Source organism: Prenolepis imparis, unplaced genomic scaffold (assembly GCF_030444845.1).
Source record: "Prenolepis imparis isolate NDT839.2.m4 unplaced genomic scaffold, iyPreImpa1.0 SCAF_9, whole genome shotgun sequence".
NCBI classification, from domain to species: Eukaryota; Metazoa; Arthropoda; class Insecta; order Hymenoptera; family Formicidae; genus Prenolepis; species Prenolepis imparis.
The window spans coordinates 15,688,624-15,760,446 of NW_028141167.1; the positions used below are offsets into that span (position 1 = coordinate 15,688,624).

Consider the following 71,823-nt stretch of genomic DNA (forward strand, 5'->3'; position numbering starts at 1 on the left):
CTAATATTGTTTACTTTTGAATATTCTCACAATATTAAACGTGCATTGTCAACTATATATTTGTGTGTTCACATTAAATTACTTCCTCGACACGTTGCGCAACATTCAAGCAACATCCAGTTTGTAACGTTACATATAAAATGTTTTGCAACGTTTAGAGAACATTTAATTTGTAACGTGTCATTAGTAACATTTTAAAATGTAAGCTTAACGTTATATATGAAATGTTTCTGAAACATTCATTATATAACGTTTCATGAACTTTTCATGTAAAATGTTCATTTTAGGACATTAAGAAATATTTTAATAACATTAAATATCTTATGTTACTAAAATATCCATTACACAACGTCGTACGAGTATTGCATATATAATGTTTTATTTGTAGAGGTGAAACATAAAAAAACCTAAGCAGTAAGCGAATCGATTAATTATGATCGAACAGTAAGACAACCACAGCCTTACTGCAGTTTTACTACTTACGTTTTTTTATGTGTGTCACCGGCCTTAGAAATAAAACATTTGCACGAATCGGCATTACTGTGGGCAAACAGTTGAAAGCTAGCCTCTCTCCGTGTGTCCTTTTCGCTGTTTTTGCTGTTTGCGTACGGCGTGCGGTGCCAGCTCGATCTTGCAGTGCTGCATGACGCAGTCATATACCACTATTATCAGCGAAATGTTATAAAAAATGGATTTGAATAATGCGAGTGACCTGCAGACTTCATCGAACGTAAGTATTAATTGATATTTTTTTCCCCGTTTCCAGTCCCGTTTACGAAGGGACAGAACTTATGTCGGCCGATATGTCGGTCCGCCAAAAGCCGGCTAGATTTGTCCCTACGTAAACGGAACTTAATATAAATACGTGACACACGACCATTCTCATCCCGCGTGAGGTGTACTTATAATAAAACATTCTCGTTTATTTTTCTAGCTATTATATATTGGATAAACTGTGTAAATAATTATGTTACGGAATCATAGGACAATACCGACTCCGATCACGCCATGGTTCATCAGTCGGTCAAAATTACCGACAGTGCTATCTCGTAGTGGCGCTGTCGCTGTAAAGACAAGCGAGCGGCTGGCTTCCGTTTTCCGTCTTCTTCCTGGCAACAAGAAGTACGGACGTGTTTTCTTTCGCTCTCCGCTTTAAGTAGCTTTAAGTGCCATAAGATTCCTAAAGGGCAGCAACAAAAATAAGACATCATCTTTGGATGATTCCTTCGGTGCCAAATTCTTACCAATTTCGATCTTTGAGATCCTATACATTGAGGGCAGCAACATACCAAAGGGAAGCTTTCGAGCTTCAAAGGGGCGACCTTAGTGTCCGCCATTGGCAGTGCCTGTTACGGCGTATTTTCTGAGTGCCAGCAACAAATAATACTTGCTATCACTGGTTAACTTTGGTTACCGTGATTGGGCAGCAACTTTCGTTCGGCTCTGATCAAGCCGAACGGTTTCTCTTCATCTCCAGGTAACAAATTCATCATAAAGAAAATAGTTGTCCTTGTAAATATGGTTTACTAAGGCATCGAAGATGAATATTGTTCGAGCTTCAACTGTCTCAAGGAAATATTAACGTCTATTTGATTAATCTTTTGGTTTATTGTTCATAGAAAGTTATTTCATTATAAAACTTGTTCTTTATCTCATATCTATTATTCTAGTATGTATTAGAAAGTCAGAATCTGTTGAGACACCTTTTGATTAACCATATATAACTTTACTTATTATTATTCTTTCTGATTTGTCATATATTGAGTCTTGATTTCATTTATTATATGATTATATTACACATGTTGAGCCTCGCTCTCATTTATTATATGTTTGTTACACATGTTGAGCCTCGCTCTTATTTATTATATGTATATTACACATGTTGAGCCTCGCTCTCATTTATTATATGTTTGTTACACATGTTGAGTCTCGCTCTCATTTATTATATGTGTATTACACATGTTGAGCCTCGCTCTTATTTATTATATGTTTTGTCTCACATATTGAGCTTCGCTCTCACTCATTATATGATTTTATTACACATGTTGAACTTCACTCATTTATTATATGATTTATTACACATATTGAGCCTCGCTCTCATTTATTATATGTTTTGTTATACATATTGAGTCTTGCTCTCATTATAATATGATTTTATATTCTTATCGAGATTTAATTCACTATTCAAAAGATTTTATTGCTCACGCAAAGAGAAGTATTCATTAATCTATTATGTTCCATTTTCAATAATATAATATACACCTATATGATATTCTTATACCAACAATGACCTTGTTATACTAATTCTATTTGATTCAGTATGTTTGTCACATGCCAACATTTCTATATTATTCATCATATGTATTAATTATCTATAAGGTTTGCCAAGGCTTAACATTATTATTTTAATTAAAGGATTTGATGAGCTTATGTTCATTCATTACATTACTTATTTAGAATTGGATGTACCTTATTATAAAATATTAATTAGTTACTTGAGAACAGATTGATTCGAATTGATTACGTTAAAATAGTTACTTTATCAGTATTATTTGTATTGTTTTACATCCAGTATTGTTTTACATGTTTAAAGACAAGAGGTTTATTTGCTAATTATTCCAACAAATTCTGTATGTTCTCACAAATACACTTTCATTTATGTTCCATGCTTTTTTAAAGTTATAATTGTTTATTATTTCTTTATGTACTAATACTGTTTCTTTCAGACATATTCGTATGATTATTTTGTTTTCCTTTTTAAAGCCGCCTTTAATTTCAGACTATCGTTAAAAGCTCGACACGGAAACCAGAACATAAACGGCATTATATATATAAAAGCCGATTGATAAACAAATTAACTTCTGTATAACTATGAATAAAATCAAGAAATATTTTACAAATAAAAGACATTTGCTGCGAATAGTAAAAAAGATTTAATACAAATTTTACAAATTAATCGGAAAATAATACAAACAAATCATACAAAAAAAATTGATACAAAATGAAAATTTTTATGATGTTTCCACCGATATTGTAACGGGTGATTTGATGAATTCACATCATGTTTCTCAGAATAATTCTTTGGCCGATAATTTACTTATTGAACCGATATAATATATTGAAAATATTGATGAAGATATACATAAAGATGAATCGACATTGTTTGGAGAACGATGTAACACATTTTCTGTAGATGATTTTATAAATGCGGTTCAACAATGGCTCTTGAAATATAGATACTTAAGCCAGTGTGCTATAAGGTAAATGGCTATAACTTCGTCAGCGGATATAATTTCGTCAGGCTTCTTAAAATTAAATAAATTAAGCAATTTCGCGCATATCAACTATATTTCCCGATTTGAAACGATTTGAACACTTTTCATCGTCTCAATATGGAAATTTTGAACCGAAGGACGCATAAAAAATAAGGATATATACGTTTATCCTAACGCGGAGTCGCCACAAGCGCCACTGAGTAATGGCAGTCACGTACAAGACCTAGTGACGAGCGGACGTGTCTTAAGGTTTCAGACTTTGATTGGTTAGTAAAGTTCAGTTTTGTATTCATGATTTTACATCAATTAAGTTTGGATAAAGTATAGAAAAAATTTTCATTCAAGTTTTCACATTATTTATTTAAATAAAGTGGGTGACGAAATTATGTGTCCTTAAATTGCCTTGTGTCTCTTATTTCGTCACACTGACGAAATTAAGTGAGAATGCTTACGGAGTGATTGTAAGTTTTTACATGTGTAAAAAATATTTTGATTTTTTAAAATAATTTTTTCAAAGACTAATAGAGTTTACAATACTAAGATTAAATTTCGTCATAGAATTATCTTGCGTTTATCAAAGTAATTTTTAATTTTTGAGATGTCAATTCGGTATGACGAAATTAGATACATTGTGGTTTTTATTCGGGTGGATATAACTTCGTCAAATACATTTTATTAATAAAAGTCTAATTGTAAGAAAAAACAAACAAACGTCATTTTACTCCAGCGTTCACTTATTATATCCTTGAATACTACCAACTGTTTGTCCTCCTTATTATATATGGAAAAGAAATAATATTGAATGATGATATTATATCCAACCTAAATGATACTTGCCCCTTATTTCGCCACTCGACAAAAATAGATATTGACAGTGTTAAATAAACTGGACTATTTCGCCATGCACTTTTTATTGTTTAATATAACAAATAATTAAACTGTTTTTATTATAATAAATTTAATCAACTCAATTGCTACGTTTATTTTTCTATTTATACCTGTATCTCATTTTTATGTAGGAATTTTGAAGATGGAGAAAGGGAAGAAGTCTCAAGTCAAAAAGAAACCCAAACAAAACATGAATTACAATGATCAAACGATGAAACTAGCTTTACAACAAATTAGCGAAGGTCCGTAAGCAGCGCTTCGAAAGCATTTGGCATTCTCAGAACTACGCTTCAAGATAAAAAATCTGGACGACATCCACGATCAGTCGGAGCTCCTACTATATTGACACAAGATGAGGAAAAAGTTTTTATCAATTGGATAGTCGAACTGGGAAAGCAAGGATTTCCAGTAATAAAGGATCAACTCTTGTACAGTGTTTCCAAATACATGGCAGAGAACGGACGAAATTGTTTCAAGGATGGAATTCCAGGGCACCGATGGTATGAAGCTTTTTTAAATCGCCACAAAGAAATATCCAAAAGAGTAGGGATGCGCGATATTGACCGATTAATCGAAACGTCCGATTTTTTTGTCGATTAATCGATTTTTAACTGCCGATGTTTTTGAGGTCCGATATATCGATTTTTGATATTTTTTGAATATCGATGAGCACAGCCTCAGGCCGTATTATTAGATACAATTTGGTGATTTTTGCGCTAAATCAAAGAAATCACCAAATTGTATCTAGAAATTACTAAACTGCTGCTGCATTTCACTGCTCATGAAATTTCATCTGAAGGTAACCACAGTAACCACACGCATAGAATGAGAGGCAAATAATATAGATCACTCTTTCTAATAAAGTCTGATTGATTGGCAATGAATGCTGATTTTTTGCCAACCAATCAGGCTTTATTAGAACGAGATGAAAGATGAAAGTAATGTACATATATTATTTGCCTCTCATTCTATGCGTATGGTTACCTTTTCCACTGCCATTAGTCTATTCTATATGTCAATAATTGTAAATACGTTCTAATGTTGGTTGCATTCTGAATTTCACTGTCAGCTGTCAGTATTAAAAATGTACCAATGTACTATGCATAACGTGAACTATAAAAATTTACAGCACTGATACTGACAGTGAATTTCAGAATACAACTGTTATCAGCTGTTTACAGTGCAAATTTCAATACATTTATGCGGGTTGAAATGTGTACAGATGCTATCTGATATTAAAAAAATTAAAAATTTTTATTAATTAGTGATAGATATTGTGAAAATGTATGAAGACGAAGGTAAGATGTGATATATATTCGTTTTTTAACAGATCTATTGCGAAGTAATTTACGAAGTAATTCTAACCTTAACAATTCATTATTATCAAATTTACCTCTCTCAACATTATCGAATTTGATTGAATTTGACAAGTCAAATTTAATTTTATTTATCATTTCTTTTTATCCAACAGATCTCTTTTTATCCAACAGATCCTAAGACATATACGATTTTTTTTCGTATTAATGAACAGCCCTCCTTCGCTAAAAGAGGATTAACTAAATTTAAATATCTTCAATTGAAAAGTACGTAAGTTTTTTATGAATTTATAAATACAATTGATATTGTTATCAAATATTTTTAAGTAATTGTTACGTAATATTAAAATGATAATTTCATATGATGACAAAGCGACTTGGGAGTTTATTCAAGAAATGTACAGTGCAAAAGTTAAAGACTGGGACCCTGCTGTAGATATTTTATATCGATCGATTGATGATGTTGATTAATAAGTTTATCAAAATAATTGCAACTGCATAAAATAGGCATAAAATTTCTAATTCATTTTCTGTAACTTCAAATTTCTCTCTTATAGCCAATTTATTTCTTAATATATATTCAAATTTCTTCCCTATTTTATTATAGCACACGAGTTATAATGCCAAAGCAATCATTTGTTAAGAACAAAAATCTCTTGGTTTCTATTGCATATGATTCTGATGTAGAATCAGTGACGTCATGCAACACAGTGAATTCTCATCATGAAGCATATGATATATCATCATCAGGTCCATCTTCCAGCAACGAATGTTCAAATGCCAGATTTCAAATAGAATCAGCAGACAAGAGAACTGGATTAATTGTCGACCCAGACAAATCTAAAGATCTTGTAAATGAAATAGAATTAGCTGTGGAGGAGAATAATTTAGGGTAAAATTGCAATTAATTCATTCTTTCATTTTTTCCAATTTGATAATCAATTATATATATAGTTATATTATTTACAGCATCAAGAAAAAGAGCCCTGTATGGGCTTATTTTGAAAACAAGGATGCTCAATATGCTGTGTGCACCATTTGCAATGCTAAAGTTAAGCATTGTGGTGGAACAACAAATTTAAAATCACATTTGGCCAGAAATCATTGGTTATTGTGCTCTGGCATATTAAATAATAACAGAGGTAATACATCTGAATCTAGTACTGAATCGACAACTAGAGATGATCCGCCGCTCAAACGAAAAAAATTGGTATTACAGGTAATATAATAATATTGACTTCTAATACATAATAAAAAAATATCAGTCTAAAATTCATAACTCGTTTCAGCAGAGCAAATTATCTCGAATCGATGAAGCCTTTGAGAGGGCAAATTCTTTCGCAGGTTCGTATAAATTTCAAGCAATCAATAAGCACACTAGATCAATGGTCGAATGCTCGTTTATCATTTTCAGAAGGAGGAACACAATCTGACAGAATTACCGCAGCATTAATGTTTATGATTGTCAAGGATAAAGAACCACTATCCATAGTTGATAGAGTCTTTGATGAGTCAATCTTTTGATGAGAGTAGTAGCCCCACTTTATTGTATACCTGATCGAAAGACTTTAACTAAATTAATGGATAATCGCTATGTTGAAGCAAAAGAATGTTATAAGTCCACACTTGAAAAAGCTTTGTCCTATACTTTAACGTGTGATAATTGGACAGACTGCACTTTTCAAAGCTATTTGGGTGTCACCATTCATTACCTGTCTGAAGATCTTGTCATGAAAAATGGATGTTTGGGAGTCTTTCCACTGCATACAAATCATACAGGAGAATACCTCGCGGAATGTCTCAATTCTGCCATTGATGATTTTAAATTAGATCGAAAAAAAATTATGGCAATCACCAGTGATGGAGCAGCAAATATTAAAGCTGCTGTACAGAGTGTCGTGGGCCCCGAAAGACATATCTGGTGTTTTGCACATTTTTTGTCTCACCTTGTACCTAAAGTATTAAAGGATATGCCAGAGATCAATGATATTATTGCTACAGTCAAGAAAATTGTCGTACTTATCAGAAGAAGTGTTGTAGCTTCAGATGAGTTAAAACGGCTACAAATATTTGATGGGAAGACAGAAGGAACTGCATTAAAATTTATTCTCGATGTTCCGACTCGCTGGAATTCCACTCTCTACATGTTAGACAGATTCCTTGCTCTGGAGCAGTACGTTCATGCAGTTACTTTAAAATGTAAAAGAACAAATATTCCAGATATGTTAACTCGTAGCCAAATTGAAGTCCTACAGGAAGTCGTGTCTCTCATGAAACCAATTGAATGTGTCATCAAAGAAATCAGCGGCAGCAGCTATCCTACCTGCAGTGTTATTATACCAATCATCCACTGTATGACACTATCAATTGAACAAATTTATCCTTTAACAGACGAAGGAATTCTTTTCTAGACAAAGCTCCTTGCATCGATTCAACAGAAATTTAAAGATGTTGAAAACAATAAGATTCTCTCAGTTCCTACAATACTTGATCCGCGATTCAAACGAATCCATTTTCAGAATGCCCGTGCAGCAGTTGCTGCTGTGGAACAAATTAATAAACAAATGAAATCGATTGGTATGAAAATAATTGAGAAAAAAAGATCAATTCAACGAAATCCTGAGCAATCTAGTCAATATAGTCTTTGGAAGGTTCATGACGATTTGGTGGCAAAATGTACTGATGAGAGTACGGACAATGAATATCTTACCTATGAGTTAAGACAATATTTAAAGCAACCGATAATTGCTCGACACCACGATCCATTTCAACATTGGAAATCCTTACAGCACTCTTTTCCAACGCTGTACGAACTGGCAATTCGACACATCAGTATTATTAGTACTTCTGTACCATCAGAAAGGAAATTTTCCGAGGCTGGTGATATCAAAAGCAATGAAAGGAATCGAATAACGGGTGAGCACTTGAACAGACTATTATTTCTTGGATCTCTTTCAAAAAAAGAATGGAAATTGGGATGAAGAATTTTCTTACATCTAAGCTCTCATTATTGATTGTTCCTAATTCTTTCATTTTACTTGTTATCTTGACTTATTCTTATTATTCTCGTTTTTTTATACTATAAACATCACATTTGCATGTCAGACATTTGTTGATTCTTTTAACAAAAACACTGTACTCTGTATTTATTTATTAGAAAAAGAAATACATGCTGGCATAATTAGTTCTTTTAATAAAAATACTGTATCGTGTATTTATTCATTAGAAAGAAATACATGCTGGCATAATTCCTTTTTTCTTTTTCCCGCTCTTTATATTGATGTCCTTGGATCTGTCGTTTTATTCTCTTATTTTAAATTGATAATTTTCTGAGTACGAGTCAAGCCAGGTATGAATTTTGGGCATATTTATTTTGTGCATAGATCTCAATTATACATATTCCTATTTGATTGTCATTGAAAATAATCAACTGTTTTTCTTTTCAGGACCATTTTAATTTACAAACGGTAGTCTCAAATACCAATTCAAATTATTTGAAAAATATGATAAGGAAATGAGAGAACAATAGACAAATAACAAAAATTTGTCTAAAATATTTAAAATTGTTTGCGATCAATAAAATAAATTTTATATCAAAAAGTTGATTTATTTTCAAATATCTTATGTAAATTTAATATTAAAAAATTGTTAATATTAAAAAAAAATTGTAATAGTAATTAGATTTCAAATATTAAAAAAATAATGAAACTGATATATCGATTTTCCGATTTTTTTTTTTGCAATAATCGATTATTTAGTATCGGTTTTTTTTATTTTTATCGATTCTTTTCGTATCGGTTTTTTTTTCAAAATCGCGCATCCCTACAAAAGAGAACCTCAAAATTTATCGACGGCTAGAGCAAACATAAGTGAAGGAGTTCGAAATTGGCATGCAAAAATCAAGAACTTTTTTAAAGAATATGGTGATCTCAAACAGGTTTTAACTTGTCCCAATCGCATTTTCAATTGCGATGAGACAGCTTTTTACCTTTGTCCAAAAAATAAATTTATTCTCGCCAAAAAAGGATCTAAACAGATTTATAGTAGAACAACTAATGACGAAAAGGAATGCCTGACAGTTCTTATTGGAGCATCAGCTACTGTTTAATGCCACCATTAACTCTGTTCCCATACAAACGCATGCCACAGAATATTGTTGCGAAAATGCCCAAAAATTGGGGAATAGGGAGAACCGACTCAGGTTGAATGACATGCGAAGCATTTTATGAATACATAACAAATATTTTTTATCCATATTTGCAACAAAATAACGTCGAATTTCCTGTTGTCATGTTCCTTGATGGCCACTCATCCCAGTTTTCTTTGCATCTAAGTACATTTTGCAGAGAAAAGGGCATTGTTTTCGACTTGATACCAAATGCAACGCATCTTCTGCAGCCTATGGATATATCCCTGTTTCACCTCCTTAAGAGCGAGTGGAAAAAAATAATTCATGAATGGCGGATCAATAATAACGGTGAACGCCTGAAAAGGGAGGATTTTTCAGGTTTAGTTAACGAATGTTTGCAAAGAGCAGCTAAACCAGAAACGATACGCAATGGCTTCAGGATCTGTGGATTATACCCATTCGATGTGAATGCAGTGCCTTTTGAAAAACTATTAAAAACTACAGCCGATAATTCAGAAAAGTCAGAAAGTGAAGAATCAGAGTCAAGAAAAAAAAATAAAGAAGATATTCGCTCAATTCTGTCATTCATTGAAAGTACGATAGGAGTCGAAAGATTAAAAGAGTTCAAGAGATGTGAAAAGGCTCAATGGAATGGCCAAACGAAAGATGAGGGTCTTTTTAATTTTTGGTTAGACATTTTAAAAAAATACCCGACTCATCACTTCAAAATATGAGTATTTCAGAAAATAATCAACAAGAGCATAATACAACACTCGAGGCAAATATAAATTTTTCCGCCCTTAAACTTGATGAGAATTTCGCCGCGAATGGTGTAATCGACTTGGACATAAATACAGATGGTTCAATTGTGATTTCGACACCAAAATCAAGCTGTGCAGATTTTCCGACAATTTGATGACTCACCGATCTCCAACCTAACAGAACAACGAGATGAAAATGCCAACAATCTCGAAAATTTTGATAAACAAACACCGATTACTCAAAAAAAAATATTTTTATCTCCGTTCAAAAATGCGCTTTTTTGGCCAGACACCCCAGTTTCAACAACCAAATCTGTTAAAGTTAAACGGAAGATAACTCCATCAGTAGCTGTTGCTGATGAATTTATGGCATATCAAATAAAACTGAAAAAGGAAAAGGATGAAAAACTATCCAAATCAAAATCGAAAGCTAAGGGTAAGAAAAAATCAAATGGGAATGAAGGTGAAAATGCCAAAAATAGTATGACTGATGCGAATTCTACAGAAATAACCAAAGGTGATTATGTAGTAATTCTCTATGAGGGTGAGAAATTCCCAGAGCTGGTACTCGATATTGAAGAAGGATCAAAGTTTAAAATAAAAACAATGGCAATGGGTGGTATGGGTACACAGAACAGATGGAAATGGCCTGATAAGGATGATATTCTAGTCTACGAAAGAGAAGAAATTGTTAAAAAAATCTTGCCACCCATGCTCTTGAATAATAGAGGGATCTATTCTGTAAACGTTAATTAATGATATTTAAATAACGGTGATGTAACAGCAAATTAATATTAAAACTGTTACATATAATAATAATTTATGTTTTATATATTTTATATATTTAAACGTTGATTAATGATAATAAATGTAAGAAAAAAAATTCTATTATTTGTAAGTATAAACAAGACTGATTAATAAATAGTCATTATTTGTGATAAAATTAATTTTCTTTTATACATCCCATATTTAAACGCCCTAGTCCAATTGACGGAATTACGTAGTGACGAAGTTGAAAACTACACAATATTATATGATGGAATTACGTACACGGAGTGACGAAGTTAAAAACGATACCGTTTTTTCTGACGAAATAAGGTACAAAATAGAGGTTCGAAAAAACTACTTTTTTATTATAACTATCAAAATAGCTTAGACATTTGATACACTTTCTAAAGTGATAGGTTCGTTTTACCCGATAAATAATTCCCTCCATAGGAAAAACAACCTAAACATAATACCTAAACATAATACTTATTTTCAGGTCATAATGCATATACACCGTTAGCATGACGAAGTTATAGCCATTTACCTTAAATGAATTATTGGCTATACTAAGAGTGCCATTTCTACAATTTCCAAAGGATTCGCGAACGCTTCTGCAAACACTAACTTTATGTCCTTATGAAATTATAAGTATCTATCCTGGTTTTTACTGTCACCTGGGAATAGAAAATGGATTACGCAAAATACTTAACAGTAGTTTTATTATAGAAAAACTTTCTGAATTACACTGAAATAGTATTATCTATTTGCATAAATATTGATGGTTTGCCACTATCGAGAAGTTCAGGCAGTCAATTTTGGCCAATTCTTATTTATATAGATTTGCATACTATTAGGCCTTACAAAACCAACCGATGCACATCAATTTATGAATTCCTTTATTAACGAGTTTCAGAACTTAGAAAAAAATGGTTTTAAGATAAATAACAAAATTATTAAAGTAAAAGTTAGTAAACTTCTGCGATGCTCCGGTAAAATCTTTTCTTTTATACATTAAAGGTCACATAGGTTACTCTAGTTGCACTAAATGTACTGAAGAAATAATTTTTATTAATGGAAAAGTTTGTATTTTTAGAGAATAATGGACAATTAAGGAATGATATGAGTTTTCAAAATAAATTAGACGAAGAATTTCATAAAGGTGTAAGTCCTTTTGAAAAATTGAATATGGGTTTAGTTTCACAAGTACCTCTCGATAGTGTGCACGTTGTATATCTGGGGATTATGAAACGGATTTTAATATTTTTAATAAAAGGAAAAAATATACGCTTATCTGAAAGTGACAAAAAAAGTTAATGATGAGTGTAGGTTAGTTACTACTATTTTATACTCGTAGAGGTAGGGACAGGTAGTTGGATGCTGAGGTGTGCGCAGTGACGAGATTCTTAAGTGCAGTTAACACATTATATTTACATTATTTACAGGTGTTTACGTGTCTGTGTACGGTAATCGATAGGTACGTATTTCATTTGTCCTCCCCGTTTCTTCGTCTGAGTCCCCTGGTCTTGGTGGGAGGTCGTGGCCTCGTCCTTCGTTTGTGTCGCCTGGTCTTGAACGTCCGGCCCGGTCGTTCTCGGTTCTTCCGTCGGATACTGTAGGTGGCCGTCCTTGGGACGCGAGCGTTTAGTACCCGGTCGTGGACGTTTGTCGCTAGATCGCGGACGTTTGCCGCCTGTGTCCTTGTTGGAGTCCTGGAATATCCTAACGCCTAGGATTTTGTGCCGACGTTGCGACCACGGCGTACAGGCGCCAGAGGTAGGCGAAGAGTCGCCGAATCGTTGGCGCGTAACGCCGGTGTCGAGGCGCAGGGCGCCAGAGGCAGGCGAAGAGTCGTCGGATCGTTGGCGTGTAACGCCGGTGTCGGGGCGCAGAGCGCCAGAGACAGGCGAAGAGTCGCCGGATCGTTGGCGTGTAACGCCGGTGTCGAGGCGCAGGGCGCCAGAGGCAGGCGAAGAGTCGCCGGATCGTTGGCGTGTAACGCCGGTGTCGGGGCGCAGAGCGCCAGAGACAGGCGAAGAGTCGCCGGATCGTTGGCGTGTAACGCCGGTGTCGAGGCGCAGGGCGCCAGAGGCAGGCGAAGAGTCGCCGGATCGTTGGCGTGTAACGCCGGTGTCGGGGCGCAGAGCGCCAGAGACAAGCGAAGAGTCGCCGGATCGTTGGCGTGTAACGCCGGTGTCGAGGCGCAGGGCGCCAGAGGCAGGCGAAGAGTCGCCGGATCGTTGGCGTGTAACGCCGGTGTCGGGGCGCAGAGCGCCAGAGACAAGCGAAGAGTCGCCGGATCGTTGACGTGTAACGCCGGTGTCGGGGCGCAGAGCGCCAGAGACAGGCGAAGAGTCGCCGGATCGTTGGCGTGTAACGCCGGTGTCGAGGCGCAGGGCGCCAGAGGCAGGCGAAGCGTCGAGCGCTTGTAAAAATGCGTGGGCAGAGATTCTATTTTTCTCTGCGGGGGTCCCCTTTATATACCCGATTAACTGTTTCTTACTTTCGGGAAAGGAAACTTGGCGTGCGACGCCTAGCGGAAGTTTTTGGTACTGCGCGGCGCGCGTTTATGTAGCCTCCGCGCCGTCTTTCATCTTCGGATTAGTTTCCCGGCGCGCGCCGCCTAGCGGCGGCGACGGAAGCGTCGCCGTGCTTCTTGTGGCGAGTACCGCCACATTACCCCCTGCGTTGTATTTCACTGGAGTAGTTGGAATCGCACTGTTTTGCGCGATGTTCTTCCACTCCGTGTTTTTATTTCCTTAGGTGGCGGTTCCTGTGCTGCTGGCGTTGCGTGTGCTGGAATATTCTGAGTCTCCAGTTTTTCTCTTATGGGTATTGACTCCTTTGTCAATATGTACGCCGGTTTTAATCGGTCTTTTGTTACGTGGACGGTCTTTCCGTTAATCCGTAACTTATAGACTTTTTCTGTTTTGCCGAGGACTTCATACGGACCATCGTAGGTTGGTTGGAGGGCCCGTGTTGGTGCGTCATGTCTGATGAAGACATGTGACGTAGTTTCCAAATCCTTATGTTCGAAGACTGCTGGAGTACCATGCCTTTTGCTCGGTTGTGGTCGTAACTTCTTCATTGTTTGTTTGAGTCGGAAAATGAAGTCGCTCGTGCTGTCCGTTGTGCCTTGTGATTCTTGCAGAAATTCGCCAGGGAGTTTTATTGTTTCTCCGTACACCATTTCTGCCGGTGTTGCTTGGAGATCCTCTTTGAAGGCTGCCCTGATTCCCATCATGACAACGGGTAGTACTTCCGTCCATGCTTCTGTTGCGTGGCACTTAATGGCTGTTTTCATTTGACGATGAAAACGTTCTACCATCCCGTTAGCTGCTGGGTGGTAGGCCGTTGTGTGTATGTGTGTTGTACCCGTTATTTTGGTTAATTGGCGGAACAAGTCGGCTTCGAATTGCCTTCCTTGATCCGTTGTAATCCGAACAGGTGTGCCAAATCTCGCGATCCAATGGGTGAACAGATTTTGGGCTATCGTTTCTGCAGATATGTCTGTCACCGGTATCGCTTCGGGCCATTTGGTGAATCGATCGATCATTGTAAGGCAGTATCTGTAGCCTCTTGACATAGGTAGAGGGCCTACTAGATCTATATGTATATGCTCGAATCGTCTTGAGGGATTCTTGAAATTGCCGAGAGGTGATCGGTTGTGTTTCTGGATTTTGGCTCGTTGGCAGTTGATGCAAGCTTGTGCCCATTCGCGGCAATCCGTTTTTATTTTCGGCCAAACGTAACGCTCTGCGACCAGTTTCGCTGTCGCTTTTATTCCTGGGTGGGACAAGCTATGTAGCGCTTGAAACACCTGTTTCCTAAACTCCTTTGTGACAAATGGTCTTGCAATTTGTGTTGACGTGTCACAATATAGGGCGGAATGTGTCCCCGGAATTTGCACCTTCTGTAGTTTAAGCGCCGAGTCCGTGTTTAGAAGCTCTTGTAACTCAGCGTCCTCTTTTTGCGCTTTTGCCAGGTCCTCCAAATTAGCCGCTACTTGGATCTTTTCGATTCTTGAGAGTGCGTCAGCGACCGTGTTATCCTTCCCCGAGATGTGGCGTATATCGGTGGTATACTGCCCGATATATTGTAGGTGTCTAGCTTGCCTCGGTGAACTATGCAATGGATCCTGCTGAAAGGCGTAAGTAATCGGCTTGTGGTCTGTATAAACCGTGAAATTCCTACCCTCGAGCATATGGCGATAATGCTTTATAGCGGCATAAATCGCCAATAGCTCTCTGTCGTAGGGGCTATATTTTTGCTGTGCTGGGTTTAACTTTTTGCTGAAGAACGCTAGGGGCTGCCATTCTTCTCCGATCCGCTGTTGAACTACTGCACCCATTGCTCTGTCGGATGCGTCCGTGGTTAGTGTTATTTCGGCTTCGGGGTTAGGATGTGCCAGCATTGTTGCTCTGGCGAGGCTCTCTTTGCATTTCTGGAAGGCCTCTTCCAGTTCTTCGTTCCAGGTTACGGGAGACTTTTTCTTGACCTTCGGGCCGCTGAGTACGTCGTTCAATAGTACTTGTTCTCTAGCTGCTTCGGGGATGAATCTGCGGTAAAAATTCAGCGTCCCCAGGAACTGTCGCATCTGCTGGATATTTTCTGGTTTAGGAAACCTTTTTATTGCCTCGATCCTTTCTGGCGGAGGTCGCGTTCCTTCGTCAGATACCTCGTAGCCCAGAAAAAGTACCCGTCTGGCTCCGAACACGCATTTGGCGGGACTCAGCAAAATGCCATTCTCCGCCAGTCGCTTGAAGAGCTTTCGTAAATGAACCTTATGCTCTTCTTCATTGTTTGAGGCCACCAAAATATCGTCTATATAGGCGTAACAAAATTCCAAGTCGCTCGTAACTTCATTAATAAAGCGTTGGAATGTTTGTGCCGCGTTGCGTAGCCCAAACGGCATGTAACGAAATTCGAACAGGCCGAAGGGTGTGGTGATGGCCGTCTTTGGTATGTCGTCCGGGTGCACGGGAATCTGATTATATGCCCGGACTAGGTCTAATGTTGAGAAGATTCTTTTGTTGTGGAGGGTTTGTGAAAAATCCTCTATGTGCGGGATCGGATAGCGATCAGGTATCGTTCTTGCGTTAAGGCGCCTATAGTCGCCGCATGGTCTCCACGCACTATCCTTCTTTTGCACCATGTGTAGGGGGGCTGACGAAGGGCTTTTTGATGCTTGTATAATCCCCTCTTGGAGTAGAAGGTTAAATTCTGCTTTTGCTGCTTTTAGTTTATTGGGATCTAATCGACGGGGGCGACATGCTTCCGGTGGTCCATCTGTAATTTTAATGTGATGTGCCGTTGAATGTTTGACGGTTCGTGCGCTGGCAGTAGCCCTCGTGATTTCGGGAAATTCTGCCAGGATGTGATGATACGTGTTTTCAATTGCCAGCACCTTTATTGATTCGATCGACCCCGTTTCCGCTGTCCCTCTGATAAGGAATTTCGTTTTGCCGTCCAACAATACCCCTTTTTGCAAATCAGGCAGGAGGTGGTAGTAGGCTAGGAAGTCCGCTCCGATAATGGGCGATGTGACGTTTGCAATTACGAAACGCCAAGGGAATGCACGCCGTAAACCGAGGTTTGGTTGTAGCGTGGTCCATCCGTACGTAGTGATTATAGAACCATTTGCTGCGAATAATTCATAATTCGTTGGCAATAATCGTCCTGTTGTCATCGAACGGGGATATACGCTTATGTCGGAGCCTGTGTCCACAAGAAACTGTGTTTTTGTTGTCCGACACGTTACGTAGAGGCGGCGAAGGGTTGGGGCGGAACCACTGGCCGCCATCAGTGGTTGCCCTTCTCTTTTTCCGGTTTTTTATATGTACATGGTTGCGTACATTTCTTAGCCTCATCACCGAATCGATTGTGGTAGAAGCAGTAGTCTCTATTGTATTCCTTGCTTGCAGCTTGACTTCGGCTTCGGCTTCGGCTTCGATCTCTCCTGTCCAGATTTTTTTCTTTAGACCTTCCCCTTGAGAGATGGGTGGCCAGGGTTGCGACTTGTTTCGTTAGCGCTTGAATTTGCGCTTCTAATGTCCCCTTTTGTTTTGGGGGGTTTGCCACTGCTACTACGGCCCTCGATGACATCTCATGTATGCGATCGGCTTGTTCAGCCACGTCGTCGAGACGATCCTCTGTGCGGGTGGCGAGAATCATCTGCATCTGATTTGGAAGCCTTCCTAGCCATAGTGTTCTTAGCAGAGGGTCGGGCACGTTCTCTCCTGCTAGTGTTCGGAGATGCCGCAAGAATTGGGAGGGTCTGCGGTCTCCAATCTCCTCGAGCTCCAGTAATTGTCGCGTCCGCTGCTCTTGAGAGACTGACATTCGCTGAATGAGAGCTTTTTTTATCGTCCCGTATTTATCAGCTTCGGGTGCTTGCGTGATTATGTCCTTCACCTCTTTTATTTGTCGAGAATCTAGCTGAGAAAGGACATAGGAGTATTTCGTGGAATCCTGCGTTATGCCACTGAGCGTAAATTGTCCCTCTAGCTGAGCGAACCATAATTCCGGTTCGTCGTTCCAAAAAGGAGGGATTTTGATCGCAACCTTATGGACGATTTCTCTACCTTCGTCCTCCATTTCTCTATCGATCACGTCGGGGTCACCAATTTGTAGGTTAGTTACTACTATTTTATACTCGTAGAGGTAGGGACAGGTAGTTGGATGCTGAGGTGTGCGCAGTGACGAGATTCTTAAGTGCAGTTAACACATTATATTTACATTATTTACAGGTGTTTACGTGTCTGTGTACGGTAATCGATAGGTACGTATTTCATTTGTCCTCCCCGTTTCTTCGTCTGAGTCCCCTGGTCTTGGTGGGAGGTCGTGGCCTCGTCCTTCGTTTGTGTCGCCTGGTCTTGAACGTCCGGCCCGGTCGTTCTCGGTTCTTCCGTCGGATACTGTAGGTGGCTGTCCTTGGGACGCGAGCGTTTAGTACCCGGTCGTGGACGTTTGTCGCTAGATCGCGGACGTTTGCCGCCTGTGTCCTTGTTGGAGTCCTGGAATATCCTAACGCCTAGGATTTTGTGCCGACGTTGCGACCACGGCGTACAGGCGCCAGAGGTAGGCGAAGAGTCGCCGAATCGTTGGCGCGTAACGCCGGTGTCGAGGCGCAGGGCGCCAGAGGCAGGCGAAGAGTCGTCGGATCGTTGGCGTGTAACGCCGGTGTCGGGGTGCAGAGCGCCAGAGACAGGCGAAGAGTCGCCGGATCGTTGGCGTGTAACGCCGGTGTCGAGGCGCAGGGCGCCAGAGGCAGGCGAAGAGTCGCCGGATCGTTGGCGTGTAACGCCGGTGTCGGGGCGCAGAGCGCCAGAGACAGGCGAAGAGTCGCCGGATCGTTGGCGTGTAACGCCGGTGTCGAGGCGCAGGGCGCCAGAGGCAGGCGAAGAGTCGCCGGATCGTTGGCGTGTAACGCCGGTGTCGGGGCGCAGAGCGCCAGAGACAAGCGAAGAGTCGCCGGATCGTTGACGTGTAACGCCGGTGTCGGGGCGCAGAGCGCCAGAGACAGGCGAAGAGTCGCCGGATCATTGGCGTGTAACGCCGATGTCGAGGCGCAGGGCGCCAGAGGCAGGCGAAGCGTCGAGCGCTTGTAAAAATGCGTGGGCAGAGATTCTATTTTTCTCTGCGGGGGTCCCCTTTATATACCCGATTAACTGTTTCTTACTTTCGGGAAAGGAAACTTGGCGTGCGACGCCTAGCGGAAGTTTTTGGTACTGCGCGGCGCGCGTTTATGTAGCCTCCGCGCCGTCTTTCATCTTCGGATTAGTTTCCCGGCGCGCGCCGCCTAGCGGCGGCGACGGAAGCGTCGCCGTGCTTCTTGTGGCGAGTATCGCCACAATGAGCTATTATTATTTAGAAACTATTTACCACATACACAACAGATTGTGCACGATTACCAAGAAGTCTGGAAGACATAGAATATTATAAAACCACAGAATTACGACAGTTTCTATTGTATACCGAACTTGTTTCAGTACAAAACATAGCAAACAAAAATGTGTATATACATTTTATGGCTCTTTCGTGCGCCATTAGAATTTTAAGCAATTCTGAATTATATTTAACATATAATAATTATGCTCTACAACTCTTGGAATATTTTGTTGACAAATATAAAAAATATAAAATAATTTATGGAAATGAATATCTCACTCATAATGTGCATGGTCTAATACGCTTGCCTGCAAATTGTGTTAAGCATGGTTCACTAGAAAGCTGTTTTAAATTTGAAAATTATTTGTTCGAAATTTAAAAAAAAATTCGTACATCAAAACATTCTTTACAGCAAATTTGTAACAGACTCAAAGAATAAAAACAAATGCAACAAATAAAAGATGTAACAAAATATCCAGTATTACGGAAACAATATAGAGTTCAAGTTCATAATGAAAAAAATTATTTTAAAGTGACTGATACTGAAAAATATAGATTAAATACATCGAATACAGATAATTGTGTCATAAAAATGACATGTCAGAATTTCTTTTAAGCGGAAAAAAGTTCTCGAATCCAAATTTTTCAATTCATCATGTTCTTCTCAATTATTATATATTTAACATGTGCAAAACTTGGCTAATGATGTTTATACAATTAATATTGATGAAATGCTCATGAAGTGCATCAAATATCCGCACAATAATGGTTTTATTATCTTATCAATAATACATAGCCGATGTGTAAATGAAAATTAAAACTTACATAAATTAAAATAATATGTAATAGGTTAAAATATATAAGGTACTTTTAAACAAATTTTTCACTGCAGTATGTTATTAAAATATCAATATATATATATATAGTTTAATTAAAAACTTAATTTCTCGCATGGTTTCCAGATATGGTCTGTCGTAGAATTTCTAGAAGAGTTATGTGAAATTGAAGTTGTACCAACTTCATGGCTAGAACGAAAGGAAGACAAGATTTTATGTAAATGACCGCATAAAAATCCTAGGAAATGTATTCGGAAAAATATACAACCGGACAGCAGCTGGAAAGTGTAAACAGTAAAACTTCTTACTCAAAGTGGTAAGAATTTTAATGAAAGACGATATTTTCTAATATATTCTATAAATACCCAGTTTATTCATGTAATCAGTACTTGTAAGAAACTTTATATGTCGAAGATTTATTTTCAATACAAATTAAGGCTCCTGGGTGCTCACCGCGGCCATATTGGATTGTGACGTCAGAGGCACACGCTGAAAATTCTTAGATACCATTTTTTAATGAAAAGATATTTCGATTAAACAGCACTTCAGATGGCATTAGCACACTCTTAAAAACCCCCGAAAACTATCATTTTCCCTTTATAATCAATCAACATCTGTAAAATGATCGAGATATTCCGCATGTCAGACTTTGACATGCGGAATGACTGCGCATGTGCAAAGACCAGACGGACTGGGCTTCATAATATTACATTTTACAGCTGTTGATTGATTATAAAGGGGAAAGGATAGTTTTCGGGGTTTTTTAAGAGTGTGCTAAAGCCATCTGAAGTGCTGTTTCATCGAAATATTTTTTTATTTCGAAATGGCATCTAAGAAATTTTAGCGTGTGTTTTCTCGCCTCTGACGTCACGATTTCGACATGGTCGGAAAGGAGCCAGGAGCCTTAAACCAAGGGCATCATAAGATGCCTTAAAGCATGAATAATGGTTTTAGAGAGTCTTAAATACATTAAAAATATTTCGTTTTTTTCTACTGGAATAATGGTTTTAGAGAGTCTTAAATGCATTAAAAATATTTCTTTTTTTTTCCTACTGTAACTTTCTCCAATTGCAGACTCCTATCATAAGGCATTAAATTACGCGAAAAAAAATCAAATTCAGATACGGAGACATGTTCCCAGCTAGGAAAAGGTAAACGTAGAAAAAAGCATAAGTGCCAAGATGTCAGTGACAATTCTGATACCGACCTACTGAGAATGACACCACCTTTTTTTGATAACAATTTGTCACAATATACAGACAGGTATGATGTACTAATTATTGAAAATAAATTCAAAATGCCACTAATATGACCCTTATTTTCTAAATAATACATATTATTCAACACATGCGCGCTTACATATGTACGAGGGGTCAACCACTGTGGCAATCATTGTACATTTCAGTAGAAATATATTGTGGCAGTACAATAATAATGCAATAAAAGAAGCAATACTAGCAATACGCTGGCAATACTAGAAATACGCTAGCAATGCATAGCAATACGTTAGCAATACGTGGCAATACATAGCAATACATTAGCAATACTTCGTATAATTAGCAATACATGAGTAATACGTAACCTCCTCGATAACTTCACACGTAATAATATATTCATTAGTACTCATTATAATTATTAATACAGTAGTGTTGTTTGAGAAAAACTTTAAATTTAGATTTATCTCAAGTATACAACAGGTAAATATATTTTTAAAAAATCTTTCTTATATTAGAAAAAATGCTTATATATTATATACTATATAAATGTCTCATTTTAATTGCCTCAGACAAGAATCTTGAAATAATGGGATTTTAGAAAAAAAATGTATCAGACAAAAGTTGTAGAATTTTGAGAAGAATATTATGTCACGATATTATGTCCCTTTCAAAATCCTATAATTTTTACCTGATATATTTTTTCTAAAATCCCATCATTTCGAGATATTTGCCTGAGACAATTAAAATGGGACTTCTTGTACGTACATATCGTTATTATTAATTAATTTTTTTGTTTATTTACTTATTAAAATATCAATTTTTAACATTTAATAAGAATTTTTCGGAATTTTGTGACAACGCTATGGTAAAAATGCATTGTGAAACTTTAGACCGGGTTTAGACCGAGAGCGAAAGAGAACAAATGAGCATAAATGAACATCTGCACGCGATAAACAAACGAACGCACACGAACATGAACAAGCCAGTTAGCCAGTAGCCAGTTGGAATTCGTTCGTCGAAGTTCGTTATTGCACCAATTCCCTTTGAAAACAGATTAGTGCATATAGCTCGTAACAAAAATATAAGTATTTATCGTTCAGACAGACTATCGAGATAGGTAAACGATCACAAAAGTGTATCACATAATTTAATATTTTCAAAATCTGATTGCAATATAATGTTGAACAAATAATTAGCAATTCTAGTGTATTTGTTTTTTTATTTGCGAATTGCATTGGTATTTATTCGTGCTCGTTCGTATTCGCTGTCCACATTTATGCTCATACGTTGTTTGCAAATGTTTTTTCGTACAAGTTTGCGCTTATTCGCTTGGCCCGGACTCGTCTTAAAATAAATTTATATATTTTTGGGTGAATGTATACTTTTACATAGTTCTATACAGGAAAAATAAATAGATTTTTAATTAAATTGAAAATAAATAGATTTTTATTTAAATTGAAGTTATGTGTTGTGTATTTCTATTAAAAATATTGTTAACAATTTTATAAAGTTATTGATGTTAAGAATACAAATAATGATTAAATAAAGAATTTTAATTATGCATATTCAAATTTTGTAGAAAACTTAAAATATTACGATGTATTAATTTAGGACATATAAATATTAATATATATAATAAAATTATCCCAAAACTGAAATAAAATATATTCTTCCATTTTTTAGAAAAAGTATTTATTTACTTATTTGTTTTGTCTATTCATTTTTTCTATTATTGCATATTTACATTTTTATTTTTACTTTTAAGAACATAATTTGACAACAATATACATTTACCAAACAATTCTGTCTACTTTTCTCGATCTCCAATATAAAATATATGTTTTTGCAATAAAAGTAATGATTTTTTTTATCAAATGATTACATTTATACTGATTATATTTCAGATTTAAAATGGAAGCTGAAGAATTTATTGATAACATATTAAATAGATATCAAACAAAACTACCAAATTATATAAAGTTACTTTTAAATTATGCAGGCTATGATAATATTATATCAATTTCAAAATTAGATGATGCGTGTATAATAGAATTAGAAAGATTTGCAAAAGAAGATTTAACTAAACTTTTAAATGAAAATGAATTATTGAAATTATTTGGCAAAATATATCATCGAAATCCGTCACTTTTTAAAATTGCTGATGGTCACAAAAAATTATTGTTACATTTAAAAGAGATCTGTACCAGGGAAGTTGAAAATATTTCAAATAAATTTAGTTCAAAATGTGATTAAAAAAATAGTCCTTGTAAAGATAAAAGCCAAAAGAAAAGAAACTTTCATGAAATGCAAAGAGAAACAGAAGAAATAATGATTGAAAATAATACAGATACAGAAAATAAAACAAATAATGCTAAAGAACACGTAGAAAATTTGGCTAAAAAATATGTTAAAAGATGTATTGATGAGAACTGTAAAGAAAACATTGAAGACTTTACTAAACAAATTGATAATTTAAAGGTTAAAATAGATAATCAAAATTATTGTGCAAAAATTAAATGCTGTTTCTGTGATTTTATTTCTACAGGATATTCGGCCAAAAATTCTAAAAGTGGAAGAAAATGGATATTATCCAATTTTAATAAACACATTTTGACTCATATGAAAAATACTAAAAACAAAAAACAAAAAAATTATAATCCTAACAATACTTTACTTTCATTTATAAAAATACCTCAAAAAATACAAAAATCTAATGACAATTCACTTCCAAGTTCACTTCAAAGTGAGGACGAAATTCAAAACAATTTTTTAAATATTTCAACTGAAATTACATCTGATACTAGTTTGGCCAATACTATTCAGGATGCAGAAATTTATATTTCACCAAACATAGATTCTACAGAATTAAAAGAATGTTTTGCAAGCAGCTCGACAAATTCACAACCATTGTGTCAAATACAAGATGAAACCTACTGCGGCGAAATTTCAAGTTTATTAGAATCGGATTTTTACGAACGCAGAATTTTTGAGGAGGCTTACAATTCTGCGACACTAAATAATGAGCCTCAAATTAAAACAAATGCGAAAATAGAGACTGTAACGAGGCTACAACGAAAACAAAAAGAATTTGAAAGATTTGACAAATCCCAAACTAAAATTACAGATTACTTTCTTAAAACTATAAGAACAATTATAGAAGATCATCCTGATATACAAAATACTTTATTAAATATTACTAATGTAGAAAACGCAAATAAATTCTCGAACATAAGCTCATTTTTAGATTGCTTAAGAGATACGGCAGCAAAAAATATTAAATACAAGAAACACGGAAACAAATTTACTGAACCTTTAAAACTTTTCAGTTTATATATTTTTATTGTTGGTGATCGACTGCTTTATGAACTTTTACATGCTAATCTACAAAATATATTATCATCAATTACAACAATTAATAGATGTCTAGATAAGGAAAGTAATATAGCCGATGGGGTTGTTCGATTAAAAGAATTGAAATTATTCTTAACAAAACGAAATTATCCTTTGAATGTATTTATTTCAGAAGATCAAACCGCAATAATTAAGAACGTAGCATATGATTCTAAAAGTAATAGAATGATTGGCTTTGTGTCTTCATGTAGAGAGAATGCATTTCCCAAAAATAATTTTTATGTGAATTCTGTAAAAGATATTGAAAATGCTTTTTCAAAGTATGCTATTGGTTGTAATGCATATGTGTACATGGCCCAACCGCTTATTAATAACGCACCAGCATTTTGTTTAACTGTCTTTGCAAGTGACAATAAATTAAATCATAATGACGTCATAACTAGATGGACGTTCTTAAAAGATGAACTTGAAAAACTCAATATACAAATAACTGGATTTTCAAGTGACGGTGACACAAGATGTTTAAAAGCTATGAAAATATGGTCTAAAATTCCTTTATCATCTAAAAATCCATATTCTCCTTACTTTCCGGTAAATAAATTAATCACTTCTAACATTAAAAATTATAAAGGTTCTCAATATATTAATAATAAATATTTTGAATATAAGCTAATTAGAAAAGCCTAACGTGGATGTTCGTGCGTCAATGAAAATTAATTTTTCGTTGGAACTGAATATTATGTGCACAGGGCACGAATTTTGCTTGATATGATATCAAGACTTTATTTTGAATAAATTTTAATTTGAGATTTTTAATTGCAATGATTTCCTCTGACCCTCTAAAGAGATGTAGACGAGAAAAATATCGGGTCGCTGAATCGAGAAACTAAGCTCTTCCAGCCAGCTTATATTCAAGTTTATATTTATTATCACTTCTATTTTCTAAACAAAATTGCTAAACAATATTGTTAACAGAATCAGAATCAATTAAAGTTTTTGTTTCAAGCAGTTGCAAATATAGATCAGTAGAATATCTTTTTATGTTAATAATATTAATAATTTAATTTTAATTAAAGAATGCTATAACAAACTGTGTAAATTAATTATTTTAGATGGAGTTTGATATAAAGAAGCCAGTATGTATTCAAGATACAGTTCATATTGGAACAAAAATAAAAACAAGATTTTTAAAACCAAATGTATTTTTACCAATGGGCTCAAAAATTGTGTCTCTAGAACACGTGAAAAAATTAATAACACAATTTTCTAAAGACAAACATTTATTGTGTGACAGTGATCTTGATGTATGTTCACTTTAGTTTAATTAATATTTATAATATTGTAGTATTTATCTAAAATTCTAAAATATTTTTTCAGCAAAGGATAAGATGAATTTTGACGCAGTAGAAAAATTATGTGCATTTCGAGTTACAGAGTTATTATCTAATATTGCAGACAGCCAAAGTACTAAACAATTTCTAATTTTAATTAGACATATATTAAATTCTTTTTTAAATAAAAAATTAAAAATTGAAGAGCGCATATATGCTATGTGGTACGCAACATTTTTTTTAAGATTATGGAGAAAATGGTTGCAAGAAAATAACTACAGCTGTTAAAAAATCAAAGATTCAAAATCATGGATTCAAAACTCGCGCGCAATCTCAAAGCGGCGAGTCGTACGCATGGCGCTGGTTGCTGGGCGAAGCGAGAGATTTCCTTCCAAACACATAACAGCAGAGGCGCTAACGTTCGTCTTTTGTCTGTCGTCGTCATGGTGTGTTTGGCGATCGGCTCTCGTTTACTTCTTCTTCTTCGTCCTATTAAGTGGTTTGATTCAGCAATTGCTCCTCTTAAGAAATATTCTAGAGTGTTCTAAAGGTTTCTCTCGTTGAGAAAATATAAAGAAAGAGAGCAGGTTATACGAGTGGTGTGTCGACAACAATAGATTGACAGATTACATAGGCGGTCTTGTGCCGTTCTCTGGGCCCATCCATAGGCGGTTTTGTGCCGTTCTCTGAGCCCATTCATACAAAGGCGGTCTTGTGCCGTTCTCTGGGCCCATCCATAGGCGGTCTTGTGCCGTTCTCTGAGCCCATTCATACAAAGGCGGTCTTGTGCCGTTCTCTGGGCCCATCCATAGGCGGTCTTGTGCCGTTCTCAAGGCCCTTGTCATACACAGGCGGTCTTGTGCCGTTCTCTAGGCTGTGCAATATACAGGCGGTCTTGTGCCGTTCTCTAAGCCCTTTCTATATACCAAAGGAACTTTTACGGTGGAATCAGTTCGTTCTCAAGTTTATAAAGGCTGCATCATCCCAAGGAAAAATGCTCAAAACCATATTAATGAGACAGTCACATCGGATGATCTCTGAGACAGGAACTATTATGCGAGTATTACTTATCTGATAATACAGACTTGAATCAGTCAAATTCTTAAAGACTGTTGAATCCAGGTATTTCTCGGTGCTCCGTGACTTACAATCACGAGTACTTATAATTTACTTTAATGTTTAATTATTGCATGTTTTCACAGTTATTGTATCCATACTAGAAATGCTTAATTGTGGTTTCGCAACCCACACTTTAAATACTAATATAAATATTCATTGTTTGAGAGCTCCGCATTTAATATTTTTAATTTTTATTGTTTAAAAGAGTTTAATTATTTCTTATTCTAATATGTAAATTGGTTTTAATTTGATATTTGGTTGCGCTACACTTCTAATGATAACATTTGTTCCAAGTTCAAAATTCTTTTATCATATAATATTTGATTTATTAATTGCGTCATCTTAAGTATGGTTTATTATTATGATGTTTAATGTTCTTTTATGGTAACACATCTATTCATGTTATTTATATTATTCAGCGTTATTTTATGTATGTCTTATTTATATGATTGATTCATTACCTTTTTAAAAAAAGGTGATCTAATGTTTTATCCAATATTGAAAATGCATTTTCAAGTTACCTTGTCTTACTTGCGCTTTAATACTTTGAGTTTCTATTTCACATTTATATTGTTTAAATTGCGCTTTAAGTTTCTATTTTATATCTATATGGTTTAAATTGCGCTTTAAGTTTCTATTTTATATCTATATGGTTTAAATTGCGCTTTAAGTTTATATTTTATATTTATGTGGTTTAATTTGCGCTTCAGTTCAACTATTCTGTTTCTTTTCTTTTCTTAAAAAAAAGAGGATATGAACCATATTATAATATTGTTTATCGCATATATGTATATTTTATTGTGACATTTCATTTTATGACTTTTATGCGTCGTTATGTATATTTATATGTATATCTTATGTTGTCTAGATTTATGATCATTCATTACTCTCAAATTATATCTCACTGAAATACAGTCCATTTAATTGTTCATATTTATCCGGTACATTTTGGTCCTTCGAGCCGGATAAATATAATCAGAAAATATAGCACAAATTTAAAGAAGGCATAATTCATATCGGAGTCAAATTTTAATTTGAATATCATCATCATGAGGATCGCACATGTAGAGAATCGGATTGAGCAACAGCTCACTTTGAGCAATGATTTTTCAAGCCATTGACAGCTTCAACAAGATAACTCCTACTGATATTACGACACGTCGGGTTAATGCTCGTGTTACTGCTTTAAAGGAGAATTGGGATAAATTTTCCATCATTCATGATGCGATCATGATGGCAATTGGTCATCTGACTGCGGAGGACAAGGAATTGATACGAGAACACTCGTATTTTGGCGAAAACGTTCACGCTCATACTTATGAACGATATCTGGATTCCATCGATAAGATGATTGCCCACATTGAACCTGAAGAATTGACTATTCCAAGAACATCATCGACGCAATCATTCTCTCAACCTGTTTCACAACCTGTTTCACAACAAATTTCTGTGTCTCATCATACGAGACTTCCTCGGATTGATTTGCCCAAGTTTAATGGAACTGATTCGGATTGGATGTCCTTCAAAGATTTATTCTCATCAATAATAATCGGAAACACCACGCTAAGCCCAGTTGAAAAATTGCAATATTTAAAGGCAAGCTTAACTGGAACAGCAGCTCACCTTTTAAAGAATACTGCATTGACTGCTGATAATTTCGAGAAGTCATGGACCGATCTTATTGCTTTCTACGAGAATAAACGTTTATTGGTTAACTCGGCAATGCAAGCCTTACTTTCTTTGAAGAAGATCACTAAGGAGTCAGCCAGTGAACTCAAAACTTTATATTCCAATATGATGCAAATTTATCGCACTCTGGAGACCTTACAACGCCCGATTGACAAGTGGGATGATTTCCTAGTCTTTCTGGCAGTTCAAAAGTTGGATTCAGAATCAGTCAAAGTTTGGGAGCAGCATCTCGGATCAACAAAGGAACCTCCAAAATGGACATATTTCTGTGGATTTTTAGTCACACGTCTTCTCTCATTACAAGCGTTTGAAAAGTCTCAAAATCTTCCAGTTAAAAAGAAAACGCCACCCCAAGCAATCAAATCACATCATCAACTTCAAAAAAGAAGCAAATTGGATCACCAAGTGATGAAACAAGTTCCTACGTGCATTCTTTGTTCTGCTAAACACTTCTTTAATCAATGTCCACAATATAACTCGCAGACTACACAGCAACATCACTCGTTAATTACGAAGCATGGTCTGTGTTACAATTGCTTGGGAAAGCATCGCGTTTCTGAATGTCGTTCTACTCGACGATGTACAAAATGCGGTAAAAAACATCATACCACGATTCATAGACGAATTTCTTCAAATGCAGAAAATTCTTCGGAACGAGCAAATCTGAAAGTCTCTACCGATACTTCAACAAAACCAGGTCCATCACAAGTACTGCACGCTTCTATTCATGCAAGTTTTACCACTTGTATTTTATTAGCTATCGCACAAGTATTACTCGTCAACGAAAAGGGACGCATCATGAAGATCAGAGCACTTCTTGATCAAGGTTCTGAAGTGACTCTGATTTCTGAAAGAGCTGTTCAATCATTAAAGGTTCCTCGTTCCCAAACTTCTATCCCTCTAATTGGAGTTGGGAAACAATCACCTAACAAGACTCGTGGAATTACTTCATTCAAGATCACTTCTTTATACGAGGATTCAGAAGAATTTCAAATTTCAGCTCATATTCTTAAAAAACTAACTGGTTTGATTCCTTCAACTAAAATAACCGGAAAATCATGGTCACACCTTGAAGGATTATCATTGGCCGACCCTCAATTCGGTTCTCCAGGTTCTATCGACTTACTTATTGGCGCAGACCTTTATCCGCAAGTGATCAAAGAAGGTTTAAGAAAAGGATCTCTCGACGCCCCAATTGCACAGCTAACTTCCTTCGGCTGGGTCATATCTGGTCCTGCATCGTCAGAAACACCCCATCTCTCGGCTCGAAGCTATCATATCACCATGGACTCTCAACTGTATGATCTTCTGCACCGATTTTGGCAACTCGAAGAGATATCAGCAAATCGCGAAGCTTCTCTCTCACTTGAAGATCAAGAGTGTGAACAACATTTTAAAAATACTCATTCTCGAGACGCAAAAGGCCGATATGTTGTTCGCTTACCTTTTAAGGAATCCCCTAAACTCTTAGGAAACTCTTATAATAGAGCAACAAAAATGATGAAATCTCTTCGAAACAAACTCAAATCCAATGTCAAGTATTCGGAAGCGTATGTAAAGTTCATGAAGGAGTATGAAGACCTTCAACATGTGCAGCTTTTAACCGAAACGAATACTGAACTTCTTCACCCACATTTTTATTTACCTCATCATGGAGTGTGGAGAGAAAGCAGCACTACTACGAAACTACGAGTAGTTTTTAATGGATCGAGTCGGACTACCTCCGGACTTTCCCTCAACGAAATTCTACACACTGGCCCTAAACTCCAAACTGATCTCTTCAACGTATTAATCTGGTTCAGACAGTTCCAATACGTCTTTTCTGTTGATATTGAAAAGATGTATCGACAGATCAATGTTCACCCCGATGATTGGAAGTTTCAGCGTATCCGATGGTCAGTTTCTGAAAACTCTCTGCAATCATTTAACCTGACAACTGTTATTTACGGGTTAGCTTGTGCACCATATTTGGCTCTCCGTGCAATCTCACAACTAATAGAAGACGAAGGCAAAAAATTCCCTTTGGCAGTTCCTTGTCTCAAACCTGGAAGATATGTCGATGACGTATTCGGAGGAGCTGATTCAATTGGAAAAGTCCAAGAGATAATTAATCAACTTTGTCAGATGTGTATGGCAGGCGGGTTCCCATTACAAAAGTGGGCAAGCAATAATGTAAATATTCTCCACAATCTTCCATCAGATCGACAAAATAATCCGCATCCAATTTCTATAGATCAAGACTCTTGTGTTGCAATACTCGGCCTACAATGGCAACCTACTTCCGATTGTTTTCAATTTATCTTGGATCGCCCTACCACGACCTCGATAACCAAACGCACTATTTTGTCAAATATCGCCAAGCTTTTTGATCCTCTTGGACTTCTGTCACCAGTTATCATTAAGGCCAAGGTTTTAATTCAAAACCTATGGGTGAACAAACTTGAGTGGGATGAACCATTACCAACCTCAATAGCAGAAAAATGGATTGCTTTCGTTAATGATTTAGAGCAGTGCTGGGATTTACTTGCCATTTACGGCGAGATTTCGAGACGCACGCTTCTTGCCCCCCACTCCTCGCTCGCGCCATAGCAACGCAGCGCCGGCCGCTCGTAACTAAGGAGCGCGGCACATGGTCTCAGGAACGTGCGTATCAAACGTAATAGCACAATTAGCATTCTAATAGCAAAAGTTATTATTAAAATTTTCTATTCAATCTTTTATTTTGTATTAATAATACAAATAGTTATTATTCTATTATTAATCACGTATATGTGTTCTTTTGCTATTAGAATGCTAATTGTGCTATTACGTTTGATACGCACGTTCCTGAGACTATGTGCCGCGCTCCTTAGTTACGAGCGGCCGGCGCTGCGTTGTTATGGCGCGAGCGAGGAGTGGGGGGCGTGCGTCTCGAAATCTCGCCGTAAATGGCAAGTAAATCCCAGCACTGATTTAGAGGATCTGAAAGCTATTACAATTCAACGATGGATTGGAATCAAACCTGAATTTCAAATACAGTTACATGGATTTTGTGACGCATCGACTCAAGCGATCGCTGCATTGGTTTATCTCAGAGCTGTCAATCTCGAAGGAGAAATCACAACGAACTTAATAACAACTAAAACGAAAGTGGCTCCTCAAGCGTTTTACCATTCCGCGGCTGGAATTATCAGGAGCGGTGCTTCTTACAAAACTAATGACTCATGTTCTTAAAGTCTTTAATTTCAAGAAAGTTCCTATTTATATGTGGACTGATTCAACCATCACTTTAACGTGGATTAATAACCATCCATCCAAATGGAAAGATTTTATTCAGAATCGTGTTGTTCACATTCAAGAGACGTTACCACAAGCAAAGTGGAAGTTTGTGCCCGGAAAGGAAAATCCCGCGGATATCGCAACCAGAGGAATGTCACCTTCTCAACTTGCAACAAATACCACTTGGTGGAAAGGACCCTCCTGGGTTTCTCAATCTTGTGAATACTGGCCTAATCATTCCTTTGGACTTTCAGCTTCTGATGATTTAGAAGAAAGACCTTCTAAAGTCTGCTCAACAACAATGATAAATCAACAACCACCATGGGACTTAATAAACAGATATTCTAAGTTGACTAAGCTCTTACGCATCACAGCTCTATGTATGAGAGCAGTCAAACGATTCAAACGTACAAAAAATGAGACTCAAGGTCCGCTCACCATCTCTGAAATTGATTCAGCTAAAACATACTGGATTCGGATAATTCAACAAACACATTTCGCTCAAGAAATCAAACTTCTGTCCAAAGGTTTATTTGTTCCACAGTCCAACTCTCTTAATCATTTGACTCCTTTTCTGGATTCTGCTGGATTACTACGTACAGGAGGCCGGCTTCAAAATTCTCAATTAACTCCAGAGAGTAAACACCTCTTGATTTTGCCAAAGCAATCGACTTTCACCCAATTGATCATCGCGGATGCTCATACCAAAACTTGCCACGGAGGTACACAACTCACGTTGACCTACATCAGAAATTCTTATTGGATTATTGGAGGGCGTCTGCCAGTGAAAGGTTTCATTCTACGTTGTGTTATTTGCACGAGGTATCGTCAAAAAAGAGCGCAGCAACTCATGGGGCAATTACCATCCGCACGAGTGAACCCAACAACGCGCCCATTTATACATACAGGAATTGATTACGCAGGTCCTCTTTCGATAAAAACATGGAAAGGAAAAAACGCACGGCAGTACAAAGCTTATATCGCAGTTTTCGTCTGTTTTTCTACCTCCGCAGTGCACCTTGAGTTAGTGACCGATTATTCAGCCGATGCATTTATTGCTGCATATAAGAGGTTTACTGCAAGACGAGGCATCTGCGTCACGTTATTCAGTGACTGTGGCACAACTTTGATAGGATCAGATGCTGAATTACAACGATTATTATCGGCAGCATCTCAAGAACAAGAGAAATTGGCATCTCTACTCAGCAATGACGGAACACAATGGCGATTTAACCCTCCCAGTGCCCCTCACTTCGGAGGCAAATGGGAAGCTGCCGTAAAATCGGTTAAGTTTCATTTGAAACGAATCGTTGGAGCTCATCTATTAACATACGAAGAAATGACAACATTATTGACCCAAATAGAGGCAGTACTAAATTCACGACCATTGTGTCCTCTATCCGATGATCCAGAAGACTTAGCTGTTCTTACGCCCGGACATTTTTCCTCGGACATTCACCCTCCGTTCTACCGGAACCTTCTCTTGAACATGTCAATCAGTCACGATTATCTCGATGGCAGCTATTACGACAATTGCTCGATAGTTTTTGGTCACGATGGTCAAAAGAGTGTTTACAAAGATTTCATGACACCTCAAAATGGAGGAATTCAACACCTTCACTAGAAAAGGGAACAATGATCCTAGTCATTGACGAGAGGTATCCACCAGCAAAGTGGCTCCTCGGTCGGATAATTGAAACTCACCCAGGCAAGGACGGTCATACTAGAGTCGTCACTGTACGAACTCAAACCACCATCTTGAAAAGGCCCATTGTCAAGATCTGTCCATTACCATTACATGAAGAACTTCCGAATTCTTCGTTAATCGCGGTTAACGAAGGCGGGCGGTAATGTTAAAAAATCAAAGATTCAAAATCATGGATTCAAAACTCGCGCGCAATTTCAAAGCGGCGAGTCGTACGCATGGCACTGGTTGCTGGGCGAAGCGAGAGATTTCCCTCCAAACACATAACAGCAGAGGCGCTAACGTTCGTCTTTTGTCTGTCGTCGTCATGGTGTGTTTGGCGATCGGCTCTCGTTTACTTCTTCTTCTTCGTCCTATTAAGTGGTTTGATTCAGCAATTGCTCCTCTTAAGAAATATTCTAGAGTGTTCTAAAGGTTTCTCTCGTTGAGAAAATATAAAGAAAGAGAGCAGGTTATACGAGTGATGTGTCGACAACAATAGATTGACAGATTACATAGGCGGTCTTGTGCCGTTCTCTGGGCCCATCCATAGGCGGTCTTGTGCCGTTCTCTGAGCCCATTCATACAAAGGCGGTCTTGTGCCGTTCTCTGGGCCCATCCATAGGCGGTCTTGTGCCGTTCTCAAGGCCCTTGTCATACACAGGCGGTCTTGTGCCGTTCTCTGGGCTGTGCAATACACAGGCGGTCTCGTGCCGTTCTCTGGGCCATTCAATATACAGGCGGTCTTGTGCCGTTCTCTAAGCCCTTTCTATATACCAAAGGAACTTTTACGGTGGAATCAGTTCGTTCTCAAGTTTATAAAGGCTGCATCATCCCAAAGAAAAATGCTCAAAACCATATTAATGAGACAGTCACATCGGATGATCTCTGAGACAGGAACTATTATGCGAGTATTACTTATCTGATAATACAGACTTGAATCAGTCAAATTCTTAAAGACTGTTGAATCCAGGTATTTCTCGGTGCTCCGTGACTTACAATCACGAGTACTTATAATTTACTTTAATGTTTAATTATTGCATGTTTTCACAGTTATTGTATCCATACTAGAAATGCTTAATTGTGGTTTCGCAACCCATACTTTAAATACTAATATAAATATTCATTGTTTGAGAGCTCCGCATTTAATATTTTTAATTCTTATTGTTTAAAAGAGTTTAATTATTTCTTATTCTAATATGTAAATTGGTTTTAATTTGATATTTGGTTGCGCTACACTTCTAATGATAACATTTGTTCAAGTTCAAAATTCTTTTATCATATAATATTTGATTTATTAATTGCGTCATTTTAAGTATGGTTTATTATTATGATGTTTAATGTTCTTTTATGGTAACACATCTATTCATGTTATTTATATTATTCAGCGTTATTTTATGTATGTCTTATTTATATGATTGATTCATTACCTTTTTAAAAAAAGGTGATCTAATGTTTTATCCAATATTGAAAATGCATTTTCAAGAGTTACCTTGTCTTACTTGCGCTTTAATACTTTGAGTTTCTATTTCACATTTATATTGTTTAAATTGCGTTTTAAGTTTCTATTTTATATCTATATGGTTTAAATTGCGCTTTAAGTTTCTATTTTATATCTATATGGTTTAAATTGCGCTTTAAGTTTCTATTTTATATCTATATGGTTTAAATTGCGCTTTAAGTTTATATTTTATATTTATGTGGTTTAATTTGCGCTTCAGTTCAACTATTCTGTTTCTTTTCTTTTCTTAAAAAAAAAGAGGATATGAACCATATTATAATATTGTTTATCGCATATATGTATATTTTATTGTGACATTTCATTTTATGACTTTTATGCGTCGTTATGTATATTTATATGTATATCTTATGTTGTCTAGATTTATGATCATTCACTACTCTCAAATTATATCTCACTGAAATACAGTCCATTTAATTGTTCATATTTATCCGGTACAACAGCATTGATAAAAATTTCATAACTTCTAATGCTTACACATGCATATAATTAAATGCACATGGTTTAATACTATTAATTGAAAAATTACGAGAAAATAATCAGTCATCATTTACACCTTGGTTATGTAGTAGTCAACCATGTGAAAAAATTTTTAGACAAATAAGATCCATGACATCTACTTTTTCAACAATATTAATTTTAATTTACTAGGCATTTTGAGACGTTTAAATCGATTGCAAATTTTAAATGAAATAAGTACTGACTTAAGTAAGTTTAATTTATAATATAAATTTTAATTAAATCGCATAAATAATTATGAACATTTAATTTACTTTAATAATACATATTTTTATTTTAAGGAGGTACATTTAAATTTCCACGAGAAGAAAATAATCGCTTAGGAATTTTTCTGATGAAATTCCAATTTTAATATCTGATGAAATTCTATCTATTGAAAAAATTTTACATATTTTGAACACCGCTAAAAACGATGCAATAAATATTGCAATAGAATTAGGAATGAATATGAATAAAGAAAAAATAAAGGAAAGTTTTGAAAGGATTAACATTCGATATTTAAATGATGAGGAAAATGAAGAAAAAGAAGAAAATGACAATAATATAGAACAAAATAATGAAGATATTGGATATTCTAATGAAGATTTCGAGGAAGATTTAGAAAATCTAGAAAATGATATTTCGATATTTAAAAATCAAACAGAATTAAATTTAAAAGATTATAGCACACACAGCGTAGAAAATAATAAAAATTTATTTTTAAATGTAAAAATTAATGAAAAAAAATATGTTGTAAGAAAGTCTTCACTTTGTTGGCTATATCAAAATAAAAATAGTTTGTCTAGTGACAGATTATATCGAGTTCGTTGTATGAACATAAACGTTGCAAATAGAAATAAAAAATCAAATGAAGAATTGAATGTAAAAATAGAATGCGAAAAATATTACTGTGTTTACTATGATACAGGATGGTATATAGGAAGGGTATTAAATATAAAAGAAAATATATGTAAAATTAAATTTTTATGTGCTAATTTAAATGAATTTAGATGGCCAAAGAAAGACGACATTCAAAATGTAGATAAAAAATTTATAATTTATGGACCGATATCTTTAAATGGCACAGATCCTTTTACAATTAATAAAGAAATACGTATGGAAATTCAAAAAAAATTTAAACCATTAAAAAATAATTAAATATTATATTTTATTATTAAATTATATAATAATTATTAATTATATTATTCATTACATATATTTCCTTTTTATTATATGAAAATTTTAAATTTTAGTTTAAGATATGATTATTATATGAAAATTTTAAGTTTTAGTTGAGATATGAAAATTATATAAAAATTTTTAATTTATTTTAATATAATACTAAAAGTAATGTTTAAAAATTTTTATTTGTATATGTTACATTATCTGTATTATGTAAAATAGATTAATAAATTTTTTGGTTTTTTTAACTGATCTCATTGATATATTTTTTATATATTAAACTATTTTATATATTAAACTATTTCTAATTTTTAATAAATTACTATTGGTGTATATAATATTTAAATATAATTATTTAAATAAACAAAATATAATTTTAGAAAAATATGTATTAGTAATAAAAAAAAGATAATACACTAGAAATACTTTATAATACTGCGGCAGTACCGGCAATACTGACAATAAAATAAGAATATTAAGAATAAATCAGCATTATTAACAACACGAAAGCAATACTAACAATACGAAAGCAATACTAACAATACGAAAGCAATACTAACAATACAATAGCAATGCTAGCAATAAAATGTTGTACTGCCTAGAAGTGGCAATCACTGTACATTTTTTAGTATAGTGGTTGACTCCTCGCATATGTATTACTATTTTTTAGATCCATGCGATGAATTACTTCATGATGAAGCAGTACCAATTTTGCTTTCACAAGAATTCAATAATGGTTATTATTATTTATTATTTTTGAACTAAGAATAATATTTTTTATTTCATATTTAACTAGTTTTTGTACATATTATAAATTTGTCAATACACAAAGATAAGGAACTAAATTATTATAATAGAATTATTATAATAGAAAAAGCAAAAAAGATACTGCTATCATTGAAGAAGGGGGTGATTTCAGTAATAATGGCACTCCAATCGCAATAGTAGATGAAATCGATAAAGAAGGTATATTTCTCAGAAATTAAAGTATAAAATGAAAATAATAGGTAAATTTTATTTTGTTTAGTCCAAGAAAATACTTTTTCTGCTGTAATGACAAATAGAAATGAGAATTTTACAGTGGGTGACATTATTATTGAAGATTAACGAACAGGTATTAATTAATTTTAATATCTAAAATTTGCAATGTGTGTGTGTGTGTGTGTTTGTACCTTTTATTATTAAATAAGCTAAGTGTAAAAATGTGAAACTTACATAAAAAGTATTTTACTTTTTTTCATGTAACTTTTACAATATATTTATTTAACAAATACTATTTTTTCAGATAATCACGTGATATTAAAAATATTACATGTTTTGGCAATTAGGAAAATGGTAGAACAGCAAAATAAGTTTTTAAAATAATTAGACTCTCTAATTAATATCAATGTTGCTTCAAACGCAGCTGCTGTCCCAATTATACAGAATACAAATATAATTCCTGCAAAACCATTTAATAAATATAGGAAATTGTTAGAGTTTGACGATGGCTTGAGAGCAAATACAGCCGCATCGAAACAATTGGTATGAATTCTTTTAGTAAAATATACTTGAATAATTTAAAATTACCAATACCCTAAGCAGAACAGAAAATCACAATAATATCAAAATGATATCAAAGTGACATGACTAAAAAAATTATCCTAGGTAGCAAAAATAACCATTTTGACGTCATTTTCATGTCAAATGACGTCATTTTAATATTATTGTGACTTCCTATTCTACTTGGGATAATTACATTAAAAATAAAATCCTAAGCTACACGAAACATAAACTGTTTTTTATTTTTTATATAGGAAATGTTCTTCTATTTATTAGGAGGGAATACTGCCCAAATTATAAGTAAAAATGGATTGGAGAAACTATTTACCAATAAGATGGGATCTAAATGCTCGTGGTTTGGACGCAAAGGAAATTATCAATTAAGCTCATTACGTACAATGGAAATTTTAAAAAGTATGTAGAAGTCAAGATTTTCTTACTTTTATTTTTAACTCCCGACTGCGCCGCTGACTGCGCAAAGGAAACTTATGTATTTCATGTTTACTACTGTTTTTCTTACTAATAAAAAAAAAAAAAAAAAAAAATTAAAAATATAGTCTTATAACTTATTATCGTGTTTTTAAGTATTTTTTAAATAACTTTTGCGCAATTAAATTTAAAAAATTAAATATAAAACTAAGATATATAAAATTTAATTTATAAATATAAGAAATAATATGAATAAATATATTAAATGTATAATACATTGCAGTATAACGTGTACCTATGTATGTACAATTAAAATGTTACTGCCAAAGTGGCTGAAGAAAGTGAAGAATTACATGATGTATCTATAGATCTTGATAACGAATTTGAAATTTTGCACGTTCCTGAAGCAACCTTTGAAGTTCCTGAAAAATCTTGTAATCCCGAAATTATTCAAACTAATATGATATTGATGAAATTCAGATTAATTGCATTAAGGCTCCTGACTCCTTGCCGATCATGTCGAAATCGTGATGTCAGAGGCGAGAAAACACACGCTAAAAATTCTTAGATGCCGTTTCGAAATAAAAAAATATTTCGATGAAACAGCACTTCAGATGGCTTTAGCACACTCTTAAAATACCCCGAAAACTATCATTTTCCCTTTATAATCAATCAACAGCTGTAAAATGTAATATTATAAGGCCCAGTCCGTCTTGTCTTTGCACATGCGCAGTCATTCCGCATGTCAAAGTCTGATATCTCGATCATTTTGTTGATTGATTGGTAAGGAAAAAGAATAGTTTTCGGGGTATTTTAAAAGTGTGCTAAAGCCATCTGAAATAGTGTTTAATCGAAATATCTTTCATTAAAAAATGGCATCTAAGAATTTTCAGCGTGTGCTTTCTCGCCTCTGACGTCACAATCCAATATGACCGCGGTGAACACCCAGGAGCCTTAATGATCTTAAAACCATAATAAATCCGTTGCCAACTGATAACTTAATTAATAAAAACATCCTAATCAATGAACATAGTCAGATAGTTCTTGTTTGTCAAATAAACGATAAAATGAATCTGAAATTTTTTTAGAAGACAAAATTACTGAAGAATATATTTCTAAAGCTGAAAAAGCATTAGACCTATGGAAAGAATTTATCAAAAATATACCATGCGAAAATTCCTCTAAAAATGATAAAAAATATGATAATGTCCCATTATACTGCCTAAAGAAAATAAAGAGAAAAATAACAATGTTAATAATGCTAATAATAACGTTAATAATGTTAATGTTATCAAAAATGTACCTGATGTATTTTAAAGCATTATTTTGGCCAAGAAATGAAGATAATTCAAGAAAATTTTTTAAAATCCAAAGATAAAATTTTATCTGTCGCTTCATCGGCATAATGAAAAGCATATTATTTAGAAAAAGAAAAGAATTGCGACAAAAAGAAGAAAGAAAACGTATACATGAAGAAAAGAAAAACCAAGTTATGAAATTAAAACGACAAAATGTTTGAAAAGCGAAGAAAAGTCAGTCGAAAAAAGTTAATTAATTTTACTAATATAACGTTAAACATCAAACTGAAAATTTGTTTTGTTTCTACTTTTGTTTCTTTATTTATAATTTATAATTATAAAGTATATTATTTTAAATTTTAAATAGTATATTTTTCTATACGATACTCTATATTATTAATAAGTTTGTTGTAATTAAAACCAATCTGAATCCGTTGTTGTGATACTAATATCAATATGTGATAATTAACAAAATTTTATCTAATATATTCAACTGACACAAGTACATTAAGCATAATAAAAAAAATAATTTATAAAAAACTGTATAATGTAAAGTTAAAAAATACAATATTAAAGTGATTTAAAGTAAAAATTAATGATAATAAAAAAAACTAAATAATTTAATAAGTTAATGAATCAGAATGTCAGTAATTAGGACGGATATGTCGATAATACGGTCACCTTTAGAATTTACCTGTCGAAAATTAGTACACTCATAAAATAAAGCTTAAATAATTATTTTTTAATTTAGTTTAGCATAAATAAGTATGTTTCAACTATTATTGAATACTTTTCTTTTTTAGTAATGCATTCAAATAAAATGTTTCAGAAATAATTATAATAAATTCATAAATTTTCATGTGTGGCCTTAAGGCCTTAAGATGTCGATAACTGGGTCCTTTACTTTATTCGTTCTACAAAAACATTTAAGGGGTAACACCACTGTAAATTTTTTCAAAAATCGAAAATTTTTTTTTTGGCTTAAAACATACTTTAGACCCTCTAAAATGTGGGGCAAAAAGTCTCATACCGGAAAAGATTTTTTTTCCTCGAAATTTCGACCTATTTTCCGAGCGCGTCGGGCTATTCCGAAATGACTACCTAAGTCGGATACATACTTGCTGGGAAGGTACAGCCTTATGCTTTACCTTTTGATTTCTAACTTCTCCAGTGTCCTAAGATGTTGTTAGAAGGTGTTTGGGTTCAATCAGAAGCATTTCCAAACAAAAGTACGTTAGTATAGCGTCAGTATCTGTAGAAACGTTGGTTTTTTTTCTCGCTTGACAAAGTTTTTGTGTTTCGCACTAATTATTTCTACTAGTACTAGTTATTTTGTATTTCTGAGTGCTCTCGAAATAACAATGAGTGATAAAAGAGTGTATTTGGGCAAGAAAGGTACGAAAAAATCGTATCCAACGAAGAAAAAACATAGCACGCCGAGCAGTCTTTGACGGACGAGGCAAAAGAGGCACGCTCTAGCATCAAATCCTCAAGGAAAGAAAACGAGGATGAATATTTGAATTTAGAAGGACAACTTTATGGTCCTGGGATTGCAGACTGATGGTAAAAAATTTTTATTGATAGAATTTTCCATATTTTCACGTCTAAAACTCATTTGTAAACTTTGAAAGCGTTTTTCTCGAAACACGATTTTTCAAAACGGCACGCAGCATAACTTAAACAATTTTGATCCTTTTCATTCCAAATTTTAACTACATCTTTAAAATTACATTTTAAAGAGAAGTACGTAGGGGATTTTCGATAAGTTCATTTAAACATTATTTATAAACAAATGAATGCCATTTTTTTCGACGAAAAATGAACGACTTCATTCAAACACACGCCAATCGCTCAAAAATCAATATTTCTAAAATCCCCTACGTAGTTCTCTAGCTATTATCATGAAGATTAAGTGGAATTTTTGTTTTTTGTTCCAGGTTGAAATCTGCACAAGCTACACTGCGTGCCGCAGAGCGCCTCAAATTCAACGTGCCTCGGGCGAATGGCTCTAGTGTCGCCATTTTTATTCATATTTGTATCATAATTTTTCTTTTTGTACTTAAATATAATGTTAATAACTCCACCAAATATTATTATTCTACTACCTTCCCTTCCTTGTCAAAAAAAATTACCAAAAAACGCCTTTTTTCGGGCGTCTACAGTGGTGTTACCCCTTAAATTATATTTGAAGTATTTTTTATCTCGTCAGAAATAAAGAGATAATTAGGTGTCCTGTTTCTAATGGAAAATTCTGTATAAATATAATTTATAAAATAATATTATAACAATATAATAAATCGAATATTTTATATAAAAGATTGAGAGAAGAAAAAAGTAGCTCCATTTCAATATCAAAGATAAAAATCAAAAGTTTCTTCTAAATAGATTATAAAATATTTAAAAAATTAATTTTTTTATTAATCCTAATTTATATATTTTGAAATTAAAATTTATAGAAATATACATTATGACACGTTTATTACTTTGATAAACGTTTACATTTACTTCATTACACTTACATATATAAAATATACATCATTCTTTTAAATAAATGTTACATTTTTATACAATAATATATATTCTCCATAATTTGATTGTGGAAAATGTGTATAAAATACTTTGGCAATTAGTTTATACCTATGTAAAAAGTCAATTATTTCATTTACAACATTATCAAATATTATTACATAAGTTGGTAATGTAGCATTTTTATTATTAACATAATTATTATCAAGCCAAAGTGTTGGATTTGCAAAAAATTGATCTGCTTCATCAAGATAATCATTAGAATTATCTAAATTAGGTTTGCAAGTTAGAAATTTTACTGATGTATTTACATGCAAATGACTGTACAATGGCGTAGCATGGCAAGGAGTCAGAATTAGCACATTTGTTGATAAAGAATTATCATAAATTTCCTGCTGTAAGAGCTCCATTACATTTAATGTGCCCCGTTGATGAATCAGGGAAAAATAAAATCCGGGTACGATGTTGCTGCATATTAATAATGTTAAAATACTTTTACGTGTAAATGCCGTAATTCTAACGTTTAAACGACGAGTGCAAGCGGAACTTATATAAATCAACATCGGCAAAAGCGGTAAAATAAATCGAAATTCCTTATGAGACAAAAAAGAATAGACGAATAGCGTCCAACCGATTACCACAAGCATAATTAATTCTTGATAAAAGTAAATGGGATGTTTAAATATTTGCCAAACAGCAATCAAAAATAGAATGTAATACAACCCCAGTATTACAGGTAAACCGATAAAGATATACCATAATGTATGTTCTTTGCCATATAAGTCTCCGACACTTCTAAGCACATTCATTTGGAAAAACTTCCAAGGGGTTATTACAAATTTTCCATAACAGTAGCTATCTATTGATGTGGAAATCAAGAAACAAGAAAAACCTATCATTGTATAACGACCAAATAATGCTTTCTTTGCTACATTTGAACAAATATGATATAAGCATAATGGGAACCATATAATCGCAGCAGTAGGTCTTATCATACAGAGAAAGCCCACAATCCACAAAAACTTTATATTTTGCACACGATTATCTTTCCATGGAAATATTGATAATGCTATTGTGGTGCACACAGTCTCCACTGAATTTATCAGCGTTCTCGAAGCACAGTAATACCAATACCAATTCAAGCATAAGACCAATAACATCCACTTGCATTTGGTCCACTTGTAAAATCTGTAATCACCATAAGCAGCTAAAGTAGCTTGAAAAACACGAGGCAACATCGTTAATAACAATGTGAAATCTAATGAAAGTAAAGCAAGTATACGATACAGAATCGATATGAAAAATGGATAAATGTAACTACGAATCATTATTGTCCATTCCCATGTAAAATATCCATAATTGAACGCCAGATAATGAGCTACTTCAAGAGATTGCCAGTATTCGTCTGGCACATGAGCAGTTTGCACTACGATCACAGAGATCAACCGCCATAATAACAAAAGGGAGAATATTCCAAATCTTCTTGATAAATGCATTTTAAAACCAGTAATCTCGAATCCGTACATATCATTTATAATACAATCATGTTTCTAGAGTCTCATTCTGGATATTCTAGAACGAGCCAGTTTTTCTAATACCTAGTACATAAAAAGAAGTGAATACATCTTAGATATTCCTAAGTGAGGCAAAAATACTTGTTATTTAAAAAGAAAAAAAATCTCTAACTTACCGGATGTATTCTCATATATATTCACCAATCAATAATGTGACTATAATTATTTAGGAAACAAATCTTGAAGATAGGTTAAGTTGTACTTCTTTTCTTCTTCTTCTTGATTATATCAGCAACGGATGAAGAATAAATGTCCAGACAATCAACAAGTTGAAATAGCCGTATCGTGATGATCTGCATCTTACACGTAAATCATAAAGAGTTTTATGTAACTTGAATGATTTTAATATGAGTTCACTGAGGCACATGTATGTACATACTTCTTTTATTTACCGCATTCAGCAGAACCATCAACCATCGACATGTGGCACACAGGCACACAGGATGCAGAAACGTTTACCGCGCGACAAGAAGCGACGCGGTAGCCAATCAACGTACCGCTTTTTAATAAGAAGAGCTGTAAGTTTATTGGCTACCGCGTCGCTTCTTGCCACGTGGTCTTTTTGCTACGTCCTAGGCCGGTATTCATAGTCCGTTCTTATTTCAAGACCGTCTTAAGGGTCGGCAGGCGACACGGTGGAGACGCCTGTCGGCCGGCCGGGAATTACGGATTCGTATAATCCAGATTTTAGCCAAAATACTGAATGAATCTCATTAAATTTACGATATTCTTAATCAGTAAGCTCGACTGTAATCAGCTAAAGAGCTATTTTATTAAAAAAAGGTGAAAATAAAATTTTTTAATAAACTTGGGGAAATGTGCAGTTAGCAACGGGTAAGGTTGGGTTAGCCGCGAGTCCGTATTTAATTTATTATAAATTTTTAAGAGCAAAAATGCAAAATCGGGCTCTTTAGCTGATTGCATTATTATATAAAGAATATATTTAAAAAAAAATCACGAAGCTATGTCACTTATTTGATGAGAAATCTGGACGATACGATTCTCACTAGATCTAAGGAACTGGGGAAATTTTCGTGGTAACATACTGACAGCTTGACAAGGAGAGAGATAATCGTTCTGTCTTTGTCTCTCTTGCATCGCGTATGTAGTAGCGTCCATGTAGGCACAAATACTAATATGTTGAGCACACGGATGCGATTATTGAAAGATAATGTCAACAAGAACCGGCTATCGTATTACCTTTGTTTCTCTGTATATGTAAAACGAGGATAACGATATCTTAGATCTTGCTCCTAACAATATCTTCCAATAATTGTATCTTATTGTATGCCGTATCTCGCATATATTATGTATCTCAAATTATAGAATAATGATTTATTAAATATTAAAATATATATTTTTTTTAAGGATTATTATATGTATAATTTAGAAAGAATATTTAAAATATTTATAAGTTTATATATATATGTATATATATATGTATATATATATGTATATATATATGTATATATATATATATATATATACCCAGTTAGCCAAGCGTTCCTTGGCATAAGAAAGAAAATCGTTGCTTGACACAAGTTTTCATTCAGTTGTCATTATGTTGCTATCATCGAGATAATAGAATTTCGTTTAGGTTAACATAAAGGCATTATACGAACAATAGTTGCCTACACTAGTTGTTAAAATTTTAGGTGGAAATTGTTTTCGTCATGTTGCTCTGTGATTTCCAATAACTTTTTATTAAGAAAGCAATTGTTGCTCTCAAGTTGCTCACAATTGTCGATAGCAATAACAATCGACAATTTAATAGATAAAATCGGAAGCCGCTTTCCTCAATATTGAAAACAACTTAATCAAAGCAATTTCAAGTAAATTGATCGGCAACTTGCTATCTGGGTATATATGTGATTGACAAGTATGTGTTATCTTGATTTCTTATTGATGTTACTGTATAAAAATATCAGCTGCATAAAGAATAATATAAAGAACTTATAAATAATATATAAATAGCTCAATGCAAGGTGTTCGGTCTATCACCCTGAAAACTCGAGTTCAAGTCTATCGGTATATATATATATTTTTTTATATTTATTATTATTGGAATATATAGAAATTATTAAAAATATATATTTTTAAAGGCGATACTTAAGAATTTTTAAATATTGAAAATATTTCAATAATTTTACAACTACAAACACATTGTATATATAAATGCAAAAAATTCGGTAAATAAATTAATCCAGTAATAAATCTATCTCTCTAAATCAGTAATCAATATATATATATATATATATACCTATATATATATGTATATATATATATATATATATATATATATTAGTTATTGATTTATTACAGGATACATTATAATTTATTCACGGAATTATTTTGCATTTTTATGTATATGATAGTTGTAAAATAATTGATATTTTCAATATTTAAAAATTCTTAAAGTTAATCGCCTTTAAAAATATATTTTTTAAAATAATTTTTATATATTCTAATATATTATAAAAAAAAATCATATCGATAGACTTGAACTTGAGTCTTCAGGGTGACAGACCGAACACCTTGCATTGAGCTATTTATAATATGTTACTCGTATGTTCTTTACATCACGATTTATATGGAGCAAGTATTCTTATACAGTAACATCAATATAATCAAAAAGTAAGTAATACATATTTGTTAGCCTATAAATCTACAATTGCCACTACATGTTAGACAAGAATTCTCTCCTTGTCTCTCTATCGCGCTGACGATACATATAAAATATCGATGAAAAAGTACAAGTGAAAAAGCAATAAATTGCCAAGTCTAATAAGCGCCCGTGTCTTACATGTTGTATATTAGTTCACTCTGCGAATTATTATTTTATCATTATTATTTATCATTGTACAATTTGGAGACATATATATAAATTTTTGATACTATTTGTTATATATACGCACATATGTGCATAAGCATATATAAAATTTACAAAAAGTGGGTGCTTATTAGCCTTGCTACATTCCTGCCTTCTGCTACGGAAGGCCAGAAAGCATTTTCAGGCCGTATCTCGCGTGTAGCATGTCACGTGATTAGCACGGTAGAGGAACAAGGATAACGTGATTATCGATCCTTGTCTCTCTACCGTGCGCCGCGTGAGCAATGCAATAGTGTGTACGTGTACGGATATACACCACTACATAGAACCTGAAATTGGTTTTTCAACGTTGGTAACACTGAAACCGGAGTTTCGCGTTGTCACCGCGCGAGGTCTCCAACATCAATTCGGAGTTTGCCTGGGTCGCCTGCCGACCCTTAAGATGCAAATACGGTTCTGTGATTGGTTAATCACATCTTAAGATTGTACTTGACTAGGTTGCTTTCCTTTTAGGAGACACACATCATCGACACAAGTTAACGCACTTGAGCACTGTTGTTACAGTATAAATGGAACGCGCTATGCACAGTATGTGAACTTTTAATACCTAACCTTAGATTTATCCTAAAGTTCTCAAACAGATTTATCGTAAGATTTATCGTAACAAAAGAACTTCTCAAACGTATACATATACTGTTTACGCTTGTGTGCGCATGCTACCGGGACTCATTTTTAACATCACTAGTCAAAAAACACACTCCAACTCTCCTCTCGAGCAGAGTCGAAGAGTATTGATTGAGTTTGAATGAAATTCTAAATGGAAAGCGACGTGTGTCGATTTGTGTCAAAAATGTCGATTGTGTTCCCTAAAAGGAAAGCAGCCAAATATAAGAACCGACTATGAATACCGACCTAAGTAATGTCTTAAAATGCAAATACGGCTCTGTGATTGGTTAATCACATCTTAAAATTGTACTTAAGACAGTCTTAAATATAAGGCTGGGTCCACAATAGGTGATTTAAGCCCTAAGCCTTAAGAAATTGATCAATCGCAGTCAAGTATGAGGAGAAAACTCGACTGTGATTGGTCAATTTCTTAAGGCTTAGGGCTTAAATCACCTATTGTGATAGGTTTGTTCTTTATTGCTGCACTGAGTTCACAGTGCACTGCACTGAACTGAACTAGTGCAAGCGGGGACAAGCTGGTGTAAGCAAGTATAAAGAACGTTCAGTGCCATTTAGTGCAATGATCAACACGCATCACGTAATAATAAATGAATTGTTAGATTCTTCAGATGAAAAAGATCTAAGGCCCTGCGCACAATAGAGAAAATATTAGGAACAAATATTAAATATTAGGAATAAGAATTATTTTAAAATAATAAAATCGAGAAAACTCTGATATAAAAATACAAATTCGAGTATAAAGGATTAGTAAGGGCTAATAAACTATTAAGAGTCCTTTATACCCGAATTTGTATTTTTATATTAGAGTTTTTCTGATCCCAAGGAGAACAGAAATGTCAAAATGATGTCAAATTGATGTATAAATATGGTCAAATTTTAGTTCGTCAAAATGACATCAAATTGTATAAAATTTTGATATTGTCTTGATGTTCACAATGACGTAATTTTGACATTCCTTTTTGACTGTTCAAAATTATTGCTAGAGACATTAAGATAGTAATTAATAAACATATTTGACTGTTTATGATACATTTATTATTAATATCACAAATAATATTACATGTTACAAATAATATCATTTATAAACGTTATTATTGCACAGTAATAGTAGAATATATTAAAGTAGTTAATATTAAAGTATATAGTAGAGAATATAAATATCACTTTTAAAAACATTGCACAGTAAAAATTATCATTCTTTCATTTACGTTGACCAGAAGTATTCAACCAGCGCTTCATAGACTCCTCAGCTGTTTTCAATGATTCATTTTTAAAACGGCTCATTATGGCACCTAAACAGAAATGGACAAGAAATAAAAAAGTGATCTTTTAATTTTATTGTAATTATATTGAATATTGTGTTAAGTTAAAAACGAAAAATCACGTAAGTCTTTTTAGCAATTCTTTGATTTCTTTGATCACTGAAATAAATTAATTTGCAAGAAAAAGAAAGGAAAAGTTCATGTAATCTCTCGTTTTTCATAATTTAATACATGACAATGATTAATCAGAGGACTTAATATCTTAAAAATAAGAAAAAATTATAGAAAAACTTACAAAACAAAGTTTCTTTGATTCTAGTTCCATAAAAAGAGATTTTCACTCCCTTAGTTCCTTTCCAACTAATTTGTCTTGCAAGCTCATTGTGTAATACGATGGACATGAGACGAATAGCAGCATTCCACTGGTCAGAATCATCAACAATATGTGCATTAAGGTAGTTGATCTGAAATAAACAAATATCTTCAACAAGCTGACTTTTAAAGAAAGAAATAAATGCTAAAAAGAAGAGTTCATATATTGTAGAAAATATACAAATAATAATACCCAAAAAGATCAACTATACTTACAAATTGAGAAAAAGCAATTTTATCTTTTAAAAATTCGTTAAATGTTTGAAATGACTTCTCATCTCGCAATGGAAGGGGGAGGCAATTTTCAGGTCTCTCTATCACAGCTTCTCCAGGAAATATTTCATTTAAGATGCGACGTTGGTTCATTAGTACTATGTCAAGCTTACTTGATACATCTCGAAGCAAATCTCTATCAAGATTAGATACAATCGGTCCTACGAAAATATAAATTAATGATCAGAAAATGTATCATACGTAATAACTGCAGTTATATAAATTAGTACAAAAAAAATCATTACCATGAAGCTTCTTCAAATAGCTTAATGTCGTCGTCAGCAAATCACGATCTGCATTCGATAAACCTGAAATAAATATAATATATATTAATATATATCAGGAAAAAAGTAATATGCAAACCACTTCTCAAAAGAGATTATTGGAAAAATCATATTACCTTGCAATGGTGGTGAATTTGGAGATGATCTATTGCTATTATCCATTGGCGTTAAAGTTCTTTCTTCATCTCTTGAAACACTAGATTCACTTCTATCTTTTGTAAAATTCTCGTTGTAATCATTGTTGTTTTTATCATCTGAATCAAAATTAGAATTGTTATTTCTATTTCCATTAGTGATTGAATAAGACATAACAAAATGTAGTAAAAAAAATTCACAAATTATTTTATATTTATGAAATCAATTTATATAAAATTTTAACTTAATTTAAAAAAACTATACAATTGAGATATATATATATATATATATTGCAAATGCAATATATACATATAATTCTAATTTAAATGCAAGTGCACTCAGAAAATTGTGATAGAAAAAAATGTTCAATTCACTTACAATCATCAAAGGCCGGAGATGACTTTTCTTTGTTATCGTCTCTTAAGAAAGCATTTTGTTTTCTCTTTGAGATATCATCATGTACATGTACAGACACAGTACTCGTCGAAGAACTGTCTGATATTACGGATTGTTCATTATAATCCAAAGTTAATTGAGATGAGCTTTTTTCAAAAACTGTAACAGTCCACAAAATCAATTATGCAAGAAACAAAAAAGAGAAACGGAATTTATATAATTTATATAATAATTAATACAAATATAATATAATACAATATATAATATATGTATATTATATATATATATATATATACAATATATATATAATTAACATGGAAAATCACTATTATTTAGAAATTAAGTAACTTACTATTAAAAGAATTACGACAATTTTCTTTGTTTAAATGTGAAAAAATGTGCAATTTATTGAGAGGTTTGGTTTTTTTTGATTGCGATGGCTCTGCGGTCACAAATTTTTCTGACATTTGTGTGTTACAGTCTTTAGGAGATAAATATTTTTCTTGTGTAACTAAAATGATAAAAAGACTGTAAGATTACAAAATTATAAAAGATTATAAAAAGATTGTTATTAAAATTATAGAAACAAAAATAACTCACGAAATAAGAATATGGACATACCCTTATTTTGTGAAGAATGCTGCTGTATCGGACTTTTGTTTGATGTATTAGTTGACTTTAAAAGGCTTGAAGATTTAACACGTGACTCATTACGAGAGAATAATTTTCCAACAGATGTTTCTTTTTGTTGACATATAGCTGATGTTTTCATAGATTTATTTTTAAGAAGTACTTTCAATTTATTTGAAAGACGAGAATCTGGTGCAGGTACTTCACTACTTGTACCATGAGGAACATTTGATAGAGACTCATCTACTTCTTCATCATTTGATGAAGATGATATGTATCTTCTGTTCTTCTTTCTTTTTCTTGGTTGAGTATAATCTGTTTCTGCTTCTGTTTGAGCAACTTCTCCCTCTAAAACAGTTTTGGCTGCTTTGAGAGCAGTATTATAGGTACCTGCAAGTGAGAAAATGCGTAAAGATATAACATAAAATACACATAATACTGAAACTCATTTTTTAATGAAACAAAATGTAGTTACATTTTAAGTATATTGTATATTGGTACTAAAAGAACTTATATTCAAACACAAAATATATGATAATACACATCTCCGAAAGTTACACACTTACTATAGTAATGATGAAATTGAAGATTATAAATATCCCAATCCTGTCCTGGATCTATTTTTGACATGACCAAACGAGTAGTTTTAAGCTTATCTTTTTTAGATGGATACTTGGCATTTAGTATTATTATCAAATAACCATTTGGAAGGAATTACTTCTATTAGTGTTTGAGATTCATCACATGAATCATCAAATTCCACAACTGCGAACTGAAAAGAACAATAAAATATTAGGCTGCAAATCAATAACTTGTAAAATAAAATATAATTAAAAAATAAAAGTTCTTACTGGTATTCTACTGAGTGTTGCAATGTACAAGAGGAATGCATACAAATGTTTCCTCATTATCAGGAAAAAGAACACATTTACAAAGAAAATGTTTAATTTTATAAGCCGTTCTGTGACTTTGTAAACGAGATATTTTCATAATTCCAAGTTCAGAAGATGGGATAGGAAAATTATAATAATCTTCTTGTTCTATAAACTTATATCCTATTAGGAAAATTCGATTCTGAGGTGTTCGGATAACATTGTCCAAGATTACAATATCTCCACATTTAGTTTTAAAACAGCTGTTTGCTTCGTTCTTAGTAAGAGTAACATTATGTAAAACAACAGTCTGAAACTGTTCTCCCTCAAAATGGTTATCTCCATTATATTGATTTTTCAACAAAATTTTATTGGGCTCATCTGTCTTTTTTTTTGTAACAAACCGTCCTTTGGTTTCTGCATCACGTCTAATTAATTGGTGTAAAGGCTTGTAAGTAGATCTCAAATGTCGTTTCATAATGCCCATAAAATTTTCATACTTAAAAGCACTAAATGATTCCAAACTTCCATGATTTCGGCATTCATCGACTAAATGAATTAAACAATGAATGTTATAAACAACGAAACATTTATCAAAAATCTGAGACGCTTTATAAATTCTTTTAAAATTTCTTGAGCAGCATTGAGCATAATTGGATTTTGCACTAGAGTTGGACTGGACAGTATATATATTCCACTATGTAGAAGTAAGTAATTCTTATATGTGTTAGGAGGTAGCGTGTTCTTAAAGATTCGCACACCATCGTACAATAAGATGCGCCTGAATTCTGTTGCTTTATACTTAGATATTTCATAAAAAGATCGAGGTCGACGATTGAATTCTATAGGCACCCAAGGGCTACAACGTAACATTTCTAGAGACAATTGAGATTTAGCTCTGTTATTAATTTTGCCCATTGTTACAATGATTCCAAAGAGAAACTGTAACCATCGCTTAAAAATTCCTGCATACACGAGATGCATCGGATCAAGCCTGAACGTGGACACCATTCCACATTGTAAATTCCGTTCTAAAGGTGAAGTGTACTTATGATGTTCTGGTTGATTTCTGTTTTTAAATGATTCATCCGTACGTAGAGATGCATTATCATATAAAAACATTTGACGATTTCTATGTCTAACACCTTTAACTGTGCATTTTTCACAGCAAAATGTACTGTTATGATTGTGAATGCCCTTAATAAATTGTCTAGCTGGGGCATCTAAAATATAATTACCTATACTAAAAGTAATATTTTCACCATTAAATTCATAACCATTAATAGTCAAATTTTTAACTTCTTCAATATAATCCGATAAATATCCTTCTAAATCATCAGGCTTTGAATGCCCATACCATACACCGATTATAAAAGGAAATTTGTCACCATTAAGGCAACCTAAAATTGGCCAAAATTGATCATCTGCACTCTTATATAATTGAACACCATCGATAAATATATCCACTATAATTTGATTTTTATTTTGCAAATAGTCTTCAGTTAATATTTCATCAAGGTTAACTTTTATACCCTTATACCACATTAGACCTTGACCAACTTCTTTAATATTCACAGTACGAAGAGTATGAAGAATTGTTTTATATGATTTTGGCAAACCAGGGAAAATAACTCGCAATCCTGCTAAAAGCTTATCCATTTTTTTGAATGATACATCTCGAACACCCCATTCTGTTAAAAAGTTCAATAAATATGCCTCTATGGCCGGTATTCATAGTCCGATCTTACATTTAAGATCATCTTAAGTCTGGTCAGAGGTTGACTTAAGATCCCATTCAACCAATCAAATGGCTGCGTAGCATCTCAAGCTCGGACTTAAGACGATCTTAAATATAAGATCGGACTATGAATACCGGCCTATGTCATGAATAGGACGATCTCTCAAATATTCAATATTACATTCGTTTTCTGCTTCATCACTACTGCTGTGTTCACTATATTCAGCATTTTCAATTTCATGATTTGGTGGATTATGTAATACGTCTTCTACAATTAAATCATTATCCTGAACATTATGATTTTCTTCAATGTGCACAGCAGGTAAAACATGAGAGGGATTAGAGCATGCTCCATCTAATATATTTTCCATCTCAATCAATTGATCCTCAATTTCAGCTTCACGGAAACGTTTAGCATTGGCTTTAGAAGCCTGAGCATATAATTTTCTTTTCATGACAAGATCTATAGCCCAAAATAAAATATATTAAACATTACAATTCATATAATTAAAAAGTAATTCATTTAAAGTTGAGTATGCGACTGTATATTTTGTGTTTATAAGCAAAAAATCAAATATATTAATAGGTGCATGCATATGTTTCTTAAAATTTAATAAAAACAAATTGAACATTTACCTTTTATTAATACTTATTATTTAGTGAAATGTTTATAGTGTTATCCTACATTATAATATTACCACCTCTCATTGATAAATAAATACATACAATATTAAACATTTGAGATCAAGTGTAATATAACCTATAAAAATGACAAAGTATTTTATTGAAAAAATAGGTTAGTGTTGTAATAAAAAGAAATGTGTCACGAGGAACGAATAGATAAATAGGAAGATAATGATCTTAATAAATTTTTACGTGCAACATTTAGTACATACCAGGAAAAAGAAGTAACGCAATCGAGAGTCTTACCTCTTTCTTAGACTGTTTCGACATTTTAATTTTATCTTCTGTAGACCTCCCCCTTCTTCAACAATTAAAATTAAAATCACTTTTTAAAAAATCACTTCTTTATTATATAACTTCTGAAATCACTAATACGCCTTCAACAAAAATGTCTAGCGAACTTGCGAACAAGATCGTGCAAGCTCACTATCGCAATGTCGCACGTGTCGCACTGTCGCAATGCATTCGTGATATGCGCTAACAGCGCAGGTACGAAATATGAATACAACTTTTCAATAACACAACACCGTACACTGAGCACTCACTAATAAAAAATTATATATATATCATGGACATAGGAATAAAGGGACGGAGTATAAACCTCTACTTTAGGCGAGGGGAGTGAAGCCGCTTCCGGGGAGCGGGGAACACGGTCACGTGGTACTTTGGTGCCGCATTAGTAATTGGTTCTAGCATAAATGCGCGAAATTTGAAAATGAGACATTTAGTTTGTTTACAATTATAAATGTGTGATAGAATATTTTGAGTAAAATAGAGAAACAAAGTGTTTTATTTATAAATCAGCATATTGAAATGTTAATGGTGTTAATGCATGTCATCGAGATGTCAGAATTAAATGATAAAAAAAGTTAGAATCTATAGATATGAAAAATCTTTATTGTTTTTGTTTTAGTATTTAATTTTGCAATTAATTGCAATGAATTCAGTAAAATAAAACTATTTATAAATAGAAATAACTAGAAGAATATTTATGATTATTAAGATTTTTAAGATTAGAAAATTATTTTTCACTTTTCTGCATTTAACAATGTGATTTAACGGATTTTGCAACAGCATATAACTTGCCCATGGAAGTAAGTATTGGTTACAGTTTTATAATAAAATATTAAAAATTTTATTATAAAATGTTAATGTAAATACCTAAATATTGATAAATAATTCATTCTTTAATAAATTGTACAACTGTCAATATTTATTGCATAAAGAGATTAGGATGGTATTATTAATAACAAAATTATTTTTTATCAATTTTATTACATTTATTGACCTTTAAATAAAATTAGCTTATTAAATACATGTCGCATACTCATTGGCGAATAATAATGTAAAGTTAGAGCAAATGATCTAAGTCGACTATCAAATTGTTTGTTTACAGGTTTTCCTCTATTTTTAAGCAATTGTCTTTCTAATATTTTAGAATTTGACCCACCTATGTCTTGTAATATTTGCAATTCTTCAGTCCCTAACATATTGTTTTTCTTGAGTGAATTAAGAATTGCCTCCAAAGAGATTATTCGTGATTCCTTTCATCGAACCTTCTGTTGCAAAAGTTTAAACTTTTTTGAAAAAGAGGTTTTTGTGTCTTGCAATTTTTTGTGGAGGTATTCCTTTTCAAGAGCGTTATGGTCTCTCTTTGGTGATGTATTTGTTGACTGATCCGCAACTAAAAAATTTAAAAAATATAATGTATAACAAATTTTAATTTTTTAGAAAATTGTTACACATATTATATTAAATAAGATGAAATATTTCTTACAATGACTGCATCCAGGGATAGGAGATGTGGCTCTATCAATTTTTAAAGTATTACATACAGAACTTGATGCAATAATACCATCATTTGGAACATTCTCAATCACACGTTCTAGCAAGTAAACATAAGATACAAAGCAATATATAAATAAAACTGCATAATCTTGTGCCATACAATAAATCAGACAGTTGGGAAAGTTATTTGATAAAAATAATCCCCCTACTAACTTGTAAACAGAAAAAAATTATAATAATAATGGCATTACAAATAACGTATTATTTCTCAATCCTGATAATAATAATACTATTTGATACCTATATACGGTAGTGCATTTGGTCGAAGTCTCTTTGTACCATATAAAAAATTAAAGGCATCTTCTGCAAAATGTGCGGAACAAATTCTTGCTCCAATAGGAACTAATTCCGCATTTAGCTCTAGTATTCAACCAAAGCAATTTTGCTTTTTCATTCTTTGGAAATCTATTAAAAAATAAATGTGTTACTTTATATTATATCATTTCTCTTATTTTGATAATACAATATAATTTTCATATATGCTAATAAAATATGATTTTTCTTACCGGTGATATGAGACATTATTTATATTTTTTTCTTTTATTTGTCCCAAAACGAGACGACTTCTTGTACGATTTTTACAATTTTTTACAATGCACTGTGGCATTGTAAAAACAGTATATTTTTTCTTTGAATTATAACTCAATAAAACTGTTCTGACACTTCCATGACACTTCTGACTCTCGATGAAAGATTGCGCTTGCGCGATCACAACCAATCGCCAATGCGGCACCAAAGTACCACGTGACCGTAGTTCCCCGCTCCCCGGAGACGGCTTCACCCCCCGCAGCTATTGCTCTGTCCCTTTATTCCTATGTCCATGATATATATATATACAGGGTGTCCGGTAATAGTCGCATCAACCGTCGTGTGCAGGTAGAGCTAGTTAAACCGAGTAGAAAAGTCCTCTACCATTTTGCGATATTCTCAATAATAAGAGAGATAATAATTAATAAAGATCGGCCAATTCGCGTGACGACGGCGAGAAGAGACAGCCCAGTTTTATATCGTTACCAAGCATGCGGCGAAAAGAAACAGTATAATGTTACACGGTTGCTAAGCGCGCGATGAAGCGGGGAGGAGCACTTTACAAAAGACAGTAACTCCATACGAGTAGCGCTAACTCTGGACCCCCGAGTGGGCTGTCTCTTCTCGCCGCACGCTTATCATCGCGCGAATTGGCTGATTTTCTTTAATTTATTTCTCTCTTATTATTGAGAATATCGCAAAATGGTAGAGGACTTTTCTACTCGGTTTAACTAGCTCTACCTGCACACGACGGTTGATGCGACTATTACCGGACACCCTGTATATATATTAAAAATAATAAATACTTTGAAAAAATAAAGTATATTCCACATTAAAATAAATTATTAATTAATTATTTTTTAATGATAAAAAATTATTATTGTATTAAAAGAAAAATAAATATAATTTGTTAATGTTATAACTGAAAAAAATAATTAAGACACAAATTTAAGACGTAAGTCGCTTAAAATAATATTTTAATCAGCAATTCAGTTTTTAATCAGTATATAACTATAATAGACTCTTCTGCGAACTGCAACAATATCTGAATATGGAAAATGTTTACTTTTAAATATCTTTATAATAATAAGCATATATATACACAGCCGAGAAATATACATCACATTTTCTAAAAATTAAAAAGATAAAAAAAAGTCAATATAAAAAGTCATTTTTTAGTCATTTCCGAGATCGAGATTTCAATGATCAAAAAATGACATAAATTTGGTCAAATTGACATCATTTTGACATTTCTGTTCTCCTTGGGATTTTATTATTTTAAAATAATTCTTATTCCTAATATTTAATATTTATTCCTAATATTTTTCCTATTGTGCGCAGGGCCTAAATCTAATGTCTGATATTTTATGCCATAAGACTTTTTTTTTTAATTTTTATAGTTATAACTAAATTAATTTTTTCTTTATATAAACAAAAATAATTTGGTACTAGCATCCGTCCATGCAAATATTTCTGTATTTTCTTTATCATTTTCATTTTCTTGTATATTTTCTTGTATATTTTCTTCTATATTGTTTTCAATGTTATTCATATTTGTATCTTCATGTAATTTAATAAATATTGATTTATTTGCTACAGTACAATTTACAGTATCACAATTAAAATCAATCTCTTTGTAAAGAACTTATTATGTCCCCTCCTAAAAAGTCAATATAATACATTAATTTAAAATTTTTCTTTATTTCTTAATTATATTTCTTCAAAAAATTTATATATACAAAATTAGCTTTTATTTTTAAATAATTTCTATTTTTAATATTTAATATTTATTCCCAATATTTTCCCTATTTTGCGCAGAACTTTACTTTCTATTACTATTTATAAAATTAAATTCGCCACCATTATTGAACTTATCAGTTCCTGCACTGCTTGTCCTTCCTCAAGACCCAGTGCAACGAGTACAGTGAACTGTTGCACTAAATTTCGTTGCACTGCAATAAAGAACGGACCAGTGCTATCTTGCACTGCAATAAAGAACGCTTTGGTGTCACTAGTGTACACTAGTGCAGAAAGTTCAGCAATAAAGAACAAACCTCATGTAAAAAGCCCGATGTCCACGATGTCCAAGTTCTCGGACCGAGACGTTTGTAGCCAATAAAATTGCCGCTTTTCCGTAAAAGCTGCAAATTAATTGGCTGCAAACTTCCGAGAACTTGGACCGAGTTCTAGCATCGTGGACATCGGGCTTTTAACTGGGCTGTCTCTTTTCGCCGAATTGGCCGATCTTTTTTAATTAATTTCTCATTAATTATTGTGAATATCGCAAAATGGTAGAGGACTTTTCTACTAGATTTAACCTACTCTACCTGCACCTGACAGGTGAGGCGCGAATTACTGGACACTGCATGTATTCGTAATAATAATAAAAAAAAAAATGATTTCAATTATGTCGTGAAATTAAATAAAATTACAGCAAATAGAAGGAATGCATTTAGCTAATAATTTATGTATACGATGTTAATTTTTCTAAACAACAGATGAAAGTGCTAAGTTATTCGTAACAATTAATATGAGTAGATCTGTTGCTCAAGCTCTAATTTCTAATTTATTATAAAAATAAATTAGAAGTGCAAGAATTTTCCAGAACTGAAGCGACAATTAAATTTATCAGGGTGTCTAGCGGTCCTTGAAATCCTTGAAGTCCTTGAAATGTTCTGGAATTTTGTTTGTCCTTTAAAAATCCTGGTTATGTACTTGAATTTTTTGTAGATCCTTAATTTTTTTCGTTATTTGTAAATTTATTCAGTTTCTTCAAATTCTCTTTAAGAATGAAATAAAAGTTGTTCGAGCGCTGATCGTTGTTGACCATAGAGATATAAGAATTAAAAAAGATTCTTAGATTCTTAAAAATATGCGAGTGCTACTGCGATTCTAATATTGACTAAATAATTTCCGACTACAACCGCTAAATAATACGAAGAACATGAACAAATTGTAACACATTTTTTTCCAACGATTGTGAAAAGACACAAGTGAGTGTCGAAACGTATCGTCTTGAATATTTGTATATTATGTATCAAATCTATTAGAATACATTTAATTTAATCTTCAACTACTATTGCTCGTCAATAAAGCCTTGCTGTACCCTTATTAATTTTACCAAATTGTTACGAGCTACATTTACAATTATCTTAGATTCTTATATCTCTATGTTGTTGACATAAGGCTGCGCTCAGAAAATACAACAGTTGTATATATATATATATATGGGTGTGTTCAGAAAACACAATAGTTGAGCAACGTTACTAAATTATATCCCAAGTAGCAAAGTGACGTCAGAAGACGACATTATGACGTCTATTTTTAGTCATTTTTGGTCCATGACGTCAGTGACTAATAAATGGACGTTTATAAGACGTTATTTTTTAGATCAACTAAAGACGTTATTTTGAAGACGTCTTAAGACGTCTTAAATTCGTCCAAATTTAGTTCTTTCATTTATCGCTATGCGACGCGCGATGCACTATCTATCTCTATATTTAAGTTTTAGTCATGGAATTATATAAAGCTGGCAAACAACTGCTATTAAAATTAAAAGTAAGTCATATAAGTACCAAAAGTACCTCTAACTATAGGGTACACTTGGCAACAGAAGAATGCCTTTTTAACAAATAAATTTACGTATGCGCGTAAATTTATTTGTTAAGGCATTCTTCTGTTGTCAAATATACTTTAAACTTTTATATTCTAATTATCTAATTTATCGAATATGTAATATATTTATCGAATGATTTATTCTTACTGGGCTAAAACTGATGCCATGTATTAAAATATCGAAGTTTTGTCAATTTTAAGTATTATATTCGTCATATTATGTCGTCAATAAGAAGTCAGAAAATGACGTCTTGTGGATGTGACATATCGACGTCATTTTCGGGTCTTATAAGACCTAATTAAGACGTCTAATCGGTCTTTTTGTGATCAAAATTTACCGTCATTATGACGTCATTTTGCTACTTGGGATATATACCGGCGTCGCCGGTTTCATTATATACCGGTATCATTATTAAAAATATATGTATAGATTTTATATAAACTGGGAATACCTAAAAACATTCAGCTAAAAGAAGTCAGCTGAAACTATTTATTTTTAAAAAATATTTAAGTCATATGTTACTTCGTATACAATGTACTAGAAGAATATATGTTAGCCTAATATAATCTATACATAAATATAATATCTATAAAAAAAAGTTCTTGGTTCTTTGTACGTCTTGATTATACTATAAAATCGTGTAAATGTTCTTGAAATATGTCCTTAAATTTTATTTTCAAATTTTACTAGACACCTTGTTTATTATAATGTTTAATATATTTGATATTTTAAATTATCAAGTTTTGGATACAAACCAGTATTATATAAGCAAAATATTTAAAATGTTGAGAAATACTACGAAAATTTTTATTCTTATATTTAAATTTGTGAAAAATACATTTCTAAGAAAAAATACAAGATTTTTGATATATAATATTATACTTAAAAAATCATGTCATTATAAATATATTCAAAAAATATGTACAAGATTTAAATTATTAAGTTTTATTCAAACAATTTATATATATATATGTATATAAATTGTTTTATCCTAGATATAATATTTTGATATATTTCAATATTTTATGTATGTCTGTTTCTTAATTTGTGAGGGTCTCTTTTTTGCAACGTCTGTTTCATGATTAAATTGACAAAAAAAATAAGCAATAATAATTTAATGCGATTTTTTCATTGATAATAGAGTAAAATATATGTGTCTCTTCGTTTTTAGTTACTCTAGAATCTAGAACTCTAGAATAATTTCGTTATGCACGATTATCCTTGACATTTCGGATGCCAAATGCTAAAATATATATATATAAAATATGTTATTAATATATTATTAATATAGTGAATAAAAAAGTAATAATTATTATTTTTTTTTTTTTTTTTTACCTGGGTGTTTCCAAGGTGGAAATACTTGTTGACTTCCTATCGATTCAGGAGTAATTATTATAGATAATTGTGATCCAGGATGTTGAAAAATTGCTCTCGATATAGATCTTTTGAAAGCTGGTGGCAAGTTCAGCGAACCTACAAATTTTTTGCTTATATAACTGCTGCTGTCTAAATTATAAATTACTGTTAACATACTTGATATATCATTTGCTAATGGAGTTTTAATTTCCTTTCTCACGTGTCGGTTATGTTTCTCCATTTTAAATTTTTTCATAAAATTTCGACAAATATCAGTCACAATTTTACCATCAAGATTACCTATTCAAAAAACAAAATGATAATTATGCAGTAAACATGATAATTAATGAAGAAAGATTTATGTTAATTTTACCTAACAAAATGCTGTTAGCAATTAGATTTTCCCTGTATCTATAAGATTGTGTAACAGGATTGCCTTGCAAGAACAGATCTTTCAAGAAGGTTAATGTACTTATTGTTCTAATTAAATCATCCATGTCATTCAAGAAATTATTTTTTGCTTCCAATGTATTTAATTCGCGAAATCCGGTTAAGTTTCTCAAGGATGTTATTTTATCGTCAGAAATATTAAGAACTTTAAGACACATCTAAAAAAGAAATAACTTATACATATATGTTTGTCAAAAATATATAAATTAATCTTCATATTAATTAAAGAAGATTTAGATCGCATTTTGAGATTCAGATTGCACTTACAGATAAAGCAAAAGCACTTCGTGGTTCAAAGCATAATGATTCCCCAAATGGTATTTTTTGACTCTCAATATGCAATTCTTGTAATTGTTTTGCATTTTCCAATCCTTCAATTATAATGATATTATTATGCCCCAGATAAAGCTTTTGAAGATTCTTTAGAGATCTCAAATTTTCTATTTTTGTTATATTATTATGTTGTAAATATAAATGTGTTAAATTGCATGCAAAATGTAAATTCTTTATTTTTGATATATTATTATTCTGTAGATATATAACTTGCAAGTTTTTATAAATATCGAGGTCGCCCTATATAAACATAAAATTTTATAAAAAATGAATTACATTGTTTATTAAACTCTCTCTCTCTCTCCCCCCCCCCCCTCTCTCTGTCTCTTTTCTTTCCTCCTCTTTCTTTCAATGTTACTTACAATACTGCTGATGAACATATCATTCATATGTAAATGAGTCAATTTCCGCAATTCTTCCTTTTTTATTATTTTACTAAGTGATTTACTATTTAATATATGAGAATATTTTCTTTCTATAATATCTGTCGTTAATTTCACCATTATAACGTGAATGTTTTGACGAAAATACAATAAGCGATCTGTCGCAGAATTTTATCGATCAAACATTAAGCGTATCGATGATACGAAATATGCAACATGTGTGAAATACATACAATGTACATAAAAAAAAATGCTTTGATACAATAGGCTTGTTTTCTATTCCTGTACTGGCTGAACTGTGCACACTGGTACAATAATAAGTTGAGTGAGACAAAATATACTTGTCTCATTCTAACTTATTGCATCAGTTCATCAGTGCAAGAATAGAAAACAAGCCTAATGTTATTAAACAGACTCCCCTTTTTGCGTATGCGTGACGTAATAATGACAATCACGTCTAAGTGATAAGTAAGAAGAATTCTCAATCTCTCTGATCAATATATCCAACAAACATTTTGTCGTATAAATGTTATATTACTATATATTTTTTCTTAAAAACAATTGTGTTTTCTTTACATCAATTGATTTCCTCTAATTATTTTGTACATAAAAGTATTAAGTTTAATACATAAAAGTAATAAACGAATATTTTACGAGATATTTCAGTTTATGTAAAATTACATCAAATTAAATTATAAAATATCTCATTGCAATATACCGACCAAAGATAAAAGAAGTACCTAGGACGCCTAGAGAAGAAGCGGGGAAGGGGGTGTGTAGGTGATGTGCGATCGTATGATAAAAATCGATTTCTGAATCGATTTTGAATCGCACATATAAAAATCGATTCTCATAAAAATCGGAGTACAAAAAATCGATCTCGTGAAAATCGATTTTTTTACGTTATTTAGCATAAAAGAAGAAATATGCCGAAACATAAAGAAATTAACTAAACTATACTTTCTTATCTAAAAAATTGTAGTAGACCTTCGGGAGTTCAAGCTGGTCGAGCTAATCCTAAAGAGAGCCGAGATCCCCTTTGAGAGTCGATAATTTTCTAGTCGAATGTAAAATTGAATTCTAGCTAAAGTCGCAAACCTTGTAGGACCGACGATTACTAGTTTAAGAGTTAGGTAGGTTCTGAAAGGTGTAAGATAAGAGTAAAAAGTACTTTAAATAACGCATTAATCTTTTTCAATTTTTTTAATTAATCGTTGAGCCAGTCTTTAAATGAGACTAACATCAAAGGTGCCGACAGAGAGTTGAGCTACTCACCGCTACTGTATATACTGTGCTAACGGCATGGCAATTCAAACTTCATTATTTATTTAAAACGTAGTACTCTGTACCGATATCAGTAGAATGTCAGAAAACAGCACAAAAAAGAATCGATTCTAGCTTTAAAAAAATCGATTCTCTCGAAAATCGTATACTATGGAATCGATACAAAAAATCGATTTTTCTCGTCGAGAAAATCGATTTTCATGAAGATCGATTCAAAATCGCACATCACTAGTGTAGCATTCGAGAAGAAGCGAGGGCCCAGAGGCGTACTTTGTACTAGCGGGATATTAAAGTAAAATATATAAAGAGAACCACCAAACTATCCCCAAGTTATTATTACTAACCCGAGTACATAGCACTCATAAACTATTCACTTTTTAGCCATCTTACCCTCATAACTTTTTATATCAAATATTGCGAGAAATCGATTTTTTTGTCTTGCAAAGTACATCAAAATAAATAAGTTTTTTTGAATGCAATTTCTCATGTTCATTAATATGGATTAGTAAAAAAAAGTTTTGATTTGTGAATTAATAAATAGTTGTAAATCTTAATCAATCGTCGTATAAGAGTTAGTTTTGCTGAAACGCATTATTCATATGTATGCATTTATTAATGCAGGATAACAATTCAACATATTTTACTAATCTATATTATCGAACATGAGTGATAACATGCAAAAAAACCTATTTATTTCGATTATTCGCAAGAAAAAAAATTCGTATGATTTCTCGTTTCTGATGCAATTGAGTATAAGGGACTAAATAGTTTAAGGGTGGCAAATAGCAAGCTATTGACTGTGATACTTCAATTAAATTAAATTAAATCAAGTTAGGTTAAATAATACATTCAAGGATTATATATACTTGTATTTATGCAAAACATCTAACATATTGAGCATTGTTTATTAAATAAATATATGTATTTTAAATATGTGGAAGAGTAATGAAATTATAAAATTTAACTTTAATGCAATTAAATGTTAAAATGATCATTAAAATTATCAATTGTACCAGATATTGAATAAAATATTTTTAATATTAAATCTTTTTAAACTTGCATTATATTCATACTAAATTCTCTTAATATAACAGATATAAGATATGTAACTACTTTTCTCATGTACTTTGGTCTAAACTTTGGTAACTATATACCACCGTGATTTCATTATCTTTCTGACAATATATGAAAGACAAAATGTAATATCTTCAAGCTTGAATTGATTATTTAGATATAATAGATATCATGTTTATCAATGTTTATATCCGTTTGGATTATTTTGTTGCCATTTCCATGTATCTAAGCCTGAAAAATATCAATATATTTTTAATTGTAGAACATTATAATGAATATTTTATGAAACTGCACAGAAACGGTTCCATATAACTATTACATTGCTACTAATTTTATTATACTAATTTATATCTTACACATGTCATCCATATTTTTTGTAGCAATCCAATTTAGTTCTTTATTAGCGATACTGGCATCTGCATAACTAACGGCTATGTCACCTGGTCTACGTTCAACTATTTTGTATGAGATTTTCTTTCCGGATGCTTTCTCAAATGCATGTATAACTTCAAGCACAGAGTAGCCTTTTCCAGTGCCAAGATTTATCGCCTTAAATCCTCTTAGATTATGAGTTTTTTGATAAATTATGGCTTTTACATGTCCTATTGCTAGGTCCATAATATGAATATAGTCACGCACACCTGCAAATTATGTAATTAAGAAAAAGATTTTGTCTTCAAACTTGTCTTTCTTTCGAATATTTTTCTTCTTATATTTTATATACATATCTCTCTCTTAGTATGTAATTTACAACTAGCAGCTACATACTTTTTCTTAAAAATAACTATGTGTTTTCTTTACATCATTTGATTTCTTTCATTATTTTGTGTATAAAAGATTATGTGAAATTAAAGTATAAAATATCTCGTAAATTATTCATTTTTTTACCATCATACCCTTATAACTTTTTATATAGAACATTGCGAGGAATCGCTTTATATAACAAAAATATAATTGTTCCATTTAAAAAATTCAAGGTGATCTTGCCCTGACCTTGGCAATGCCACTCAAGATCAAAATGATAAGATCTATAAATAGATATTTTTAAACCCTACAATTTTTATTTGAAACATTTTGGTCTAAATTGTTTATGAGATATTCAACAGTTTCCAGATTTTCAAATACCCTGTTATCAAAAGATTTATTTTTAATGAAATTTTTCCACAATCAGAAATATATGAAATTTTTACCTGTGCCATCAGGTGTATTATAGTCATTACCATAAACAAATAATGTATCTCTTTTTCCAACAGAGACTTGTGCAATATAAGGCATTAAATTATTTGGTACACCATTAGGATCTTCTCCAATTTGACCTGAGGGATGTGCGCCAACAGGATTAAAATATCTCAGTGATATAACAGAAAATTCCTGTAAACAATACTTTCTATTAAATAGATTATATAATATATTGTTTTGTAACATATGTATACTTTGTAATATATAATATATACCTTGTCTGATATACACAAATCCTTTAATATTTCTTCTACCATAAACTTTGTTTTCCCATAAGGATTCGTGCAATTGCCAGTTTTCATATCTTCCGTTAAAGGAAGTTGCTGAGGTACACCATAAACTGTAGCACTGCTTGAATAAATAAAATGTTTCACATTATTCTCTCGCATAACTTCTAATAAATTTATTGTTCCATTGACGTTAGCCTTATAGTACTCAAGTGGTTTCTGACATGATTCACTAACTGCTTTTAATGCAGCAAAGTGTATAACACTATGAAAAGTATACTGCAACAAAATCATAATATTTTTAGTTTGAATCACATATACTATCAGCAAGTATCAATTATAAGCCAATAAATATATACTTTACCTTTTGAAATACATTTCTTAAATCATTAATATTTGTAATGTCACAGATGATAAATGCAACATTTTTATTTGTCAATTTTTCAATTCTAAGGAGGCATTCTGGTTTCTCAGAATTTGAATCTATGAATATGAGAAAGAGATAACTTGATAAATCTGTAAAACTTTTACATATGCAGAAATATATTGTGTGATATATACATGAAAAAACATTGTCAAATTACTAAAAATAATTGTTAAAACTTTAATTTCTGGTACATTCCTGATAGAATAATATGTTAAAATTGAATGTAAAAATAAGTTTTAATATATGCTATTATATATTATATATTATCTAAATTGATAGATTAAAGTATATATACAATATATCACTGTTTTATCAAATGATTTCTTATACTTCACCTTTATGTGCATTGCTAAGGTTATCAATTACTACCACCTGAATGTCTGCGTTTAATAATTCTAAGACTGTATGAGAACCGATATACCCAGCACCTCCCGTCACCAGAACATTCCAAGATTTGCTTGCCATTATTTATTGCACAATGCTGTTTAAGTTTGTTAACATATATATATATATATATATATATATATATATATATTCATTCATATACATATATATTTTATAATATTTAATGTTTTTATATATTTTGTGTTCTTATAACTTTACAACTTTAAGTATTTATTTCAAAGAATTATAGGAAAATATTTAATATACAATATCAAATTGCATCTCCAATAAGCTATAATATAATAAAAATAAATTTATTCTGTTACATATGCAATAATGCAATATATATATATATATATAGTTATATAATTGACATTAATAATTTTTATATTATATTTCTAAGAGTTATAGATGAAAAAAAATATATATACAGTATATATTTACAGAATATAGTCATACACACAAGGTATTAAAACTGTTTCTGTGCCAGTTGAGTTTTGGAAAAATCAGTGGCAGTTTAATCGACACATTCGTGTAATCTTATTCTGTAACCAGAATATACTGACCTTATCGCGACACAAGGACAACAGATGACGATGTAATCATGATGAAGTTACATAACATTAACACATCATCACTCATTACTCATCACTGATGAAGAGTGACTAACGAGTCTAATAGTCCAATCGAAAAGAATTCCGAGGCTTGTATATTCGATAACTTCGTTCGATTTCCATCATTTACGTCTCCTTCATCATCTACAAAACATACCGGACGCAATTTATGTGACAACGGTGACGACATGACGATATCCAGACACATTTAAGTAAAAAAAAAATATTTTCTCGTTTCTCTATATATGTTGACAACCACATCGATCAAATATTAATTTAATCGTTGATTAACTTGCAAAATGATCAATAGCAGAATTTCAAATTTTTATTATATATATGAACATTATATTCATATATATATAATTCATATATATATCGTTAGAAATTTTGACGTTAGTCGTCGAGAATCAACGATAAATTAATCGAAATTTGATCAAAGAAGCCCTAATGCTTCCTGATTCTTTTACTTCGTCAATTTACATAGGTTGTATATAAAATTCATGGAACCTTTTCTTAAGATGAGGGGAAGATTTGTAGTAAGGAAGATACCAGTTGATTAGAACAATTTCGATATACATCGGATACATTGAGCTCTACAGTCTATCGATATCGAAGTGCGCAAGAATCTTTTATTATTCACCAACAAGCTCCCAGCCAGTGACGTACGACGTACACAGTAATTAAATTTCCGAGGCATGAAAAAAATCAGCTTAATTTGCTCTTTCATAATATCTATATTTCAGAATTTGCTTTATTTTACTTTTTTTTATAAATAAATGATAAATTTAATAACAATGTAAATGTCAATACAACGAAAATCATTAGAATTCGAAAATTCTTAAGGTACAGAAAAAATGCTATAGTTTTGTTTGAATTTGCTTCACCTTTAAAAACTAATTATTTACAGTATTTATTAAGAAAAAATTAATAATTTGCTTTATGTACTTTACGGTTATCAAGAAATTTTGCTCATGCATGCGCACAATTTCTCGTCATCCCGTAAAATGCACAGATTTAATTAAAGGCCGTGGCACATAAAAAAAACGTAAGCAGTAAAGCCTACGGCACACGGTACGATTTTTCGTACTGGATTTGATAAGATTTAGGCCGGTATTCATAGTCAGTTCTTAGGGCCATTCCACAATAGGTTGCAAATGCTCTCGTTGCCAGTTGATAATAACCAATCCGATTGGTCAATCCGCAATTATCAACTGGCAACGAGAGCATTTGCAACCTATTGTGGAATGGCCCTAAGAACTGAATTTTGTACGTGCAATGGCCCTAGGCCATTGCATGTACAAAAATTTTAGTCGTAATCGCAAGGCCGTAAGCAAATCGTCCTCTATAAACGGTACGGTCTCTATAAACCAGCCTTTATATTTAAACTGTCTAACGCTGGGTCCACAATAGGTGATTTAAGCCCTAAGCCTTAAGAAATTGACCAATCACAGTCGAGTTTTCTCCTCATACTTGACTGCGATTGATCAATTTCTTAAGGCTTAGGGCTTAAATCACCTATTGTAGACCCAGCGTAAGACGGTCTTGAAATAAGAACGGACTATGAATACCGGCCTTAGTAAGATATTAGAAATGCTGCATTCTGATTGGTGCATTTTTAGTATGTTACTAAATATTATCAGATCCAGTACGAAAAATCGTACCGTGTGCCGTCGGCTTAAGGGTGATATTACATTTGTCGTACGACAAACTTTTTAGGCTCATTAATTGGCTACAAAATAGAGACTTCAGAAATTTTCTATACTACAGCCAATCAATGCGCTTAAAAAGTTTGTCGTACGACAAATGTAATATCGGCCTAAGACTTAAAACTTAAGTGAATCAACCAATCACGGTCGAGCAGTAAGGAAGCTATTTTGAAATTTAAGCATCTCTGCGAATTCCGTATGGATGAAATTCTTAAGTCTTAAGTGTTACCGCTTAGGCCGGGTCTACAATAGATGTAGTGAGCCCTAAGCCTTAAGAAATTGACCAATTACAGTCAAGTATGAAGAGAAAACTTATTACACCTATTGTAGATCCGGCCTTATGTTTTTTTAAGGTCCGCATATTTGGCCTCTCATGCCCCTCATCTACAACCAAATACAAAAACATTGATATATTCGGATTGTACATCGTTTGTACATGAATGTACTATGATTTTTAGTGTTTGTACATTTTTGGTTAATTAAAAAAAAAATTTAAAAAATTTACTAACAATACTCCTAAAAGTTAGCCCCTCATTATTTCAAAAATAATGATAAATTAAATTTTATTGTGCTTAATCGTTTGTACATCGTTTGTACATTCTTAATAACTGATCACTTTTCATTTAAATATTTCTCTTTTTGTTTAAAACATAAATAAATAATTTGGATTCAAATTTCGCGGGTAAATCTTCAAAGTGCGTTTACATTGGCGTCAGTTCTACCAATATCAAGACTCAAACATAGTAGCCAACTGTTATACGACACAGATATCAGCTCCGTAAAGTTAGCCGGACCACATTGATTTTTTAATAATTTAAACTATCTAATCGTTTGGTGGTAGTTTGGTAATGTTTGGTAGTGTAATTAAAACATTTGGTGGTTAATCGTTTTTTTTTAATTAAATAATTAAAATTTTGATGTAAAGTTAGCCGAACATTTTTATTTGTAGTCTAATCGACTTAAATAAGAGCTTATTCGATGCAGAATCGTTAGGTGGTCACGAATGCATTCTTTTCAATTTTTCTTATTGGATATCGGATGTCGTACGTCGGACGTCAAAAGCAGTGTGAATCCGCCATTACGCAATTGTTGTAGTTTATTTTAACAGTTTGGTTATGTTTGTATAAAATATTAACAATAATGAATAAACATTGAATAAATTGCTAATAGTTCATGGTATTATATCACAGTTATTTTTATTTTTCACAAATTCTAGTTTTACAAATTAATTATTTAATAATTATATATATATTTTTTATATGTTTATATAATTTTGTTGTCTAAAATTTAATTTTTTTCCCCCCACCAAATTATTTATTTATGTTTTAAACAAAAAGAGAAATATTTAAATGAAAAGTGATCAGTTATTAAGAATGTACAAACGATGTACAAACGATTAAGCACAATAAAATTTAATTTATCATTATTTTTGAATAAATAATGAGGGGCTAACTTTTAGAAGTATTGTTAGTAAAATTTTTTTATTTTTTTTTTAATTAACCAAAAATGTACAAACACTAAAAATCATAGTACATTTATGTATAAACGATGTACAATCCGAATATATCAATGTTTTTGTATTTGGTTGTAAATGAGGGGCCAAATATACGGACCTGTTTTTTTATGTGCCACGGCCTTAAGATAGAATGAGAAAGCAATAGTGTCAATATCAAATCAACTATCTCACTCGCTACTTTCGGCTTCATTCTGCAGATGGAATGCTTGGTCTATGTATATACGTCATTAGTTTTAAACAGATATATCTATAGATGTATATTATACAACAAAAATTTATAAATTTATTGAATTAATTTTGGATTTTAAATAAATATGTAAGTTACAAAAAACTATCTATAATTAAACAAAAATATTTTTACTATAGAATATTAATTTTTTAATTACAATGTTAAAATTCATAATTATTGAATTTACCGTGATTCATATTTCAGCGGGAGTTGACAAGAAATGGCGGACCAATCAAAAGTTGCTACCGTATGGGCAGATTCTGATTAGAGTCTTTAATTTTATGGAATGCGCGTAGCGCCATCTAGTGGAGAAAATGCGCAGGAATAGGGCGTATATACTTGTTCGATTGCGTCATGGGAGAAATTCTG

The 71,823-nt window shown here is 32.7% G+C and overlaps 6 protein-coding genes, 1 long non-coding RNA gene and 1 pseudogene across 24 annotated transcripts; 3 read left to right on the top strand and 5 right to left on the bottom strand.

Annotated features, from left to right (window-relative positions):
• The first annotated feature begins 19,755 nt into the window (after positions 1–19,755).
• Positions 19,756–25,457, top strand: LOC145941127 (uncharacterized; annotated as a pseudogene).
• A 2,522-nt stretch (positions 25,458–27,979) lies between these two features.
• On the top strand, positions 27,980–31,156 carry LOC145941128 (uncharacterized). Its single transcript, XM_083047014.1, has one exon. It carries the CDS (start codon positions 27,980–27,982, stop codon positions 31,154–31,156), a length of 3,177 nt encoding a protein of 1,058 aa, XP_082903140.1.
• Positions 31,157–31,495: 339 nt separating this feature from the next.
• Positions 31,496–39,046, top strand: LOC145940420 (uncharacterized). 6 transcript variants are annotated; one of them, XM_083045555.1, is made up of 5 exons: positions 31,496–35,736; positions 35,829–37,822; positions 37,994–38,232; positions 38,505–38,664; positions 38,963–39,046. In XM_083045555.1, exon 1 carries the CDS (start codon positions 31,764–31,766, stop codon positions 33,447–33,449), a length of 1,686 nt encoding a protein of 561 aa, XP_082901681.1. In that variant the 5' UTR covers positions 31,496–31,763; the 3' UTR covers positions 33,450–35,736; positions 35,829–37,822; positions 37,994–38,232; positions 38,505–38,664; positions 38,963–39,046. The 6 variants fall into 6 exon arrangements, with proteins under 6 accessions (XP_082901681.1, XP_082901682.1, XP_082901683.1 ...); XM_083045556.1 differs by lacking the exon at positions 38,963–39,046 and having other exon boundaries at positions 35,829–37,674; positions 37,736–37,822; positions 38,505–38,859; XM_083045557.1 differs by lacking the exon at positions 38,963–39,046 and having other exon boundaries at positions 31,496–34,482; positions 35,680–35,736; positions 38,505–38,856.
• Positions 39,047–42,505: 3,459 nt separating this feature from the next.
• On the bottom strand, positions 42,506–45,317 carry Pig-b (phosphatidylinositol glycan anchor biosynthesis class B). Of its 7 annotated transcripts, none has more exons than XM_083046332.1 (3): positions 44,470–45,317; positions 44,194–44,370; positions 42,506–44,101 (listed from the first exon to the last, which is right to left on the bottom strand). In XM_083046332.1, the coding sequence occupies exon 3, from the start codon at positions 44,027–44,029 to the stop codon at positions 42,521–42,523; it is 1,509 nt and encodes a 502-aa protein (XP_082902458.1). In that variant the 5' UTR covers positions 44,030–44,101; positions 44,194–44,370; positions 44,470–45,317; the 3' UTR covers positions 42,506–42,520. The 7 variants fall into 7 exon arrangements, with proteins under 7 accessions (XP_082902458.1, XP_082902462.1, XP_082902459.1 ...); XM_083046336.1 differs by having other exon boundaries at positions 44,194–44,376; XM_083046333.1 differs by having other exon boundaries at positions 44,457–45,317.
• Positions 45,318–48,627: 3,310 nt separating this feature from the next.
• LOC145940702 (uncharacterized) lies at positions 48,628–54,820 on the bottom strand. Of its 3 annotated transcripts, XM_083046146.1 has the most exons (13): positions 54,487–54,820; positions 54,193–54,316; positions 53,738–54,019; positions 51,798–53,509; positions 51,513–51,718; positions 50,938–51,336; positions 50,669–50,827; positions 50,299–50,475; positions 49,902–50,039; positions 49,747–49,809; positions 49,445–49,662; positions 49,152–49,320; positions 48,628–48,886 (listed from the first exon to the last, which is right to left on the bottom strand). In XM_083046146.1, the coding sequence occupies exons 5-13, from the start codon at positions 51,574–51,576 to the stop codon at positions 48,795–48,797; spliced, it is 1,479 nt and encodes a 492-aa protein (XP_082902272.1). In that variant the 5' UTR covers positions 51,577–51,718; positions 51,798–53,509; positions 53,738–54,019; positions 54,193–54,316; positions 54,487–54,820; the 3' UTR covers positions 48,628–48,794. The 3 variants fall into 3 exon arrangements, with proteins under 3 accessions (XP_082902272.1, XP_082902273.1, XP_082902274.1); XM_083046147.1 differs by lacking the exon at positions 54,193–54,316 and having other exon boundaries at positions 51,798–54,019; XM_083046148.1 differs by lacking the exons at positions 51,798–53,509; positions 53,738–54,019; positions 54,193–54,316.
• A 691-nt stretch (positions 54,821–55,511) lies between these two features.
• LOC145940516 (uncharacterized) lies at positions 55,512–56,909 on the bottom strand. Its single transcript, XR_014426024.1, has 4 exons — positions 56,595–56,909; positions 56,329–56,493; positions 56,018–56,125; positions 55,512–55,924 (listed from the first exon to the last, which is right to left on the bottom strand). It is a non-coding gene; the product is annotated as an uncharacterized LOC145940516 (long non-coding RNA).
• Positions 56,910–61,271: 4,362 nt separating this feature from the next.
• LOC145940655 (protein phosphatase 1 regulatory subunit 42) lies at positions 61,272–62,874 on the bottom strand. Its single transcript, XM_083046044.1, has 6 exons — positions 62,734–62,874; positions 62,306–62,611; positions 61,962–62,196; positions 61,766–61,888; positions 61,568–61,705; positions 61,272–61,475 (listed from the first exon to the last, which is right to left on the bottom strand). The coding sequence occupies exons 1-6, from the start codon at positions 62,872–62,874 to the stop codon at positions 61,438–61,440; spliced, it is 981 nt and encodes a 326-aa protein (XP_082902170.1). The 3' UTR covers positions 61,272–61,437.
• A 2,181-nt stretch (positions 62,875–65,055) lies between these two features.
• On the bottom strand, positions 65,056–68,688 carry Gale (UDP-galactose 4'-epimerase). Of its 5 annotated transcripts, none has more exons than XM_083046040.1 (8): positions 68,511–68,688; positions 67,956–68,147; positions 67,341–67,486; positions 66,943–67,061; positions 66,567–66,857; positions 66,303–66,483; positions 65,469–65,753; positions 65,056–65,343 (listed from the first exon to the last, which is right to left on the bottom strand). In XM_083046040.1, the coding sequence occupies exons 3-8, from the start codon at positions 67,468–67,470 to the stop codon at positions 65,291–65,293; spliced, it is 1,059 nt and encodes a 352-aa protein (XP_082902166.1). In that variant the 5' UTR covers positions 67,471–67,486; positions 67,956–68,147; positions 68,511–68,688; the 3' UTR covers positions 65,056–65,290. The 5 variants fall into 5 exon arrangements, with proteins under 5 accessions (XP_082902166.1, XP_082902165.1, XP_082902167.1 ...); XM_083046039.1 differs by having other exon boundaries at positions 67,853–68,147; XM_083046041.1 differs by lacking the exon at positions 68,511–68,688 and having other exon boundaries at positions 67,834–67,968.
• Between the last annotated feature and the right edge of the window lie 3,135 nt (positions 68,689–71,823).

What these genes read in the sequence shown, in the direction of transcription:
- Pig-b (XM_083046332.1), bottom strand. Translation starts at nt 44,029, where the DNA reads ATGTACGGATTCGAGATTACTGGTTTTAAAATGCATTTATCAAGAAGA.
- LOC145941128 (XM_083047014.1), top strand. Translation starts at nt 27,980, where the DNA reads ATGATTTTTCAAGCCATTGACAGCTTCAACAAGATAACTCCTACTGAT.
- LOC145940420 (XM_083045555.1), top strand. Translation starts at nt 31,764, where the DNA reads ATGACTCATGTTCTTAAAGTCTTTAATTTCAAGAAAGTTCCTATTTAT.
- LOC145940655 (XM_083046044.1), bottom strand. Translation starts at nt 62,874, where the DNA reads ATGGTGAAATTAACGACAGATATTATAGAAAGAAAATATTCTCATATA. An exon ending in ATATGTTCATCAGCAGTATT is followed by an intron (nt 62,612 to 62,733) that starts GTAAGTAACATT and finishes ATGTTTATATAG; the next exon opens with GGCGACCTCGATATTTATAA. An exon ending in GAAGTGCTTTTGCTTTATCT is followed by an intron (nt 62,197 to 62,305) that starts GTAAGTGCAATC and finishes TTTCTTTTTTAG; the next exon opens with ATGTGTCTTAAAGTTCTTAA.
- LOC145940702 (XM_083046148.1), bottom strand. Translation starts at nt 51,576, where the DNA reads ATGTCAAAAATAGATCCAGGACAGGATTGGGATATTTATAATCTTCAA. An exon ending in TCAATTTCATCATTACTATA is followed by an intron (nt 51,337 to 51,512) that starts GTAAGTGTGTAA and finishes TCTCACTTGCAG; the next exon opens with GTACCTATAATACTGCTCTC. An exon ending in ATCTCCGGCCTTTGATGATT is followed by an intron (nt 50,040 to 50,298) that starts GTAAGTGAATTG and finishes ATTTTGATTCAG; the next exon opens with ATGATAAAAACAACAATGAT.
- Gale (XM_083046040.1), bottom strand. Translation starts at nt 67,470, where the DNA reads ATGGCAAGCAAATCTTGGAATGTTCTGGTGACGGGAGGTGCTGGGTAT. An exon ending in TAAGAAATGTATTTCAAAAG is followed by an intron (nt 66,858 to 66,942) that starts GTAAAGTATATA and finishes ATTTTGTTGCAG; the next exon opens with TATACTTTTCATAGTGTTAT. An exon ending in ATTTGTGTATATCAGACAAG is followed by an intron (nt 66,484 to 66,566) that starts GTATATATTATA and finishes TATTGTTTACAG; the next exon opens with GAATTTTCTGTTATATCACT.